Genomic DNA, 58,620 nt, shown 5'->3' on the forward strand with positions numbered 1-58,620 from the left:
ATACAAAAATGAAGGTGTTCTTACTTCAAGAGCTGCACACATTAATAGTGCTTGTGCTGGAGCCATGCAGGGACTACTTTGCTCTAGAATCTCCTGAGCAAACAAATCACTCCCAAAGGAGCCAGGGCCATGTCTATTTTTCTTTAGCGTGAGCTTGCAGAACCAAGTGTCCACACTGGCGGCAGCCAACTACATCTCTCGGAAGAAATACAGAGTTAGCTCCACAGTAAAGCATTAATGTCTACATATGCACCCCTATTAGGCCAGAGTAAACTGATTAACTCCATTATAGGATAGTACTGCCTGACACAAGTACCATCAAGCTGACTTATTTACTCCACTGCAATATACGTGTAGATGGCACCCAGGGCTGCTTGCACCATGAGGGTGCTACAGTGTGGGGACCAACTGCTGGCTAGCCCCACACTGTAGCAAGTCTCATACACCAGCCAGCCCCTCCAGAACATGTTGAGCCAAGGGAGGGGACCAGCTCTGGACTGGCAGGCTGACTCCTGGGCTCCTTGCCAGCAGGGACTGCACTGCCTTGGCTCAGTATGCTGTGGTCCCAAGTGCATGCATTGTTCCTGGGGGCAGCATTTATAAACTCCAGTGCAAATTTTGGAGTTTACTGCATCCTGTTAATATGACATATAATGCATCCACAGTCTGCATGCTTCTTCCTGTGCCAGGAAGGGAAGGGAGCTTCTGCTTTCTTTCATTTTCCCCGCACTGCTTTAGGTACTTCAGACATGCACTGGAAGGATGATTCCTGACCCAAAGACCTTACAAGCTTGTGCCTTTGAGGAGCAACCTCTACCTGAGCTCCCATCAGGTCCTTACTGAGGCCCACCCTAGGCAGCAGGAGACAATATTTGGGGGGGGTGGAGAAGCATGTGGCAGGGGTGTTGGATGCAATGCTACAGCAGTGGAGCTTCACAGAGATGAGCATGCATGAGGAGCTGGCCTGGCTGCATGCCAAGTAGCACTGGGTGCTACAGGATGGAGGCACCATGGTGGTGCTGCTGCTGTTGCTGGCCACCTCAAAATTAGTTTTGTGGGGGGCTAAGGCCTGTTAGCCTATGGGGCCACAGGCATTGCATGCACTCAGATTCCTGTGGGTTTATTTAAGCAGTGCTGACATATTGTCTAGGGGAAGCCGAGTCCTGTTCTCTTTGGCTGAAATGCCACTAATTTGGAAACTTTAAAATCATTCATAGAATGATTTTACTTTTATTCATGTTCTAGCCCATTCCTTTGTTTGTTAGGGGTATGATTTTCAAGGGACCCTGTACTGATCTAACCTTAGACTCCTAGAACCATAAGAAAAAAGGGCTAGAAAGGACCTCCAGGGGTCATCTAGTCCAGCTACCTGCTCAAGGCGGCATCACCCCTATCTACACAGTTTTATACAAGTGTATATTGAGCCTATTCCAAATAAACCTACACTAACAACCCTCTGGTCTAACTACCAAACCCAATGCCCAAAACATCAAAAACACCCTAACTAGCTACAGGTAATGCTCTTGTCCCCCAGCTTTTAAATTTCTTGCCACTCCAAGGACAGGGCATACCATAGGTTGTCAAAGCTAACTATGGGGTGAAATTCCTTTCTGATCCCAAATGTGGCAATCAGTCTGACCATGAGCAGAGGAACAAGTTCCCCTAGCTAGGAGCCTCAGGTTTTAGCCCCAGCAGGAGCACTGGCATACCAGTCATAATTCCCAGCCATGGCTAAAGACAACACCTAATGGTTCAGAAACAGAGTGGGGGGGTTGCCTTCCTCTCATCTTGTGTCCACTGAAATCAATACAGAGTTAAGGCAGTACTGAGAGCTTTGGAAAATCCCACCAAAACCAAAGCAAGGGCTCCTCTTAAATGTGTTCTGGTTCCCATGCTTTAAATGTCTGCAGAGGTAAAAGACAACAAATATGCTATCTGTGGCTATGCCAGCAATGCTGCTTCACGAGTCCTCGGAGACTTGTTGGAAAACTTGATTCAGCTCAGGCATGAAGTCAACAGGATGTGTAGTGCAAAGTCTGATCTGGGGACATCTGTGGAGCTAGGAATAGGGGTACAAATATTGAAAGAGAAAAGTGGGCAGTAGTCCTTGCAGGGACAGCACTCATTGCAGCCAGTGTGGAGGTCTGTAATACAGAGGTCCTCAAATGCCAAGTGAGGGATAAGAGGAAGAGAGCTTGGCTGCTTACCTGGACTAGACTTGGGTCAGGGTGCTAGCAAGACTCCACAGAGGAGTCGGCTCTGGGTTAGCAGTAAAACTGGTGGCATCAGATTTTGGGCCTCAGTCTGCCATAACTCTCAAGGGGAGAAGTACCTGTTAGGCACATGAGTCCCTGTAGTGGATTGAAAACCACTGCCATTTAGTTTTCCTAAAGAGCCACCATCCCTGGATCTGCTACTGGGCCACTATTGTCTGAAAGTGCTGGGATTGTGCCAAGCAACCTGAAGAGGAGCATTGAGAGGCAGCAGCCACCCCTTGGCAGCGAGGAGCAGCAATGGCAGCCCCTGGTAGTGGGGAGCCACAGTGCTGTGTGGGTCTGCAACAGGGCTGGCCACCACAGGGGGCCCCAGCACCCCTACTGACTGACCTACCTGCCATTCAACTGCCGAGGGCAACCTCCCCAGGCCGTACCTTAGGGAACACACCTGTAAATTCCATGCATTTTACCTTAGAAGCTGATTCCCCGGAGTCCCCACATGTGCCCATCAGATCCCCACTTGTCTCATCTTTGCCTACTTGGCCAGCCCCAGTCCTGCTCATGACAATGGACTCAAAACCTGCTACTGCTCTGTGCTGACCAGCAGGTGTCTCTCACTAACACATTGGGCCCTACTGTCCCTACCTGTGCCCTCAGGCAGTAATTCACCCTAAGACCGTTAAATCTAGCTTCTAGCCTCCCTCCAGTCATGCCTATGCCACTTGGGTCTGACAGTTCTTTTACCAGCCTGCCAGGCACCCTGGTCCTAGCAAGGCTTATTTATTTAGCTAGGACCCTGGCTCTGTCTTGGCCAGAGCCCTTCAGGCTTCAGCTCCTCTTGGCCCTAGCCCAGCTCACTCCACCTGCCCCTTTGCAGGTCTTGAAGCCCAGAGTGCCCCAGGCACCTTGCTGTGTGGCTTCCAAGCCTCCCCTGTAGCTACAGCCTGGTCCTCTGCTTAAACTGTAACAGAAACTGTAGTAACACACTTCAAATAAAACACTCAAAGCCCCTCTGGGTCATGATGCTGCTAAAGAAGCTTCTACCCTTCTTACTAGCTGTCTCTCAGCCCTCTTGGGTACCTGTCCAGGCCTGCAGCTTTTACTCCCTGACAACTTAGACTGGCAGGAGCTCCTCTCTCTGCAAAACTAGGGGTAACACCCACCTTCTGCCTCAGGGACCCAGGTTTATATTCCCTGAGCTCCTCCTCTTCCAATCAGGTGTTCCCCTGACCAGTACAGGTGTGTTCCCTAAGCAGTTGTTTTCTTCCTACCTACCTGGAACCCTGCCCTATTGCTCTGCAGCTAGCTCCCAAGTAGTTACTTGCAGTCTTTTAGCTAGCTCAGGGTCAGCTGTCTGCTCCTACCTGTGCACTTTATCTGTTATACTCTCCATTCTGAAGTAACAGAAGCCTCTGGCTACCTTGTTCAGGGCCTTCCTACCCAGCACCTGCCATCTGCACCTGCTGGCACAGCTATAAGATTCCCAAGTGAGCCTCCCTGCCCAGCATCTGTTAGGCAGCTGGGTTAGGGAGTAGCACTTCCCTGCAATATGCCCTGTGATGGAGTAAGTCCTCCTGATGTAAGGGGTTAGCAGTGATACCCCAAGAGAATATGGTAGTAAATTAACCCTGTGTGTAACTAAGAAAGCACTCTGATGGAATTAGCTGTTGTAAACTGAGTGTTTCTTCCCCTTTTTCCTCTGTAATTCACCCTGTTAATAACTATTGCTATCTAGTGGGGAGGTCTGTCTGCTTTGGAACACCCAGACAACATTTATTTTCTTGGGTTTCTGGGTGGGGGGGTTGAGCAAAAGTAGTAGAAGTGTGTGTAAAACCCCTACATTTAAATATGGGCATTGCTACTACCATCCAATGTCTTCTGCCACACAGATACTGTTAAGATGGTACAAAAAATATGGGTAGACCAGGCCTTTGTTAGAAAATCAAAAATATCCTGTGGTATCCCAGCTGCTAGTAATCTTTGCAAGCTAAGTTACAGCTAGCAAGCTCTAAAAAATGTTGATGCCTGCATAGCATTCTTTCCTGCCTTTCTCAAAGTCCTCTGGCATTTAGATGACTCAGCCCTTGCTATATGTGTGTATGTGAGAGTGTATGCATATACAGTTAGGTATATATACACCATGTTGGATTTAGATGTACTGGGAGTGCTTTGGGGATCTTCCAAAACCTATGAACTGGGACAATATACATGCCAGTATCAAAGACTATAGAGCATCAGTCAGGTTTACCACAGCACAAAGGAAGCCAAGACACTTGGCATTTTCAGTTGTTCTGTCTGAAAAAAAACACACCAATGTGCTATCATAAACTGACATTGGAAAAGTAACACAAGCAAGAAAAAAAATCACACTTTCTTGTTATGAATGTCTGACTGTAACTGGCAGATTCATTAAGTGATACACAGACCCAGTTCTGTTATGACAAAACCCTCTTTACCAGAAAGGCCATTGGGCTAACACATTGTGGGGAAGATTTTCAGTGGCACAAAAGGATAGTTTAGGGGCCCAGTTATCAATGTGGTTTGAAAAATCTCCTGCATATTTAGAGGTTTTCTAAAAAATATTAATCAATCTTGTTCAAAGCCCCATGACTTCAAAATAAAAACTGACATAATGTTTTTAATACACTGTGGACAAAAATTAAACGTTAACATAAATGTAAAATAGTATTGCAGTTAAAAATTGCAAATCATGTAAACAATTTTTCATAACTGGCTTACCCTGGACAAAGCAGCTAGCCCATAGTAGCTAACTAAAACTCTGGTATGACCACATGCTAGTTAAGATAAACAAACCAAGGATCATCATTTCCAGTGAGAAGGTGAGAGCACTGTCAAACCTGAAAAGCTTGAAGCATTGGATTTCCTGCAAACAGGAGGCAAATTCCTTGGCTTCAGTTAACACTGATTGCAGGGAATTTTATTTTTCCAATCATGTTTTTCTTCCTTTTTCTGTGGCAATAAATATAGTTGGTACCTGTGCCTGGTGAAATCCTTTCTAAGGACCAGATTCCAATGTTGTTACATTTACTGACATCACAGAAGGTAACCCTGGTTTAGACTGCTGTAACAGATCATTAGGTGCCTCAGTCCACTATGTTCAGTGCACATGAGGGGAGAAAAAGAGTAAAGAATGGAAGAATGATTAGGAAAATAAATGTCTGTCAATATGAAATTTCAGCAAAAAATGGAAACATTTTTTTAAACATTTGCATTTGCTTCTTATCACTCTTGTCCCCCTCAACAGAGGTTTTCCAACCACCTGAGGATAGGATCTATGATGAAGGACTTCGTGGTCATCTCGCTAGGAGATATGAGGTCATTACATTCCATTGACAAAGTATGACTAGAGACCGACCAAATTCACAGCAGAAGTGGAGTGCGCAAAAGCTCCTTTAATCTTTCACGTTCCTCCCAGGTGGACTAGGATTCCAATGCCCCGGGTGTTATCCAAAACAGAACAAAAGACAATCCCTGTTTCGAAGGCTTACCAGTTAGGGACATAACAGTGCATTTCTCCCACTGACCACAGACAGCAACTTATACAATAGTGTGGACGTGGAGTGCTGCTAGGGCCCCTGTCTGGGGGGCGCTGCCTGCCCAGGGCTTGTCTGAGGCCTCCACCCAGAGAGAGCCCATGGGGGGGCTGGCATCCACCTGCCCCCCGGGCCTGCGGGGGATGCCCAGCAGGGCTGGGGGGGGCAGGGAATGGGGGCCCCCACACCTGTCCTGCAGGCATCTGTCTTAGGGGCCCTGGAGGCACAGGTGAGGGAGCTCCAGGAGGAGGTTAGTAGGCTGAGGGGAATCAGGGAGGCAGGGGATGAAACTGATGGTTATTTCCTTTCCCTGCAGGACCATGCACACAATGAAGAAGCACCCCGGGAGGTGCCCTCCACTGCTGAGTGGCAAATGGTCACAACCAGAACCAGGGCTGCTCGCAGCAAAGCAGTACCAGTTCCTCCAGTCCGGCTGGATAACAGTTACGATGCCCTGGCAACAAGGAGAAGGAAGGAGAGGAGGAAACCTCCAGTGAGGAGGCAACTCCACTCTCTTCACTCTTCGAACAGGCCGAAGGAGCCAAGCAGACCCAGAGGAGGAAGCATCAAGTGATTGTCATAGGCGACTCCATCCTGAGACGTACGGAGGGCCCCATCTGTCACCAGGACCCCTCAACATGTGAGATGTACTGCCTCCCCGGAGCAAAGATTCGGGACGTGACAGGGATGATCCAGGCCGTGATCCAGCCCACTGATTACTACCCCATGGTCCTAATCCATGTGGGTACTAATGATGTGGCCAGGAGAAGCCCTGATCACTTGATGACGGACTACCATGCTCTGGGGGGTGTGCTGAGGGAGATAGGAGCACAGGTGATATTCTCCTCTGTCCTACCAGTGAGCGGACATGGAAGACGACATGAGACCTGCATCAGAGAGACCAACTGGTGACTTCGGGAATGGTGTCTCGAGGCAGGCTTCGGCTTCCTAAACAACGACCCACACATCATGACAAGAGACATGCTCGGGTGCGATGGGCTTCACCTTTCCCCCAAAGGTAAGCGTGTGTTCTCTTCTAGGTTGGCGGATCTCCTCCAGCGGGCTTTAAACTAGGCTCGTCAGGGGACGGGGAAGATGAGGGTGGAGGAAGCCTTGAACTAAAAAACCAAGAGACACCCACAAGAACAGCCCAGCCTGGACCAACGATGAGCAGAATGAATACCCAGGTAAGCAACTTGGGCCCAGGCAGTACTGAGATTAGGGGTCCAGTGCACACATCTTCAGGAGGCCTCAAATGCCTCTACACAAATGCTCATAGCATGGGGAACAAGCAGGAGGAACTTGCCCTCTGCTAGCTGATACCAAGCCAGACATAGTGGGGCTTACAGAAACATGGTGGGACCCAACGCACGATTGGGCAGTGGATATCAAGGGCTATAGGCTGTACAGGAGGGACAGGACGGGGAGGAAAGGTGGGGGAGTGGGGCTCTACATCAAGGAGGAATACACACCTGACCTTGTGCTACTAGATGAGGATGAGGGGCACACTGAAGTGCTCTGGGTTAGAATACAAGGGAGTCGAGGGGAAAGGGACTTAACGGTGGGGGTCTACTACAGGCCACCCAACCAAGAGGAAGAGCTAGACCGGGAATTCTTAAGTCAGCTCATGGAGGTAGTTAGGTCAAAAGATGTGGTCATCATGGGGGACCTGAACTTTCCAGACATCTGCTAGGAAGAGCAGTCAGCCAGGTCTGACCGTTCACGTAGGTTCCTAGCCAAGATACAGGACCTCCATCTAACTCAGAAGGTGCACAGCCCCACCAGGGGAGACGCCTTGTTGGATCTGGTGCTGGCCACAGGCGATGACCTCGTGAGGGGGCTGCGGGTGCTCAACCACCTGGGCGACAGCGATCATTGCCAGCTGGAATTCACCATCCAGCGCAAGGTGGCAAAAGCCTGCAGCAAGGCAGCAGCCCTGGACTTCAGGAGGGCAGATTTCAATGAGGTAAGAAGAATAGTTGGGGAAGTACTGAGGTCCCGGAGGGGAGGGGAGTCAGGTGTCCAAGAGGAATGGTCGTTTCTTAAGGAGACGATCCTCCATGCCCAAAGGGAGGTAATCCCAACAAGGATCAAAGGGGGCAAGAGGGTGCAAAAGCCGCCATGGCTCACCAAAAGCACACGGGAACGTCTCCTAGCTAAAAGGGAGGCATGTACCCAATGCAAGGGAGGGGCCACCACCAGGGAGGACTTATACCTCAGTTGCTCGGGGCTGCAGGGGGGCGGTCAGGAAGGCCAAGGTGGAGATGGAACTGGGACTAGCTACCCGGATCAAGGACAACAAGAAGTCCTTTTTTAAATGCATAGGGGGCAAAAAGAAGGTACCTGGTAACGTGGGGCCTCTGCAAGACATGCTAGGAAATCTGGTTGTCGCACCAGACGACAAGGCTAACCTATTTAATGATTTCTTTGCCTCCATTTTCCTCAACAGGGACCAGATCAGCCCATCCGCTGGGACCCCTCAGGCCACAGGGGAGGCGCACCCAGGCCTAGGGTCAATGAGGATCTAGTCGGGGAACTTCTGGAGGGGCTGGACATATTTAAATCAGCTGGTCCTGATGACCTCCACCCCAGAGTGCTGAGGGAATTAGCAGAGGTCATTGCAGGACCCCTGGCACGGCTTTACGAGCACTCATGGTGCTCTGGTGTGGTGCCAGAAGACTGGAAAAGGGCCAATGTGGTTCCCATTTTCAAAAAAGGGAGGAAGGAGGACCCAGGGAACTATAGGCCAGTTAGTCTTACCTCGATCCTGGGTAAGCTTTTTGAGCGAGTTATCCTGGTGCATGTCCACGAGGGGCCAGCAGGGGAGGTTATGCTTAGGGGCAACCAACACGAGTTCATTAGAGGCAGATCCTGTCAGACCAACCTGGTGGCCTTCTATGACCAGGTCACAAAAGCCTTAGACGCAGGGGTAGCAGTGGACATAGTCTTTCTGAACTTCAGGAAGGCCTTCGACACTGTCTCTCACCCCATTCTCATTAAAAAAACTAGGGGACTGTGGCGTCGACACCTACACAGTCAAATGGGTCACTAACTGGCTGGAGGGCTGTACCCAGAGAGTGGTGGTGGATGGGTCATTTTCGACCTGGAGGGATGTGGGCAGTGGGGTCCCCCAGGGCTTGGTCCTTGGACCCGTGCTGTTCAACATCTTCATCAGCGACTTGGACAAGGGGGTAAAAAGCACCCTATTCAAATTTGCTGATGACGCTAAGATGTGGGGGGATGTGGGCATGCTAGAAGGGAGGAATAGGCTGCAATTGGACCTAGACAGGTTACAGGGGTGGGCAGATGAGAACAGAATGGGTTTCAACACTGACAAGTGCAAGGTACTGCACCTGGGGAGGAAGAACCAGCAGCATACCTACAGGCTGGGAACTCCCTTCTTGTCAGTGCGGAGGCAGAAAAGGATCTTGGAGTCATTATTGATGCCAAAATGAACGTGGGCCGACAGTGTGGGGACACAGTCAGGAAGGCCAACCACACCTTGTCATGCATCCACAGATGCATCTCAAGCAGGTCCAAGGAGGTGATCCTCCCCCTCTATGCCGCACTGGTCAGGCCACAGTTGGAGTACTGTGTCCAGTTCTGGGCGCTGCACTTCAGGAGGAATGTGGACAGCATTGAGAGGGTCCAGAGGAGGGCCACTCACATGATCAGGGGGCAGTAGGGGACCTGAACCTGTTCAGCCTCCACAAGAGAAGGCTGAGGGGGGGATCTAGTGGCCTGTTACAAACTAGTCAAGGGGGACCAGCAGGCACTGGGGGAGTCCCTGTTCCCCTGAGCACTAGCAGGAGTGACTAGAAATAACGGTCACAAGCTGGCAGAGGGTGGATTTAGATTAGACATCAGGAGGCGCTACTTCACAGTCAGGGTGGCTAGGACCTGGAACCAACTTCCAAGAGAAGTGGTGCTGGCTCCTACCCTGGGGGTCTTTAAGAGGAGGCTGGATGAACACCTTGCTGAGGTTGTTTGACCCCAGTACTCTTTCCTGCCATGGCAGGGGGTCGGACTTGATGATCTGTCAAGGTCCCTTCTGACCCTACAAACTATAAAACTATGATGCTCCATAAGTTGCAAGTGTTTTATTGCCACTGTAGGATGTGCATGCACAAACATTAGTGGGTTTCAACTGTGCTGTTTAGTTAACTGAAATGGGGCAGGGATTACATCATCCCATATAGCTGGGGCATCCCGACAGCATTCTGTAAATTCTAGTACCTGGGCATAGTTTCTGGAGACATAGTGTGGCCATCTGAGGCTGGCCTTGTAAGCAAATGCATGGAACTGAGCTAAACTGTGCTGGTACAAACTTTCTGAACTTCAGTTTGGCTTAGCATCCCAGTGGACAGAGCCTTACTTCCTTAGGGATCTCACATGTCAGCTTTGTTCTAGAGGCCTAGATTTTTATACTATAATCTATCGTTCTGTGCTTTAGCTTTTCACTAAACAGTATGCTGTTTCCTAAATGTTCAATTTCTAACAATGTAAATAGGTTTCTTTGCAACTTGGGAGTCACAACTTTCCATACCACAGGCAAGGATTCAGAGAGTCCATGTAGCAGCCACCGGGTAGTTCAATATCTACTACTATCACCAAGCACCAATAGGTATTTTCAGCCTTTGCTTTTTTTTATTTTTTTTTAAAGCAAGCCAGACTTACAGTAAGCCAGCAGCCTACAGATACCTGATTTCATCGTAGGTCAAACTAATACTTACTCTGTGCAAGCAATTTTTATAACTTTTTTGGCAAATCAAGCAACAACTGGACATACGTTTTTGCATGTGGCCCTGTGTTTCAGGATTTCTGAGCATGCAGTACAATGAAAGCTGTCAAATACCCATTCCAGAACAGGATGGCTTTGGCCTGGAAAAAAAATGCTGCTGTTCTGTCAGTCAGGAAAACACGAAAGATGCAGTTGCCTTCTTTTCACAGAAAGAGTGAAAAGGCAAATTCAACCACAAACCCTTCCTGAGAAATGTAAAACAAAATGTGCCATTCAGAGGCAAATTTACATACCTACCTCAAGAGCCTATTATATGTTTGTAACCATTATAATTATCCTTCTTTGTGGTTGCATGAGATCCTGGAAAATGGATCCCTCCTGCATTTCATTTTCTTTTGCTGTCTACAAGCTGCTGAGTAACTAAATAGGTGACATTATTATAAGAGAAATTATATTATAAGAGACGATTGGTGTTTTGCCACTGACTGCAGTGGGGGAAACTTCAGGTTCTATGTCAGCATTACCAACACTTGTACAATGGTTTCTTGAAAGTGCTAACCTGCCTCTGGGAATAACTAAACAGATATTCCTGAAAAGGCATGATTGTCTCCTCCCTGCCTTCTTTGGAGCCCTAAACACATGGTCAGCATTATGTAAGCTAGTCCTGGTTAAATCCCAGTCAGAAGAGGCCATCACTACCTCACATTACATGGATCTTGATTTTTTTTTCCTGTCACTACTGTGTGGTCTTCCTTAATGTCACAGAGCCTGATCCCCAGGGGTGGCCATGATGCCCCTGGCAGCTCCGCAACTGTGCCAGCTCTGTCCCAAGGGTGTCCTTTTATCTCTCCAGCCATGTCTTGCTGGTAAAATACTAAGTCAGGAGGCTGCCCATGGACCTTCACGTGGACCTGATCTACTGACCCTCACCAGAACTCACTGGTCCTTAGGCCATTCACCCCCAGTACTGTGCCACACAGGCCCTTGTCCCTGCTGCACCCCTCTGGCACCAGGCTCTCCAGCCCTGTGTCTCACACCCTTTGTCCATTGTGGGCTTTTCTAACTGCTTGAGCCTGCACCTGATTCTGGCAGGGCTCAAAATGACTGTGTGCCCCCTCTGGGAACTAATGAGGCCTCTGTACCTCCCATTACAGCCTCATCTCAAACCTCTGGTACAAACAATAACACAAATGTAAGCCCCTGGGCTATAACATAGCACTAACAATAAAGGCAGCACTCTCCTTCAAGTGGGCAAACTTCCACCCCTAGGATAGGGCAATCAGGACTAGTAGTAGAGATGATATTTTTTATTAGCTCAACAAGATTTCTACCAAAAAAAAAAAGAATTTAGGATAGCATCCCCCCATGCCCTAGGGACCTTGTGAGCTCCTGGACTCTTACTGCACTCAGAGATAGCAACACAGGCAGCAAAATGTCATGGGTCAGCTCTCTTGTGCAGCTGCCAGAGAAAGCAAACCTTGCCAACCTCAGCCCTGAGTTTATATGCTCCCAGGTCAGCTGACTGCCTGCATTACCTCATTAGCCTGTTACTCAGGCAACCTGCAGCTGTAGAGCTCTGCCTTTGCTAGGCTGCTTCTGCCCTTAAAGGAGCAGGCATGCCTTAGTGCCCTGTGACACTTAACTCAACTCTTCATCTTTGTATTTTAACAAGACAGAACTTTTATGTAAAGAAAAGTACCTCTAGCTTAACAGTGCCACCTGCCATCATGCTGAGGCACTGGTTCAGAACTGACTCAGAGGGAAGAAAGTCACCTAATGAATCACTGGTGCCATTTCTTGCAATACCTTGCCATTTTTCAGAGGCCTCCCTTTTCAGTACTGACAAGGTTCAGGGTCCTTTTAAGCACAGAAGATCTAGTGGGATAACCATATTGGCTACAGCTGACGTAATGCTATATGGGACCCAGGGAAGCTGACAGCAAAGCAATTAGTTGAAGAATTTCATGATACTTTGAACCTAAAGGGAGAAAAGAAATATTTGCACTATACCCAAAGATATGTTCTCTGTAGCTGAAAGACAGCAAGTTCAGCGTGTTTAGATTAGATATGATTGATATTTATGCAGTCTGTTCTGGTTAGCTGCTCAGGGGCTTATGAACTGGTAATTACCCAATAAATCAGTTATTTTTAACATTTTTTTAGTTAAGATTCCTGCTCTGGGTAGGAGAAAAGAATGTGCACTGTGATTTGCCACTGCAAATTGTTAGATGCAGAGATAATACAGACTAACTTTAAAGAGAAACATAAACATATTTTAATAATAGGATCATGTTAGATATTTGAAACAAGAGATATTTTCTCCTTAAAATAAGGACAATTCTATATGCTTAGAACAGTCTTTGGGAAGATACTTGTTTAATGCAAATGGAAGTCCTAAACTTTTAGGCAATAGGCAGGCCTGCTTTCTGTGTTTATAGAGCAATTTCTGGGAATTCCATTTGTAAAACTGCTCAAACTCTCCCTCCTCATGTGGGAAGGAGTCTCTGTCTCCCCCAAAGTAGTCATAATATACAGCTTAATTTATCCTGTCTGTGGTAATCAGACAGATTTAGGAGCTTAGGCATTCACATGGTAGCAATTTTTAAAAAGTCTGATTTTTCCAGTTTGCTCGCACTGGTTTGTATCTGTAATCAGACCATATGTTGCTATGGACTTGCAGGGACACATTAGCATTGCATGAAAAGAAATAAACCCACTAACAGAGCAGGAATTGTTAGGAATGCAATCTCTGAAGCATACATATTTAGCTATTAGTCAACTTGTAATAATGGGCTTAGTTCTGTTCCTACTGAAGTGAATAAGGTCTTTGCTGTTCAGTTCACTGGGAGTTTTGTCACTGATGGGAGCATCAGAATCAAGCACTAAACGAAGAAGACAAGACAAACCAATTTTACCATTTTAGACTGCTTTATTAAATCTACAAAGAAAAGTAAAACCGAGCTTTCATTTTTATACTAAGGCCCCTTTGCACAGCTGTGGCAATTTAAAAAGGTTTTAGTGTAAAGGAAAGTGTCAGGCCCAAAGAATGGATAAATATTTATCAAAGGCAACCACAAAGAGCCCAATCTGCAGTTCTCATGCACTAATGGGAGCTGTAATGAAATTATATATGTGTGAGGATGGATTATCTAAGTGTGAGGCTCCTGGTTTTTGTGACAGTGGGAGAGCAAAGTACAATTTTGACAATAGCAAAACATGTTCCTTACAGCCAAGGAATCAGCTATCAAGCTACAATTTACAGAAAGAATCCAAAGAATTAACTGGAAGTTATTACTGTTTCTAGCACACACAGGCTGTTCACCATAAATCATTTTTTTGAAGGAAAAACCAGGTTTAAATCAAGCTGCAAAGCCCCATACAGCATTGGATTTACAGCAATCTAAAAGGGTTATAGGTTCCTTTCTTAAACGGCTGAATTATAGCTGCTTCTGGGCATTGATATATTAAGCACACTAACCTCTTAATGCTGCAAAGAAATTAAGGAATGAGCAGCAGTGGAGAGATGGTGTTGGTTATAGCTTTTATATGCATTTCAAAGTCACTTCCAAAAAATAGAACCAGGTAGTAATTGAGTATTCCAGCAACAGACATTAGGAACAGGAACAGTATGATGCGCTTTCCAAATAAGTAACCAGGAGTGCTGAGGAGAAAAAGAGAGATACATGATGTACTACAATAAATCACCTCATTTGAGAAGCGCTCACCCTCTAGGGGTACATGCAGACATTCCTGGGACCCGATCTAGAGTCATGCGGCTTGCTCTAAGCCATGTGATTGTAGATTGGGTCTTGCTTGTGCAGACATTCACTGGGGCTGGAAGCAGTGCCAGGAATGTGATCCAAGTAAGTTGATGTGAGGGAAGGGGCAGAAGGAATCTCTAGAGTTAGCAGGTGCATAGGCAGTTTGGTGGGTCTTGGGGGTTTGGCAATATCAGGAATCAGGAGCTGCCAGGTCCACTTGGGGGGCTTGTCTGTCTAGGGGTGGAGGGGTTGGAAAAAATAGCCTGGTTAGGGTGTGGGTATAGGAAAAGCCCTGGGGCTAGAGTGAGTGACTGGGCTTTCCTAGTCCTGGGGCTGTGCTCTGACTATACAGACATTCAGTAGATTGGGCTAACACATGTTCAGTCTAACTTAATGCACCTCCTTAGGTGAATTAAATTATATCAGCCTGGCCATTTTTTGCCTGATCTAACTTCTCCAAACATCTGTACAGTTAGGTTGATATAAGTGTAAGGACTGCATGTACCCTAGAACTGTCAGCCAGACCAACTAAAAGAGATCACAGGTATTTGGATTCATGGAGCCAAATTCTGCATTGACTTGCATCCCTACATCCTCACTATTTCACTGGAAATATACAGAAACAAATCAGTTCAGAATTTGACTCATAGTGCTACTGCTTGCTTGAGGGCTCCATTTAAGAGACACATTTTTCTTATCAGCCATCAAAGAGTATAATCACTGATGACAGTCCTGTATTTAAAGCCCAAATGGGACATGATAAACTACACAGGTCAATTTTATTTTACACATGCACAGCTCTCATTAACCTTAGGAAGAGGTTTACAGACACCAATGGGAAAAAAAATTCTTGACTGTGCAAATCAAAAGACATGTATATCTACATTTATATAGCTACTGTATTTGTATTCCTTTGAATATTTGTAAAATAAAATATTTATTATAAAAGTGAAGTGAAAAAAGTAAAAAAAGAATTGTTTATATGCTCTGCTGGGCTTGCATTGTTGTAAATGTGTCTTTAGTTAAGTTTTATCTTTTCTTAAATTGAAAGTCAAAACATTGGGCACAACTTAATATAAGAAGCCTTTTAATTTAATTTGAAGGAATGCAGTACACAGTGAGCCAGAGTCTTTCAAAATTTGCTCTATAAACACGGTTCACCAAGTCTACAAAATCCAAACTCCCCCCTTTCCCACAGTATAGTTTTATTAACAAAGACCAATATAGCAAGACAATATAAAAATCAGCTCCCTTCCTCTACTCTTACATCCAGCCATACTCAGACGCAGCATAATTCTCTTACTTGGGTGGGCAGTTGAACATCTACAGATCTATTATTCATTGTTTTTACTTTGATTATTCAAGATAATTCAAGGGAAAAGCACCTTCTTTCCTTAAAAATAAATAAATAAATAAAATGGGACCCAATCTCTGTCAAAGCAAGTATGGAGAATAAATGGGAGACGGATGGGAAAGTGGAACCTATACTTTATTTCTTCCCTTAGATATAAACTCCATGCCCTTAGACCCCTTGAATAAAAATAGAGCAATTGATCAAATCTTCAATAATCTACCCTGCCATTCTGGCTCCAGGATTGATGAGCATGACCTAAAGGTTGGCAGATCCAGGCTCTTTCACAAATTGGGAGGGAGGTGTTCCCTCATGAAAAATGTTCTCACTCAGCCTTTCAAATCAGGGCTGGGAGGTTGGGGTCTTTGGTGTCCCTGCCAAATGCAAGTGATGCATTACTATATGTGGATAATAGTGGTACCTCAGGCAGGTTCCAGGCCATTTGGGTTTTAAAGGAAAACAGCCTACCTCAGTCACAACCTCAGAGCCAAGAGACAGCCATGGCAAACCTTAGACCTCACAAGCACTCCCGATACGAAGCATGGCTTAAGAAGCAGAAAATAAATTCTGCTCTATTTCAAGTCTTTCAGCAGTCTTAGTCTTATTTGGTGGGGCCTCTATCCCACCAGATACTAGGTGAAATGTTCAAACCAGGTGGGCTTGCATGATGGGAAGGATTTATGCTCTCTGCAATATTAATTCCAGTTATAGCTTAAGCCAAGGCTGTCCAACTGGTGGCCCATGGGTTGCATGTAGCCCACGTGGGGTTAAGTTGCAACCCCCCCTAGGTTCCTACATATGAGGACTCCCAGGATTAGGGCAGTGCAGTGTGGGGACCAGAGAGTGAGTCTGGAGCCATGCACAGTGTAGCAGTAGGGAAGTCCATGTGGCATGTGGCCCCGAGGTCTGTGGCTTGCCATGGTGTGGCCTTCATTGATGCAGCCTATGGAATGTGCAGCCCCTGGCTACTTGGAAGCTGGACAGCCCTGGCTTACATGTTATTTCTAACTGCTTCCAACCATACACAAAAACCCGTAACTCAAGTGTGGTGGTGCTTTTAACAGGATGTAGCTGGTAGGGCTGTGCAAAGCTTCAGTCCCCAATTGGATTCAGTGGAGATTCAGCCCAATTCAGTGGCTGAATCTCTGAATTGGAATCTAATCAGAGGACCCTTTAATCTCCCCAAATCGAATTGAAACCCTCCAAATTGATTCAGAGAGATTCGGAAAGATTTGGCAACTCGGACACAGACACAGCTTTAAATGTTTTGGGTTTTTTACATACCTCTATGTAGCAGGGGGCTCATGAACGCTGCGATGCTGGGGCACATGGGGTGTCCCATAGGAGCGTGGGGGGCTCTCCAGCGCACTTGGCAGCAGACCTGGAAGTGGACTAGAAGCTCTTCCAGTCCACTTCCAAGTCTGCCGGGGAGCACGCTGGGGGCCACCCCCCCACAGTCCTGTGGGACACTCCATGTGCCCCATCGTCACAGCGTTCACAAGCCGTGCTGGTACCTCAAGGTATGTAGAAAAAATATTTAAAGCTGTGTCTGTGTCCAAATCGCTGATTCTCCAAATCAACATCGAATCTTCGATTCGGATTTGGCCAATCAAATCAGGAACAGTGATCCGAATCAAGGAATCGAATCACTGTCTCTGATTCAGGCTGAATCTGAATCCGAATTGAATAGATCCTGCTTCACACACCCTTAGTAGCTGGCCTACCAGGAGGTATAGACTTAAACTGCTGCTACAGTAACTAACTTATGAGCTGCTGGAGGCAGTGGAGATGTACTATTCTAGGAAAAAAAATATTACCATAATATTCTCAGAAAAAATTCAGAATGACTCAGCTTATGGCAGTACTAGAAATACTGGTGTGCACCCCCAGGAGTCTTAAACCATATACAAGTAAAAGTAGCACCAGTGTGGATCAGTAGCTTGACCATTCCTATTGAACCATGTCCATTCCCACTTGAACCATGCTAATGCGTGAGTTTGGAAGACAGGCTGGGACTTTGCCCTACCCAATATAAAGAGTTCCAGGAAATTCTTACCTCTGAGTCCTTTCTCCCAGATAGCCAACAAAATACTTTTGCCTCACAAACAAGTACATCAATCCAGCAAAGGCAGCAGGAGCTGAATAAAGCAAAAAAATACACATATTAGAGGTGGCTGCCCAAGCGTCCTGTGTAGACCTCACAGTACATAGAGTCCAGATTGGGGATACTGGGAAACTCTAATTTTGAAAAAAAAAGGATGAACTGTGGAACCAAAGAATCAAACTTGTAGAGAATTTACAACTTGGTTTCCTACCACCTTCACAGTGAACTCTGTGGGTTAAACTCTGCATCATGGTCCACTCAAGTGCATGCATTTACCCAGAGGGGAAACCAGCACTGGGATCACATGCAGGGCTGTATTCTGGTTTTAAATAAGCCAAATACTGCAGTGCACATGTCCAAAAGCAGCACCTGGCTTATGGTATGGTTTTACCAGAATCCCCAAGCAGGAAGCTCAGCAGGAGTAGAGCAGGGACCATTCTGAAAATGCAAAATTCAGCCCAGCTTAACATCTGAGTAAGTAAGGCCCCTGAGCATGTTCCTGACATTAAGCCTATGAAAATGCTGTCTGAATTCAGTGGAACTATTCTCCAGTGCTCAGCGAGGCATATAATTAAACACCTTGCTGAGCTGGGACAGGTCGAAAGAAGGCCAGTCTAGAAGACAGCAAGAGGTTTCCCTTCCAGCCCCTGCAGGCTAGCACCATTTCCCAACAGAAATATTAAGGGTCCCCAAAACAACTTCCTCCTAGTCCAACTTCACCAGTGGATGAGACGGACTGGCTACCCCACTAGCTCTCTTCCAAAGTAGAGGGCTTTCTTCCTCCAGCCGATTGACTTTGCTTTCCAATAAGCATGATTTTGGGGCTCCAGATTTTTCACCAATTCAGATCACCTTTAATTGTAACCCTGCCCATAATGTAACTCAGAAGAGGAATGAAGAGCATTAGTAACTGTCTGGAGTGTAGGGTAAGGGCAGGAGTACTGTTAAAAGAAAATATTCATCTGAACCTCAAACAGATACACACAGTTTAAAAAAAAAAAAAAAAAAAAGTGTATGTTACCTTGGCTACAAAGCAGCCCAGCGCACCACAGCACAGCAAGAAATGTAGGATATGCATGTTCACAGTTTTGGCTAGGAAGGAATTTAAAAGGGGGCAGATTAAAAGCATACTGAGAACTGGAACAAATATCTTTATTCCTCAAAAGCACAATAGAGCTGTAGTAGATTTATCTACCTATTACCTCTCTAAAATAATAGGTAGTATTGTTCTACCTCCTCAGAGAGAGTCAGCAATGCATAATGCACTCCCTCTACTATTGTGGTCCATCATGGCTTATACGATATAATTGATCCACTGTATTAACTTGGGCAGTACTTATGAACCTGGTCATATTAATCAAGCTGTTGACAGTGAAAACAGTATAATTCAAATAGAAAGATAAGAATCATAGCAAGGAGGAACCTCGCAAAATTCACATGCTGCTTTTTCAATAGCTTGGTAAAAGGAATTATTTACCACACTGTGTGCAAATGGAAACATTTCTGTAGAGAAAATATTTGGAGGCCCACAGAGGGCAGTATTTTTATTCATTGTAAACTGCAGAATACATTTCCAGTGCTTAAGAGTCATTATGTGACTTTTTCTTTCTTGGTAGGCAGGAAATTTTATCTTCTCCTTTCTCCTCAAGGATGTCCAAGACAAGAGCAAAGGGACATACTAGAGCAGCAGCATCACCAAGTGTCCTATTCAATTATCTGGAGATTCAGAAGACAATGGTTCTCAGATTAACTCGGCCATTACCCTTTTAGGCAGATCACTTCACATCTCTATAACCCTGCCTATTTAGATTCCAGTCTTTTCTTACTGTGTGTTTGTACAGTACCTATTACTTTAGGGTCCTGCTCCTGGCTGGAGCCTTTAGATACTGCTATAATTTCATTATCACCAACATCATCATCTTCATCAGTGGCTTGATCCAAAGTCCACTGTTAGATTTGTCTTGATATCAGTGAAGTTTGAATCAGGCCACAAGTGAAGGCAGACATTAAACTCAGCTGTGAGCTTCACTTTCCACCTTGCCACCTTGTATGGTCTTGGTCTGCATACTCACTTGGCAGTGAAAACTCGTTCAAAGGCTCCTGTCCGCTGGAGAGTCTTACCATTATAGCTCTTGCTTTCATGCTCCACTTTGCTAGCAAAAAAGGCTGTTAAGAGAGGCAAAAGTTCGTTTTGAGATTTAAGCTGGACACATGTCAAATTCATGATAATGGGCCAAATTCAACCCTTGTTGATGCCCACATACCCCACTCAGCACCAGAGGGGCATGTTGGTATAAGCAGCAGTAGAATGTGGGCTAGCAGGCTTCCTCATCAAAGTTTAAGGACCCATTTTAATTAAAAAATTTGCCCTGAAGTAGCTACTGAAAATGTTACACACTCTACGAAAGGAATCAGACTGGCCTCACTTGCTGAGCCCACTGCCCACAGAACAAAAGTATACTTTGCTGTTTTATCCCTACATCACATCACACAGAGCCAGGCCCATGTTGAGGAAATGCGTACCACAACTGACTCTGCATTTCTAGTGTGTGATCTTCACAATTTCCTAGTTGTAAAGCTACCTCACCCCACAGTAAAGTCAAGATCTGAGAGAATATAACCACTTCTCATGATCCCTGTAGAGATAAGGTAGCTGCCTTTTATCTCTGTGGTTTCAATATGGACTTTCCAGCCAAAACAGGCACAATATAATCCCTGTCCCCATTTCCAAGGCAAATTTAATACACGCTGAATTTTGACACAACAGTATACCTAGTGGTCCCCAGCACATAAAATGGTTGTGACTCATAGAGTAAAGCTTAGTAATATCACAGTGGTCAGTGTGGTGGAAACTAGGGGTGTGCGAAGTGGACCCTATCTAATTCGGTTTCGGCCTGAATCAGGGACAGTGATTTGATTTATTGATTCAGATCACTGTCCCCGATTCAATTCGGCTGAATCCGAATCTGAAGATTTGATGCTGATTTGGAGACTCAACAATTCAGCTGTAGACACAGCTTTAAATGTTTTTTCTACATACCTCGAGGTACCAGCATGGCTTGTGATCACTGCAATGCTGGGGCAGATGGAGACACTCTATCCACCCCAGCATCACAGCATTCACAAGCCACCTGGTACCTTGAGGTACGTAGAAAAAAAAACATTTAAAGCTGTATCTATGGCCAAATCTTTCCAAATCTCTCCAAATCAATTTGGAGGGTTCCGATTTGATTTGGAGAGATTAGAGGCTCCTCTGATTCAATTTGGATTCAGAGATTCAGCCACCAAATTGGGCCGAATCTCCATAGCATCAAATCAGGGACCAAAGCTTCTCACAGCCCTAGTGGAAGCACGTGTCTACTCATCTCAGTACTCAACTTTGACTCAGGGAAACTTCCAAGTAATCAGAAAAGAGTCCTCTGGGTAAAAGGTGATAAAGAACTGAGAAGGAACAGGAAGCTTGTGGTGCGAATTATTCATAATCTGTGTTGCAGATCTAAGACAATGAGATATCACAGACTTCTGGGAAGCCTTGTCTTCCACAGTCCATTCACAGAGGACAGTCTGAGAGGAGGGTTGTCTCAGGGGTCAGGACTTCAGGACTTTCAGGCTCCAAAGCTGAGGCAGCCCACTAGGAGGACTGTCTCTGAATTGGGGACTCAGTTCTGGTTCTGGGACAGCCACAATATAAACTGATGCTGAGTTAGGAATGTGAGGGCTTCTGAGGTCTGTGGCTCTGGGATCATCCATCTAGGAGAGAGCTCTGAAGGAATGAAAAGTTTGGGTTTTTCACTCAGGACTGGAAAAAAAGCAAACATCAAAATAATGAAATTCCCCTTTCTGTACCCTGCTTTTGCCATGTATATAAACAATTATAGAGAGAATCAACAGCAGTGGTAACCTACAACTAAAGTCCAACCACATCACATTAGCCAGCATCAAGGATGCCTCACAATCAGGCCTGAGCAAAGGCAGATGTATCAAAGTGACACGGACACAGGTAAGACGTCCATGGTCATACTGCTTGTCTTCTCTGCAGCCTTTGACACAATGGACTATTAGCATACCAATATGATGCAGAAACAGATGTCCCAACGCTTCAATTGCCCGTCACCAGCAGAACTCAAATAGTGGTAATAGGTAACTGGTCTTTCTCGAAAAGTCCTCATATATAGGTTCACATGCAGGGATCTGTATCATATCCCCTCTTCTATCGAAAATCTATATGAGATCACTAGTGGAGGTACGATAAGGTAGGTTTAGCATCCAATAGTATGCTGATAACAATCAACTATATACCTCAATCTCAAATTGAGGCAGCCACTGCCTCTTCTAAAATATCAGAGTCTATGGGAAATTAGCTTCTGGGTGAAGAACACACAGCTCCATCTGAACCCAGAGAAGTCCCTGGAAAGTCAAAATGCTTTGAAAAGCCAACAAAAAATGCCATCTCCACTTTCCATCCAGACATTAACACCCCCCAATCATCAAAATGGCTAAATTGGATGAGCAGATAGCATCTGTTTATAAAAATGCCATCTTTCAGCTCTAGCCTGCTGTGAATCTTCCTCCCACAAGGAGCCACCACAAGGCCCCATAATTTGCCTCTACACTCATCAAAAGGGACAAGATTATTTTCTAAAACAGCACCTGCTGCAGCAAAGCTTGTAAATGCACATTTGAGTTGCACTGGCTTCATGCGTTTAAAGATAACTTAAGCACTTGCTTAAAAGGGCTTGACTGAAAGATAGCCACAGCAAGGATTTGGGGCATGCATAATGCAGCTTCATCTCATTTCCTTGATATTCACTTTTACTGCACTTTTTATGAACCAGGGGGGACCAGCGGGGAATGGGAGAGACCCTGTTCCCCCGAGCACCTCCCGGTGTAATAAGAAATAATGGTCATAAGTTGTTTGAGAGTAGGTTCAAGCTGGACATTAGAAGGCACTACTTCAGTCAGGGTGGCTAGGATCTGGAACCAGCTTTCAAGGGAAGTGGTGCTGGTCCCACCTTGGGGGTCTTTAAGAGGAGGCTTGATAATTACCTAGCTGGGGTCATAGGAGCCCAGTATTCTCTCCTGCCCAGGGCAGGGGGTCAGACTTGATGATCTACTTAGGTCCCTTTTGATCCTACATCTATGAACACATTCCTTACACAGCTGGTAGTCCAAATGCAAGGAAGGAGCATTCTGGATTAAAGACTTTGCAAGCGGTTGTTAAATGGGACTAGTTTAGAATCATCATGTAGACCCATAGCTTGCTCTTGACTGAGGGTTACACATAAGGATCAAGGAGAGTTTAGCAGGTGCCAGGAATTGTCTGCTTTGAAAGTCTGAACACATGCCCAGGAATCCAATTTTCCTTTGGATGACCTTGTAGGTAAATATGGAGCAGCGCTGATTCCAGGTTTGAAATGCAAATTCCACTCACTTTGCCCCTTTAATGGCTATTAGCTGCACATTTATACACATATAAGCTTTGTCTTCACTGCAAAAATAAACGAGCTGTCATTTTGCTGTGAGGTATGCGACACAAAAGTCAGCCCCTGTTGAGGGCATAGTGCTGTGTTTGCCTTGTTATCCAACAGTAGAAACTACAGTGCCCTAAGCAACACGTCAGGTCAAAGGCATGACTTTGAATTTTGGTGGCTAGGGTGGTGCAAGGGAGGCTCTCACCTCCTCCCGCAGGCTATGGTGGCAGTGACACAGGCTGCTGCTGCCTCAGTGCAAGCTCCCCCAACATGACAAGTTTGATCACTCCCTCCCCCCTAAAAAAATTATGCTACTTGGTTAGTTATTCTGTGGTAAATGCACCCCTTCTGTGGCAGCAAGGACAAAATCCTGCCATGTGCCAGCTCTAAAACCCCAATACAAATTCTTTGTGCCACTCTGTTCAGCAAAGGGGAACCTCACCTGGCATAGAGCTCTCTCCCTACCAGTTCTTTTCATTGTAGGAGTTATATCCCCAAAGCACTTTGCACCCAGACGGCTCCAGTTGGAGTAAAATGGTAGAACAGAACAGAACAGAGTAGAATAGTCTTCAGGCGTTCAGGTATGCACCAAGAGCCAGACTAGATCCACTATCAGGGGAGAGAAAGGATGGCTTTAAATCACTTTTGCCCATCTTCTCAACTTGGATCCACTGCCATGCTCAGCTCTGCTAGCACTAAGGAGTTGGATCAATGAGCTTACATGCAGGGTTCAATACTATCTGGAGCATATATAAGGGTGGCACTGAACTGTATGAACTTCCTAGGTGGCCAAGTCAAGAATTGTATTAGGTCACCACAAACACCTCTGGGAAAATAACAGGAAACATATTTGGACATGTCTCAAATTGCACTGTACATGGTGATTGCAATGAGCCCAGTTCTGCTGTTGGACATGCCAAATGTAGTCTATCTACCTGATGGCAGAATTTGGTTGAATGATACCATAGACATATTCTGTTTGGTGCAAGAAGAACAGTCTGTAGGACTGCAAACACCTACAAAGCTCTACAGATTCTTCATTCTGAATACTGTGGTTCTTCTTATGCCTTACCCTCTCTCAAAGCCAGAACAGCTTGAGAATGACCTACTCCAGCACATGAATCTGCTTCCTTAGAATTGCACATGACACCAGCTACAAAAACCATTGAACTCAGTGGAGGTCTTCCTACTAACAGCCAAAGGTTTTTGTTCAGGCCCATATTGAGGCATTCACCTTACAGGTTCTTATCTCACCTCCAGATCCTCTTGAACTTGGGAGTGTGTCAATGCAAAAGATGAAAATTAAACACAACTTGCCCCCTGTTTGTATTCTGGGTAGAATCTTAGTTTAACTTAAAAGAAATCTTAAAGGAAACTGAATTGGAGATAAGAAAGAGAAACCATAAAATAGAAAACTCTTCTCATGAAGGAAGCTTACAACAGGAAATAGTTAAGAGTAGTAAAACTGAAGGGCTGAAGAATGAGTTTCTGAAACTTAGGAAAACTGGTTAACCCTAAATAAACCAGGCTAGAGTCTCTGCTAGTATGAATTCAGTGAAGCAACACTCACTGATCCAGCTGAAGATCTGATCTGTTGTTTCGTACCGGTCACTCAGCTCCCTAAACCTTTCCCTCTCGAACAAGAAACAGCAGCAGCTACTAATATTAGGAACACAGCCCTGTAAGATTGGAAAGGACCTAATGCAGTCAACCACATCAGAGAATCCCTTTCACAAACTGATGTGCAAGCCATACTCTTACTATTGTACCATAGATGTGCATCATATCACTGAAGAAAAGAACAATTTTCTTGCCATTTTCCAGTTGGTCTAATAAAAAGGTATCATTTTGGAACCAAGAGTTCTAGTTTTTTGTATGTCTTTTTGTCTCAGACCAACATGGCTACCAAGTACACTCCTGAAACATGGACAATGCCAAATTTTAGCCGATTTTGGATTTTCAACTTCATTGCAGAACAACAAGGAAGTTTTTTTTTTTCCCCTCCCTGCCTGCCATCTGACACCTCCAGGGAAGGAATTCTACCTAATCAACATATCAAAGAGCTACTCAACACAGCTCACAAATACACTCATGGACCCAGAGCAACAGACTTCCATCTTCAGTTCCCTCTGTGCAAAAATGAAGTTTATTTCCTACCTATGGGGACTTTTTACCATCTACACTTTTCCCAGAGCCTGACGAAGGGACTTTGATCCGGAAAGCTTGCAGAAAAGGACAATTTTCTTGCCATTTTCCAGTTGGTCTAATAAAAGGCATCAAATCACTGGTAATTTACTGAGCTATTAGTACAAAAATGGATATGCCAAAGAGAGAAGAGGCTCAGAAAGAAATTCTGAAACCAAACAAGTATATAAACCCCTCCACACATATCTATACATAAGCTGATATACAATAGGATAAAATGTTTTAAAATAAGATCAATTTATATTCATGTTCAATATATGATACTAACTAATAAGTCTCCCTTTTCTCCTCAGTTCCCTCTTATTCCTAAAAAAATACTTAATTTTTGCTTACCATTCTGGATAACACTTAGCAGAGTGACTATGGCCAGCAGGACAAAGCCTCCCACTATTTCATGATCCATTCTGGCAACAGGCTTGTCTAAATGGACTAGGAAGGCTCTTCAGCAGCTGAGCCCCACAAAGCACAAGAAGAGGAAGTTATGGTCTGCCTTATCTGGTATCATGAAACACTTCCGATGGTTTCACAGCTAGAATACATAGTATCTCTCATTTAGAGGTGTGTCAGTGCAGCATAACTGCAGTCCATATCTCACAAGCTCTTTGGTTGCTTTTCCATCATGTTGTCCAAGTCTAACTTAAAAATATATTTCCCAGAGTAATATGAGACAATCTGCTCATCAATCCATTAGGATAAATCCTAGAGACAGGCAGGTGTCCTGCTGAAGACCAAGGAGCAGCAAGGTAACCTCAATGCCTAAAATACACGTAGTGAGGAAATCCAGTAGAAAGGCTGGAAAAGGGTAGTTGCCATTTCACTCTGCAGGCATCCCAAAATAACAACAATCACAACTGTTCACTGAGCAGTTCTCTGCCATAATCCTTGCCCCATGCACCCTTGTATTCACCCCAAGAACTAGACCCTCCCTAATAACAAGTTCAGCAGTGGGGATGCCCATCTCTCTGCTGCAGATACCCTAACAGAGTAACACTGACCTCTGACTTGTACACAAGAGCAAATTGGATTTTCTCCATTGCACTGACATATCTGACAAGGAAATGTGTGTTTAATATAGATCTGAGAAGGGAACTAAAACATTTTCACAGAATGAAGCACATGCCCTTCTGAAAGGGTGGAACAAACAGTTTAATCAGTGAAAGCCTGGTAAGAAAAAGTGCCATATAGTCAGTGACTCTGCGTCACTGCAGAGGGTAACAAGTATATTTTGGTTTGTGGACACAGATAATGAGTGATTATTTAAAGAGCGGGTTAAATGCAGGAAGAGAAGATGTTGATTAGTGCAATGAACATCATGCATGTGCACAGAAACATGCAGGCTCTCAGCCCAGTCTTGCTTAGTTACTCACATAAATAATCCCACTTAGGGCAATGGCAGCTGTCAATACTCAGCACCTGACAAGATCAGACCCTTATTTGAATTTTTTATTAGCAGGAGCCCAGTTTGGCTGAAGATAATTGTTGCCAGCATATTTATTGCCTGGACATTTATTGTTGCTACTGAATTGTGATATCATATCCGTTAAAAAAATACCAGAAAAGTACAACCTGGGAAGCCTCTGAAAAACTTTTATAGGTTTCGTCAGATTGCTGTGAAGCCTTGCCCTAAAGTATCAGCCAAGAAAGACTGAAGGGAACATTACATGCTGACTGTAATGACTGATTGGTTTTACATAGCTGATGTAGATTCTCACAAGAAAAGATTAAAAATGTTCACCTTTGCAGGGGTGAAGGTTTAGTGCTGATACAGGCATGAATTTCAATGCACTTACTCCTGATTCTTAAAGGTCTTTCCCACCAGAGGACTGAGAGCACCTGAATGGTCCAGACTGCATTCTAATTGGCTACACCTTTCTGGTCAAGACAGGCTTGGGTAGCAATTCTGTGAAGTGGCACAGTTGGAATTACTTTACTGTTAAGTGAAGACAGAATTACTGAACCCATGGTGTAAGGATGAATGTTTATCAGAACTATTTAGTCAAATGAAGAGTATAATTCTATACTTCTATTACATGCTTGATGCAAAACACCACACCAGGCTGCAGAATGATTAGGTATGCAAAACCAGCAAATACACAGCCCTGCTGAGGTTCCTGCAGGCCAGGTCATAGAAGGCAGAGGTCTACAACAATACTAGCTCTAAGGTCAGTAGGGCACCTCTTGAAAGGATCTCTTCACACCTGGCAACAAGGAATGGCAAACAGCAGTGAGGACCGGGCAATCATACAGAGTGATCTGAACTGCTTGGTGACGAAGGTTGATTCAAACAAAATGCATTTTAATACAGGTGAATACGAAGTTATAGGCAGAATGCAGGCCAATCTGCAAAATAGGGCACTATATCCTGGGAAGTGATGTTTATGAAAACAACCTAGGCACTATTGTACATAAGCAACTTAATATGATACCCCTGTGTGATGCTGTGGCAAGAAGGGTGAACTGGATTGCTGGATGGACAGATGGGGGAATACAAAGGTGCTTTTACTTCTCTATACACTGTCACTAAGACCAATGCTAGAATTCTACATCCAATTTCAGTGTCTATACTTTCAAAAGGATGATAAAAAATGGAGAAGGTCCAGGAACAGAAATTATCTGAAGAAGGGAGAAAATGCCTTACAATGAATGACAAAGACAGAATCTCTTTATCTTATCAAAAAAAGACTGAAAGATGACTTGATTACAATTCCTAAGTTCCTTCATAAGGAAACATATGGGATACTAAAGAGCTCTTTAATTTAACAGAAAGAAGCAAGAACTGGTGGCTGAAAGCTAAAGGCAAACACATTTAAAATTAGAAATTGGACCCAAAATATTAACATTGAGGGTGATTAAGCATTGGAACAAAATACTAAGGGAAGCAGTGAATTGTCTATCTCTTAATATCTTCAGATCAAGACTGGATACCCTTCTGGAAGATCTGTTTCATGCAAACCGAAAGAATGGTGTCCTATGCAGGGGTAAACTGGGCAAAATGTAGTGCCCGAAATACACAGAATGTCAGACTAGATCAGTGGTTCTCAACCTTTTTAGCCTCGGGGCACCCCTCTAGCTTTCTGGAATTTAGTGGCACCCTTTATAAAGACTTCTTGTTTTCTTACAGTACTTACCTCCTCACACCCTGCAGCACCCTCACATAGTGGAAGAGTGGGCAGAGCACCTCTGAGAGCATGGCAGGGGCTGGTGCATGGTACTGGCAGGGGCTGCATGGCAGTACAGATTGGGAAGCTCAGGAGGGGTAGGCAGCTGTCTCAGCAGGAGGCGGAAGGGTGCTGGTGGCCAGGCAGAACCTGCCGTTCCCTGCTCTTTCCACTGTCTGCCCCCTCTCCCTGAGGGAGTAAGTGTAGCCCCTGCCACTGTGGCTGCTCCCCAAGGACTTGAATGCCAGTGCCTGAAGCCACCATTCTTTGTGGCACCTCCCACCAGCTCTGGGAACATGGGAAGAGCAGGGGGTGGCCCTGCAGCTTCCTGTGACAGACTGCACCACTCAGAACACAAGGACAGTAACTGTAAGGGTGCAGCTGTGCTTTTCAATGCAGCTCATTCCCCCACTCCTCCCATGATCCTGAAGCCAGTGGGAGGGACTTTGGGGAGTGCTGCTGGGATGCTGGGGCAGGCACAGGTGCCTAACATGTGGAAGAGCTAGGGCTAACCTTCTTTCACATGGGCTGAGCACTGCAGCACCCTTCTAAGGTGCTCAGAGCCACCCAGGGTGCCGTGGCACCCTGATTGAGAATCATGGGACTAGGGCTAGGGACAGACATTACACACAAACCAGTTTAAGTGATCAGAAACTGGCTTAAACTTGTAATAGAACAGATGATCCGTCCACATAAACCAGTGTGAGAATGGCTGAAACCAGTTTGAGATAAATCTGTTATTACATTCCAGCAGGTTTAACTGATTTGGCTCAAACTGGTTTATCCAATGTTTGTTCCAGACCCCTTTGCTGGTTTAAATTAAATCAGACTCCCCCAGCATCCCAGCATGCTCTCTGGGCTGGGTGGGGCTCTCTGCTTCACAAGAAGGCTGGCCCCTCCCCTCTGCTCACTGGCTGCAGCTTCAGCAGAGACTTGCAGGCACAGTAGTGTCTGCTCTCTGCTAAGCAGGCATTCCCCCATTCCTCACAGACACTTCTCAGCATTAGCTAGCAGACCACATGCTGGCTATTTCCAGCTGTGGCACATGGGACAAAGGCAGAATCAACAAATAGCTGGTAATGTGCCTCTGTTTTCTTAATTGGGTGATAAACACTGAGTTAGGGATGATAAACATCTCCTGCTGGGCTGTTCAGGGAGGGAGGGAGGGAACCCCTGCCTAATCAGTGTCCTGCCCAGGCCTGGCCATGCCCCCCTCAGCTCAGCAATATGGAAGGGAAGGGAGGGCTGCTCTAGCACCCCCTGGCTTCTAGCCTGGGCCACTGCAGGCATATGCCTGCATGTCTGGGATATCTGTCTGGTTCCAAAGCTGATTTAGCCTAGCCTAGCCCGGTTTGACTAACCTGCAGAGATTGAATCAATTCAGGCTCAGGCTTTTTGAATGTCTGTCCCTGGCCGAGATAATTTTCTGGATCTAAACTCTGTAGATCTATGAACCTCTTTACAGAGATTAAAATGGTTATTATCAATGCTCTACTTTCCAGTTGTCTACCATAACAGCTACCTTAACCAGCTCATACAGCAAAGCCCTCTGGATAATCCACTGGCCACCAACTTCCGTGGCTGCCTTTGTGGGAAGGCAATAAAGCCAGTGACATCTCTGGGGGTGAGGCAGTTCAGTCACACTCCCCTTCTGCCACTGCTACCACTGACCCCAGCTGATTTCAGTATAAGGGGGGCCCCAGAGTCACTCCTGCCTTGCTCCAACTGCTGGCTAAAGGGAACAGCTGTGTGGGGGTGCCAGACTCATTCAGGAACAGCAGCAGTAGCACACAGGTTCCTTTTTCTAGAGCTTGCTCCCAGACTGCAGTGGACACATTAGGTGGTGGGGAGGGTGTGGTCAGGGAACCTGCCCAAGAGGAATCTGTGCATCACTGCCACTGTCCCCTACTGAGCCTGGCTCCCTATGCAGCTGCTCCCCATAGCCCCCAGCTGGAGCAAGACTGGAGCAACTCTTGGGTTCCCCCAATGCCTAAGTCAGCTGGGACTGTGGCAGCAAGGAGGTCTCCCCACTTTGTGTGCCTGCTCCCTGCCCAGCTCTCTGATGTACCCTGCTGGCCTGGGGGCTCCAGCCATGCCTTGCCCCATATTCCCCTGTGGTGAGAGAGATGGTGTGCCTTACTCATCTCTAGGAAACCTTAGCTCTGTCCATGAGTAAAGCAGTGCTGTGCAGGAGTTGATTTTACAAATGGATACCTCCAAGTAGAATGGTAAGACAGTTTCCCTGCCTTCCAGTGAAAGCGTACAGCCCCAATTTGTCAAATTGGTACAAAGCCTTTGGGTTAAATTTAACATCTATGACAAGATATCTTTAGTGTCTATGTATTATTCCAACTCCAGCAGTCTATGAAACTGTCTCTTCCTTGGAAGGGGAGCAGGCTACAAGGATCTATACATTTATTACCTACAGGTTGACTTTTGTGGTGTTTTATGTAGTTGAATATGAAGAAAAGACAAAGGCCTCAGCTGGTACAGAATAAACCCCTGTGAATGTGAACATTTTTAGTCTAAGCTGTCACTGACTGCACTTGTGTCCAGGTCCTTCCATAATTTTATAGTTGGTAGGGTCGGAAGGGACCTGAGCAGATCATCAAGTCCAACCCCCTGCCATGGCAGGAAAGGATGCTGGGGTCAAATGACCCCGGCAAGGTGTCTATCTAGCCTCCTTTTGAAGACCCCCAGGGTAGGAGCGAGCACCACTTCCCTTGAAAATTGGTTCCAGATCCTAGCCGCCCCGACTGTGAAGTAGTGCCTTCTGATATCTAGCCTGAATCTACTAGCCTCCAGTGGGTTTCAGATGCCAGTTTGATGCCTTAGAGTTAGTTTTCAAAGCAATTACCATATTTACTTGAATAAAGACAACTTTAATATAAGATGACCCCACAGTCATTAGATCCTATATATGGAAAATGTATAAATTCGTTATAATTTTCCAGGTATAGAATCTAAGTATTGGAGAGTGGTCTTGAATTCCTCCCCCCCCCCCACACACACACACAATGCTAGAGCAGGGAAAGCAATGACTGGGGGAGGGAGAGTCAGGCAGCTCCCTTGCCCTCTGCCCCGCCCAATTCTTCCCCCTGCAGTCTTCCCCCCCCCCAGTTTCCAACAGCCTCTGCCCCTTCCCCAACCCCGTCCCTTTCCCCCTGCTCCCCAGTCTTTGCCTTTTACCCTAAACTCTTCCCGAGTCTCTGCCCCTTCTCCCCAAAATTACCCCCCATCTCTGCCCCTTTCTCCCCTGCTCCCTGCAGTTTCTGCCTCTTCCCCTTCCCCTCACCCTTTATTATCAGAGGCTGCTTGGGCTCCTTCAACCTGGGGCACAGTATGTAGTTTAGTGTTTTCCAAGCCATGCAGCAGTGTCCCCACTACTCTTTGACTAGGCAAGAGAAGGAGTATCCATGTGTTCCCTCCCTGGGAGAGACCCCATCCCCAGCCAGAATGGAGCTGACACTAAGGGGGAAGAGATGGAGAGGGGAAGCAAGAGGCTGCTGCAGATCTGATTCTGGCTCAGGACCAGAGTCAGAGCCACAATAGCTGCCTGCTCCCCCCTGCCACTTTGTATGCAGACATATGATATGGGGCTTTTTTCCCCTCCATGCTGATGGGGGAGGGAAACTTCATCTCCTCATCTTATATTCAGGTAAATACAGTAACAAAACAAGATGCAACTGCTTTATTTGCAAGATAGTTGTGCTCCTCTGGGACAACGCAGATCACAAATTCCAGGACAGACGAGCAAGAATCAGGGACTCAGCCACCATGTTTGAGGGAATCAAGTTTCCCTAGATGAATCAGAGATTTTAGAAAATGCTACAAAACCTCACTTGATAATAAAGCCCTTCCACAACACTGACACACTATCTTTCAACCCCACCCAAACCTGTAACAAACAAATCAGACCAACCAAGGGTATAAGACTTCTCACCCAAACCCTTTTTAATCCCTTTTCCTTGGAACTTTGTTTATTGTTCACAAAAGGTAAAAACTGCAACAAAATCAACTGAAAATTAGGCTAATTCTCAAACCCCAAGAGCCTTCTTTACAGCAACCAGTCAGGACATAGGAGAGCATACCTTTCTCCTGTGACTCCTTTTAGCCTAGCTTCCACTTCCATATGTAATCAACCCTTAGTAGCTATGCAATGGGCAAGGATCTATTAACTTTGTATGGGCTGCAGGACCTTACCTTCATATTCATAAGCTGGCTGAACACTAAAAACAAAGGATGAAACATTGATATTGAATTTATGGCTTGTTATAATTTATCTAACTCCCAAATTCTTGCTACACAGAAAGATGAGATTGAATCCCTCTTTTCCCACTGAGACCTGAGGAAGAATGTCTTACATTCAAAAGCTTGTCTAACTTTATCCCAACTACACAGTTGATCCAATACAAGATATCACTCTAAGAAATCCTTGCTATTCACATAATTTTGGGACCATCATAGTTACAACATCACTTTTACATGACTAGATCTTACCTTAGCATCTATGCCTGCTCCCTAGAAGGTAGCTCAGAGAAAATTCTTCAACCAGCAAGCTTCCTCTATTCTGAAAGCAAAAAGGTGCCATCCTATTGGCCGAGCTGGACCTCTGGAGGGGCACAGGTTTAAAGACCACAGATGATCTCCTTCATTGCTCTGAGCTACTTCTACTGCTCAGTACACATTGTGTTTCTCTCATGGCAGCAGGGCCACCTGAGGAGACTGGTGGTCCTTAATGTCTTTGGGTATTAGAGGTGGGCCTTTACACTCAAGCAGGTCCCCAGGTTCATCCCCACTGGCAGTAACTCATCCAGAGGCCTGGCATTAACAATAACTAGTCACCCATCTTCTTTCTCTAAAAATCAAATTCTGTTGAACTGTGACCCAGGACACTACCCGCTATCCAGATCCTGGGAAAGAATAGATGGCACTGCAAATTTACTATGGGAAGATTATATTTTGGGGTGGATTCCACTTCAGAAATAAACACATGGAACAGCAGGTTCACAACAGTAATTCCAATCCATTTTATCTTTTTTTTCCACAAAGTTTTATCTTCTTGGTAAATTTGAACTAAAAAAATCAGATGACATAACACAACAGCAATTTGAGAGCTTTGGAGGATTTGTTAAAGTGCTATTTTCTGTAGGAAATGTTTTTAGCTAGAAGGAACCTCAGAGATTATATTTTGTCATGTATAGTCTATGAGACAGCAGCTGGTATTTAGGGATGGAAAAAGGCTAAATTTCTATTAATCTTGGAGTGAACAGACAAGCCCATTACCTAAAAAGGGGCATGAAATTAAGCCCAAAGAATGCTTTTGTAATTGATATGTTGTCTAAGAGGAAGCCACTGCAATGAATACCAGATGATATACTTTAGTGCTGATAAATACCTGCAGCATTAGGGAACAGCTGCAGATCCTGAACAGGGAAATAGGCAAAGGAAGTTACAAAAATCAGTTCTTCATTAACCCCTTAGGGAATAATTTCCATTATACAGAGAGTATTCATTGCAGCACATTTAGCCATTTGGTTGGCAGTGTAGCATAGTGTAAAACTTGCCTGCATTTTCGACACACATGGCCTTTGTAAGGTCATAAGGATGCACCTGAAATGCAGAGCAGGGGAAACTCCAGAATGCAGAAAAGAGTTAATGTAGTTGCAGATGTGGGATCTGAGAAAGGGATTTAAGTGAGCCCTCTGGCTAACCTTCAGATTGGAAATGGGCATGATTAGAAAGGAATGCCTTGGTGACCCAGAAGTGTTTTCCCAGGAGGTTCCTCGTCCTACCAAGAAGATGTGAAAGTGAAAAGGCCAAGTTGCCCTTCCAGGAGAGGGGAAGCTGCTTGCTGTAAGACCTTTGGATTGTGGTAAATTCAGTGCTGAGAGTGGAAATGAGAGTCTTCTTTGATGCGTTTGGTGTGCCTATGCTCAGGCAGATTTTTAGTCCATCCTCTAATATCTGCAAAGAAAGATGTGAGTTTCTTTATGACTATTTTAAACAACTCTTCTACTCTACTTTATATTGGTAACCAAGGTGAACTATCAATCTTCCAGTGGGTACAATGGAACAAGGCAGTCTTTCTGTTTAGCATCCAGACCCGATTCTCCTCTCCCTCTTGCCCAACGTACCTCCGGTATCGGAGGAGTTTCTCTTGACTTGCACAAGGCTAAATGAAAGTAGCATAGAATTACTTTGGGACTGCAAACCTCAAGCATGCAATGGAAATACACATACCCTTGGGCTTTCAAAGAGCTACAAAGGGCTTAGCTCTTGGCAAAGCAATCCCATTTAAAGATAATGGAAATCATGCTAATAAGCTGTCAGTCTTCAGGGCTGCTCTAACTTCCAGCGGGAGATGTATGCCATGGCACCTGCATTTTTAGCCCAATGTGAAATCTAGACCAATACTTATTTCAGCAGAGCTCTTAAACTCTCAGTTAGATCAGGGCCTATGAATGCACATTTCTCGTCTCTTCTTGTGCTCTGTTTTCTCATTCCCCATCTCTCCTCTCTTTCCCCTTGCTTTCTTGTTACCACTTCCTTCTTGTTACTTTGCCTCCATTTTCTTACTTCTGCTCTTATTCCCTTGGTTCTGGCAAGGGCCTGATGTAGGTAGGTGTTCATCACCTCCTTCAAATAAATGAGTACCTGTAACTCTCCTAATAAAGTCAATGAGTAAAGAGATCCTGAAAGATTTGACCATCTTGCAGGACTGGACCTTTAGCAAAGAGCCACCTTGTGCTGTGGCCTGGCTTTTGCTGCCTCAGAAACCAGGCCACTCACTTCCTCTTATTGAGGTTTTTGTCCAAACTCATTAGTCACGTACACATAGAGGAAGTGGGGCTTTCTAAGCTGCCAGTTCAGCACTATGACAGGATGTAGGGCTTCATGCTTTTAGTGGATGCAGCTCCTTTTCAGAGAGGTACTGTGCTGTTAATACAATACGCAATTAGTAAGGAAACAAAGCCTTGCTAGATGCCATGAAAATACTGACTTTCCTACTAACAAACATGATTTTCCAGCTTTCCCCCACCACACCTTTAGGACCAGGCAACACAGTTACTTTCCTCTAATGAAAGAAAACAAAATGGTGGTCCACAGAGTCATGAAAGGGACCCAAATTTGCCAACACTTTCTAAGAGTATAATTCCCAATATTACTCTTAAACTATTCCAGCCAGCTCAGAAACACCACTGATAGACTCGAGAGAAATAAAAAAAGCACTTTCCAGAGGCAAAGCAGCATGCCAACACCTAGACTAGAGGCAGGGATGATAAAAGACCTTGTAACATCCATTCTAGACAGAAGACCTTGGACCCTGCTCCCCAAACATGCAAATTATGTTTCTTTTCCTTTGCCAACTACAGCATGGAGCAAAGAGAAAATATGAAAAATGAAGATATTCCAGCTTGACAAGGAAGATACCCAACATGGAGAAGATATAGCTTCATTTCAGAACCTCCTTGAATGGATTTCTGAATATATGGTGAGAAGACAGCTTTTTAGCTGAGAAACACTCTATTCTGGGAAGTGTCTGCACCAGAATTTTCCCCTCACTGCTGCAGTTTTGTTTTCAGATGAGTGTAACATTAAATTGATAATATCCAAAGAAATGGAAGAAAAAACAGAAATGCTGAAATGCAGCCCAGGATCCTGGGCTCACCCTCCCCTACCTACCAAGATGCTGAAGAGTGACAGGGCTCCTCATTCTCCATCCCAATATACCAATGGAGTTGCACCAATTTCATACTCTTGTAATGGAGTACAGGTGTTAAGTCAAGGATGTTACCTTCTTAACCTGTAGGTTATAATGGCTGGTAGAAAGCAGGATTGTTTTGATGTGTCTTTGCAGTTTGGGGATGAAAAAGTACTAGATTATAAAGTGTTAAATTAGAACCAAAATCTTCTCTGTCAATTGGTTCTTCTGCAGCTCCATGTAAAAATTGTTTTCTCTAATTCAGACCTCAGCACACCAGCTAAAAAATGCCTTCTGCGTCTGCTTCTTTTGGAAGGCTTTATACTGAAACATCCCTTTGAAAAGTTGTTAGATACCCGTTTCTCTCTCCCAGACAGCAGCTGTCTTATTGGATGTCTGCAAAACACCAGCATGATATTACTCTGGGGCTTTTAAATGACTGATTTGCTCAACTAGATAAAGAAAACCTTAGCAAGATATCTACATCCATGCCAATCTGCAGGCTTTACTTGTGCTGTTGCAGAATGAGGTAGTTCTGCACTTCATTAGTTACTATTAGGACCTGGCCCCTAGGGTTGCCTCATTCCTATTTCCTGTCTGAGGAAGATAAACTTGACAGGGCAAAATGTGAAGTGCATGGAAATGTGTAACGCTGGAAAGCTTTTCCAGTGTATTTGAAGCCTCTGTGCACGTTAATCTTCCTCTCTGGAAATCTTTAACAGCTATTCAAAATAATCCCTTAATGCAAATTCTTTCAAATCAAATAGCAAAAGTGTGTGGAAATGAATCCAAAAATATCCACTGGTAGTATTTAGTCCTTCTCTCCTCAAATGGCTGGTAGCTGCAAAGACTTAAATAGAAGGTTTGTGTATCATAGTAAATAATGCTCCCCTGAAATTATTATAAATTTCAGATACCACAACGGCAGCATGTTATGTCAAGAATGTAAAACAATGCAACCCCATTAGACTAATTAGCTAATGTTTGCGCATTGCTTTAAAGAACCAAGTATTATGTTAGCTATCATGAGTGAACTGGAATATGTAACATTTTCTTTTTAGCCCAGCCTGACATTGCCCAATCCTGCTACAATGCCACAGGTCTTTCCAGTGTATGGTGAATACTTACCATAAAGAACATGAGGATGGCTTCTGAGTATAATATGAAATACGTTTATGGGCAGATCTAGGATTTTTTAAATGTGGGAGCAGCAACTTGTGCTTCCAGCTCCCACCCCACCATTGGGGTGGGTAGATCATGCTTTGGGAGCAACAGTCAGGACTCCCTCCTCCCCCCACCCAGGCCCCGAATTAGGAAATCAGGTAAGAATCTTCCCCCTCTCACCTTTGCTCTCAGCATCCACTCCCTTCCCTTCAGTGCTCAGCAGCATATCCCCTCCACTTGCCTATCCTACATGCCTATCCTACATGCTGCTGCCACTGTCCCTGCCTGTCCTGTGGGGCAAAAGGAGTTTTAGCACCACTTCTGTCCTGCTCCAGTCAGGCTCGTGGGAGACCCAGGGTCATCCCAGAAGAGCAGCAACCACAGTAGTGGGTGGGTTCCCCCTCCACCAGCCTGTTTCCAGACTGCCAGGGAATACCCATCAATTGTTGTCGTTTTCAGCCAGGTAGAGAGCAACTGCTGCTGACCTCAGGTCCTTATACAGTCCAGTTGGAGTGGGCAGGACAGCTGGGGATAGGCAGTGGCAGGTGGAGGAGGGGAGGTGCTGCTGAGCATGGAGGGAAAGGGAGGGGAAGAATTTTTACCTGATTCAGGAGCTTTAAAAAGTCCCCCCCCCCCCCCCCCAACTGCTGCTCCCATGGCATGTTCTGAAAGGGTGACCATGTTCTGCACCACTCTAGATCTGCCCCTGAATATGCTGTATCTTCAGAAATAAAGTTTTTGTGACAACAATAACAAGACTCTGGATCCTTTACATTAATAAATTAAAGTAGCAAAAATCAGATCTGTGTGGCATGGCAGTGAGTTGGAGTCTAAAATGAGGGGTATCAGACATAAGAACATAAGAAGTGCTATTTACTGAGTCAGATCATGGGTCTATCTTCCCTTGTCTCATGTGTCATAGTGGCAGAGAGCTGATGCTGACACAGAGTGAACAAGATATGACCAGGTTTTTTCCCACACTGTTCCTCTCACTTGCAACCTCCAGCATTTAATGTCTAGGAAGTCTGGCCTTGCCTCTGCCCCTGCTGCTGTGGCAGTGAGTGGGGAGCACAGGCAGACCCCAGCTCAGGTCTGTGCCAGTGAGACAGGGAGGGAGGAATTAAACCCCTTCCCTGGACCGTTCATTCAGACTACTGCCAGGGCTGGCCATGCCCCCACTGCTGGAGCAGCAAGTGGAGAAATGCCTGGAAGGCCCATGATGGTGGGACAGGGGAAGGAGGAGGGGAATAAACCTCTTCCCTGTTCCCTTCCAGGGCCAGAGTCTGGCCAGGCCCCTGCCCCTGCCGCCACAGTGGAAAGGGGGGCAGAGCCCTGACATGGTTTCCTGGGGAGTGCGAGCCTCTTCCTGGCAGGGGGGGTGGGCTGCACTGCAGGTGGGGCCATAGGTGGGGTGGGGGGTCAGAGCTGCCATAGGCTGCACGGAGTGGCAAGTGGGGAGAGACTCTGATGGGAGCAGCATCCCCTGTCATGGAGCATGAGCCTCTTTCCAGTTGGGGGTCACACTGCAGGTGGGGGTGAGGCAGGTCAGGGCAGGGTGGGGAGAGCTGCCATGGACCGTGTGGGGTGAGTGGCAGTGGTGCTGGGGGGAGGCTTGGGGGGCTATAGCTAGCCCTCTAAGTCCTGGTGCTGCTGCTTATCCTGCACAGTCCATGGCAGCTCTCACCCCTACCTGCAGAACAACCCCCTGCTGGAAAGAGGCTTGTACTCCCCAGACACCATGAGAGGGGGTGCTGCCTCCATCAGGGTTGCTTCCCCCTTGCTGCTCCAGTGGCAGGGGTGGGGGCATGGCCAGAGGCCAGCTGACATGGTCCCCTTAAGCCCCAAGCAGGGAGGAGTTTATTTCCCCTTGCTTATCTTGCTGCTTGCCCCACACAGGGAGCAATTGGTGGTTGGGGCTAGCAGATCCCACTGCAGTCCCCCAGGGACAGAAGGGATAGAGGAAGAAATAAACCCCCTCCTTATCCCCTCTGCCTATGGGCCCATGCCAGCCGGCATCGGGCCACGCCCCTGCTGTTGCAGAAGTGAGGGGGGAGCAACAGGCAGACCGTGGTTTGGGTCTATGCTGGTGGGTCAGGGAGGAGGTAATTAAACCCCCTCCCTGGCCAGTTCACTCCAGGCTATTGCCTGAGCTGGCCACACCCCCACCAGCACAGCTTCCCTGCAGCTGAGGGCTGTGCTAGCACCCCCTGGCTTCTGGTCTTAGCTGCTGCAGGCATGTGCCTGCATTTCCAAACTTAACAGTGAATGTCTATTCACTTGCAAATTGGTTCAATCTATGCACATTAGACTAACTTGCAAAGATTGAATAAATTCAGGCTCCAGCTTTTTGAATGTCTGTCCCTAGCCCAGGAAGTCATCTAGTCCAAATATTTTCACTGAAGCTATGAGGAGACTATGAAAGAGATTCTGCAGTCTATTTCAGGGCTGCAAACATAAGACCAGCAGTTCAAATTCAGTCCACGGAACTGTTCTACCTGGTTGAGCTGCCCTATATCATCATCTAAGTTACTAATGAAAATAATTAATATATACCCGCCCAGAACTGACCTATTTGAAATTCCATTCCAGTTAGGCAACAAACTATCGATAAGTACTTTTTGAGAGTGGTGTTGGTTTTTTTTTAAAGCAGTCATGGTAATTTAAATCAAGACCATGTTTTTCTTGTTTGTTAATCAGATCATGTCGTCATTTGGCAATCCCACACAGTCAAGGGTGATCACTCCTCATAAAGGTAAAGTAAGTAAAGGATTGTAGTGAGTCTGTTTAGGGAGGGTCGAACCACGGATTTCTTAGTCTTGTCTCCTTTCCTTCTGTTTCTGTCAAAGATCATGTAGGCAAATGCCAAAAGCCACTAAGTTCAAGATATATCCCACTTGCTGCTTCCTTATTCCCTCTTACCCTGTCATAAAAGGATATTTGATTTTTTTTTTATTTTTTATTTTTTTTTGCTTTTTTGATAATGTTTTCTAAAATCTTTCCAGGAATTGAAGTTAGACTAACGGGTTTATTATTCATTGGATTTTCCTTTTTGCCTCTTGTAAACATTGGCACTACATTTGGCCTTTTCCATTCCTCTGAGGCTCTCCCCTGTCTTCCATGCGTTCTCAAAGATAATTACTAATGGTTCAGGGATTGCTTCAGCCACTGCCTCAAATACTCTGGGGTGAATTTCATCAGATCCTGCCAACTTCAATACACCTGACTTATCTAAATAATCTTTAACCTGTCCTTTTCCTGATTTGGACTGAGCTCTTATGCCCTTAACATTAATTTCACTAAGTATCTAATCACAAATTGCTTTGTTTTTCAAATACATTGAATACTCCAGCCTTCTCTGCATCATCTATTATTTGCTCTCCTTCCCTGTTAAGTAACGGCCTCTTTCTTTTTAATTTTTTTAATAGAATTTTGCTTGTTACCTCTTATCTGCTGTAAAATATTTCATGGGTCCCTGAGCTCCTATCAATTGTTGCACTTTTAACCCCCCTTTTTTTAAAGTGATTTTTCCTTCTTATGTTAAAATAAAAAACCCAGGCTCTACAGGAACAGCAAAGATGAAGAATAGAAACTAAAGTTTGAAGGGCTGAGTAAAATATGTAGGGATAGATTCATCCAGGGGATCCAGCAGCCAAAGGATAATTCTGGTAACAAGGCTTCTTCTGTACCTGGGAGATTCTGGACAGGGAGGGGCAGGTAGCCAAGATGCATATCGGCTCAGTGCCCTTTCTTAGCATGATTCCTAAGATTGCTAGAACACAGTTCAGGATGATATTGGTTCTGCCCAGGACTCTGTCGTCTTAAAAGCAGATGTCTTGATCTTTTTTAATCTACTGCTGTTACAGGTGACACCTAAGTGATTCCTGTGACTATTGGACACTAGAGAGATGCAATGTCTCTCTTTTTTGAAAGTTGTGACTGACCACACCTTGCTTATACCCAATTTCTTTGTTTCCCTGATAGGCTCTGCTTCAGGAAACAACTAGGTATGTGCATAGTAGTATCAAGAATGTAAACTCTTTATAGTTTTGGAATCAATTGAACAGCTACAGTGAGCAAGGTGTTTGCAAGATCAAGTTCTTCATTTCTCCTGTTGTTGGTGTGACTCACTACCTAGCAACAGGGGGAGAGGGGGAAAAAAGAAAAATTAAACATGAAAAATGTAGTTTAAAACCTCAACAACTGTCAGGGGAACTTATGGACAGCTCCCAAAACTGCTTTGATTTAAATGAACTAGATTTCAAGTTGATTGTGTTCCTTTTTATTCCATAAAAGAAATCATCTTTATTTCTAAGAAGCAGATTGTTCACAGAAGGTTTCCTTTACCCAATTAGCGGGAAAAAACATTCAGACGATTTAGAAAGACAAATGGGAAACGATTTTAAGGAGTTTTTCTTCTTTCAACTGTCATATTCTTTCCCTTCTTTTTGTATAGTATTTTACATCAGCAGAGAAGAGAGAGTGGAGGAAGGGAAAGGAGGGGAATCACAGCCTGCTCTCCCCTGTAGAAAGACCTGCAACTTCTGCAGGTGGATCTATGGGTCAAGGATTGGACTTTTAAGTCACCTCAAGACCCATTAATGTGCAGTGGTAGAGATCATCCTCAAATCAAGGGATTGCTACTGATGCTGCCACCATCGGGGTGTTCACGGTCTGTGGACTCGGACATAAATTTCAGACTGCATACTCCATTCAGTTCATACCATATCTCCTACAGTGCTAATGGTAGATTTCCACAGAAATTAGATGGGAATGTAACCATCATATTGTAGCTTCACTCATATTTGTTGTTGTTTACACAGGTCCTTATAGTCAGAGACAGGTTCTCTCAATGTGAAAACATGATCACATTCAGTCTCCATTACTTCTCTTCTATTTTCCTTCCTTCCCCATCTTCCTTTCTTTATTTTCTCCCCCGCCCACTTTCCTATTTTTCTGAGTCTCCCGTGTTCCTTCTTGGGTTTTGCTTTGTTTTGTTTTGGGGTGGTTTTTTTGCCTGCATCAAATCCCAGTGCATATTCCAGGTCCTGAAGTAATCAGCAAAGCTAATAGGAATGATGACATAGAAGCACCATCAGTCTCTTTAGAATTGCTGTTCCACTGAGATTAAGAGGGACAGGGGAGTTCACTCCTTTGTGCCACTCCTCCAGGCTGGCTGCAGATTCTGGACATGTTTGTAGGATTTGCTCTGCAGTCATGAGGGGGCTAGAATTTTTTTTAATGGAAAGCTTAGATTCTGCACAAACTGAAAAAATCATCCAGACAACCCAAGAGCACCCTGTACTCCATATTGGTTATTTATGATATAGTGATCCAAATATTTCCATGTTAGTTCCTGTTGTTACTTTAAATGCATTATTTGAGAAAAAGACTTCTAGGACAATGCAATCATATGTGATGCTAAGCTGTGATATACTGAATATTGCCTCCTTATTACTAACACTTACTTGTTAGAGACATATTTCTAAAGATTGCTGTGTCAGAATCTGAGGCTAGGTACAGAGGTTCAAAAAGCTTGAGGTGGATTTGCATTAACTTTTGCAGCTTTTTTTAAGTGCCCTAGATTAGTCCATGAGTGTACCCTTAGGGGCAGGGGGGCACTGAGGTGGCCTGCACTGGCCAAGGCCTGCAGGCTGGGAGTGCTCACTGCAAGCTACTGAGGATTCCAGGCTTAGCCAAGCAGCTGGCCATGCCTGATTGGCCAGTGCAGCCCCAGCCCCTGCCTCCCTTGCCAGCTGTCGGCTGTCAGAGGGAGGGAGGGAGGGAGGGAGGGAGGGAGGGAGCCCCCTGCCATACAGGCCCTCCCAGCTATGCTGGTTCCAGTCTGGGAGTGCCATTTCCCCACACCCTGCCCTTGGTTCCCAGCACAGCAGACAGGTACCCAGCTCTGAGCCATGGCAGCTGTCAACAACATCTGGCAGGGGGAGAGTGGAGGACAAAGCACCCCGCTGTGCAGGCCTGGACCCAAACCAGCACACTGGATGGGGGAGCAGGGGGGAGGGAAGGGAGGTCATGTAGAAGGGAGCTCTGCCCCCCCCGCTCCATCCAATTTCCCTGACAACCATGTAGCTCTGAGCCGCAGTTCCTGGCAGTGGCTGTCCATCAAGCTGGGAACCAGGGGTGGGGGAAAAAATCAGAGCCCCCTGCCATACAGCAACCCTCCCCCCCGCCCCAGCTTCCTGGCTTGGGTCAGGGGTCCTGGGCCAGGTCCACACAGTGGAGGGTTTCATTCGCCCCCCCACCCCAGTTCCCAGCCCAGTGAACAGCCACAGACAGGAACCGTGGCTCAGAGCCAGGCTGTCTGCTGCACTGGGAACTAGTTGCAGGGAGGAGGAGAACAGAGCCCCCTGCTGTGCACACCTGTCCTAGCACCCCCCTATAACCCGCTCCCCACTGCCACCCCCGCAGCTGCTCAGACAAGGGACAGAGTCTTTTCTGGCTTCTGTCTGTGACAGCCTAGCCCAGCTGGCCTGGCACTTACCCGGAGCAGATACACACCATCAAAGCTAGCACACTGTCCTGGGAAGGGTGCCCGGTGGGATGCTGGAAGACAGCAAATGAAGGTGATTTGCTATGAGATCTGGGACAGAAGTTCAATACGCTCAGTGCCATAGCAATGAAATTTGGCGCCTGGGGCAAAGCCCACAGAGACAGCCCGCACATGCCCTGCACACAAATCTGGGGGGCACATGCCCCCCCTGCCACATGCTTGCCCGAGAGTGCACGCAGTGGTGAGAGTTGCCCTTCCCCTGTCCCCGTGCCCTCCAAATGAGCCACTCACACCTCCATCCTGTGCCCTGCCCCAGTTGGGCAGCACCTGCTGGTGCCCCTTTGCTTTGGTGCCCAGGGCAGTCACCCAGCTTGCTCCCCTGCCCATCCCCCTCTTGCTATGGTTCTGGGTAGGCTGCTCTAACCTAAACCAATTAAATCTAATGCTACATCCAGCCAGATCTATCTTACATCGGGGTCTGCTTTTAAATCAGTCTTGAACTTCTGTTTTGGTACAGGTTTAGTCCCGTTTCCAATCACTTATATACAGGTTGTGTGCAATGTCTCTACCTAGCCTAATGCCTACTGCCCTTTCTCTATTCTTCTGAGTACTAATTGACTAATCTTTCATATGGAAACACATGCAGCTCATTATGTTTTGGGCCATGTACTTTTTCAAGTACCTACATTTTTAAATTTTCCAAACAGTTAAACTATGCACTGATAAACTATGCACTCACTATTTTGCAAGCAGAGTTGCTGTAATGCTGGGTACCTGAGATCTAAGATCCCAGACAAGGACATTCATTATTTCTTCTTTTTTATGCAGTCACACAAAAGGGGCAAGACCTTTGTCCTGTCTTAAAAATCATGGATCAGATCTTTTTCAGAAACTAGGGATGATCTGAATCAAAGTGTATAGGCACAATACATGTATGTAAGTCCTACCAAAATCTTTGATTGTTGTGCTTGCAGATTGAGGGCGCATACTCAACAAGAAGACTGGAAACACAGAATTAAAGCTAGAAGGTACCATAGGAGATTGTCAAGTCTAGCCCTCTGCTCAAAGCAGGATCATCCCTGTCTAAAGCATTCCAGATAAATGTTTGTCTTACCTGGACTTATAAACTTCCAATGACAGGGATTTCACAGCTATTCCTAGTAATCTGTTTCGATGCTGAGCACCATTCTTCCTTATATTGAACCTAAACCTTCCTTGTTGCAATTTAAGCCTATTATTACTTGTCCTGCCTCACTGGACAGAGTACATTTTATTGGTCTCTTTTATAAGCAATTTTCTTTGTATTTGAACACCACCCCCTCTGTCAGTCTTCCTCATATGTCATGTTTCCTCCACCTTTAATCTTCTCTGTTGCTCCCTTCTGGACTTCTCTTCAAGACTCCAGTATGTCTTGAAGTGCAGTGCAGTGCTAAAGCCTCACCAGCGTTTCCTAGAATGGAAGAATCACTTCCTATGACTTGCATAAAATGCTCCTGCTGTTATATTTCAGTATGCATTAGCTTTTTTTGAAACAATAATACTTTGACTTATATTCAGCTTATGGTCCATTATAGCCCCCTGATAATATTTTGCCTTATGTGGCCTAACCAGTTCTTCCTCATTTTGTATTTAAGTGTTTGATTGTTCCTTCCCAAGTATAGAATTTTGCACTTGTCCTCACTGAACTTCTGATTTTTCCAAATTACCATCATTTTGAACCCTAATCCTGCCCTCTAAAGTGTCTGCTACTTCTTCTAATGTGGGGTCATCTTAAAATTTGTTAAAGATGTGCTTGCTTCTGTCTTCCCAGTCATTACTGAAAATATTGAACAGTACCAGACCTTAAAGAGACCTTTAGTGAAGCCTTGCTGCCTTCCCCCAGTTTGACATCAAGCCATTTGACCATGATTATCCAAATTTCTTTTACTTATGAGAATAATATACAAGAAAGTCTCTAAAGCCTTGATAAAGTTGAGATCTATAACATCCAGTGTTCTCCTCTGCCCTATCCACCAAGTCTTTCATCTTGCACTGCTCTTTCCAAATTATTAAGTCTGACATTTTATTATAGAAGGAAATCAGTTTGAATATGCACAGGTTGCTCTTAATAAATCCACGTTGGCTGTAAGGTATCATCTTGTTATCCCTTAGGTGCCTATAAATAGATTATTTGATTATATGCACCTGTATTTTGTCAGGTTTCAAAATTAACTGATCCACCTATAATTCCACAGGTTCTCCCTTTTCCCTTTTATAAAGAGAGACATTATATTTGGCCTTTTCTAGTCTTCTGGGACCTCACCCAAGCTCTTTGAGTTCTAAAATATAATAGCCAACAGCTTTGTAATTACCTCAGCTGATAAAGATGAATCTTATCTGGAACTGCTGATTTGAAAACATCTAACTTAAGTAATCTCTAAAGTGTTCTTCCTTCTCTAGGTTGATTTTAAACCCTGCCATCTGTGCTGCTAACTGTGCTTATCATCTGATAGCTGGCCTTTTTTTGCGAAGCCAGAAGCTAAAATGGCATGAAACACCTCAGTCTTTTCCAAATTATCTATTATTAGCTTCCCTGCTCTATTCAGTAACAAGCCTACACTTACCTAGGTCTTCCTTTTACTTCTATCTTATATATAGACTGCTTTTTCTTTTCTTTATGTAGGGACCTACTGAATTCGTGATTTCGTGATTTTTGCAGAAACTGTGAATTCAGTCGGTCCCTGCAAAAAAGTGTGAGGACTGTGAAAAGGCATGGAACTGGCAGCAAGTAGGGGGTAGGGGCAGGGAAAGAGAACTGCAAAAACAGAAAATGGCACAAAACCCTGGTGTCCTGAAGCACAGGGGCGGGGAGATTTTTGCAGCAGGGTGCAGCAGCCTCCCTCACATCTGATTGGCTGAGGGGCTCCAGAAGTCCTGTCCCTTCCTGGAGATTGGCAGGTGGCCATCTGTCAATCTCTGGGGAGAGATGAGACTTTTGGGGCCCCTTGACCAATCAGAGACACTGGGGAGTGGCACCACACTGTTGAGAAAGTGCACATGGTGTTGCACTCAAACCACAAAATCAGTTAGCAGCTGCCCTGAATTCAGTAGGTCCCTACTTTTATGTCCCTGACTAACCGTATTCCAATGCACGTGTTGGCCTTTCCAATTTTGTCCTTATATGCTTGTACTCTTTCTTATTAATATTGCCAATTTTTCACATTTGTAAGATTCAACTAATTTTAGAACTCAACAACTTGAAAACATTTGGGAGTTTCAAGTAATTGAGTAACTAATTTTCAGCCAATCCAATCTCTTTCTCTGCTTCCTAGCTTTCCTTTGCATTGGGATAGCATGTTCTTTCATCTTTAATATTGCCCTTTATGGAGCAACTAGTTCTCCTGGACTCCCTTTTCCCTTAGACTTGCCTCCCATAGGATCTGGCCTACCACTCCTCTGAGATTGTTAGTCTGCTTTTCTGAAGTCTAGTAGTTTTATTCTGTTGTTTTCCTTCCTTCCTCCTCTTAAAATCATGAACTCTATTACTTCAAGATTACTGTCATCCATGTTGTTTTACACTTCCAAATGTCATCCAATTCCTCCCTGTTTATAAGTAGCACATTGAGAAAAGCTTCCCCTCTATTTAAGTTGCTCTACCATCTTTGTCCCCAGCTGGTTATAATAGTGGTAGACTCTGTCTCTGCACTGCTGTATCACCCTCTCAGCAGATATTATGCTAAAAAAAGTCCCCCATAAGCACAAGGTCCTGGGTGCTTTCAGGTGAGTAAGTCAGGGTGCCTGGCCTTCCTGTGCAGTGCATTGGGGAAGTGTATCACCCAAGAAGCACAATCTGAAACACATGCATGTACAGCACAGAGCCTAGAACTAGCCAAGAGAAGGGCTAAGCACTTACCTCTCTCCAGAAGTGAAATACTTGGGTCAGGACCACAGACAGACTCCATCCATTTGCAATGCAGAGCCCAGAGCACTCTCCTTTTGAGGAACTGAGCAAGGCTCACAGTTTTCTTTTAAATTTGCCTCTTGAGACAGCAGTGGCAGTGCACAATACCTGTGTGCTTAATGACCAGAGCACTCATCCGGGAAGCGGGAGATTCAGGTTAAATTACTTCCTTGAAGGGTTTGAAGTTACATTTGCTGTCTCAAAGAGTCCTGATTACTCAGTTGAGATTTCCTTCCCTGCTCCTGCTGAGGCTGGGCTACTATGTAACAAAGAGGGGGAAAAAAGGTCTGTCACAGATGATATGATGGAGGAAGCAAGACAGCTAGAGCTATCCCACAAAAGAGAGGTCCCAGGGGTGGATTGTACCAACGGCCAAAATTTCAGCTTGTGTTTTACCCTGATTAGAACGTTATAATCAGAGCACAGAGTGCTCTGAATTCTCATGGTTACAAGCACACATTTTTTCCCCCAGCAAGTCTCCCTTACCATTTGTCTAGTATTTAAGGTTTTTCACATTGAACCTCTGTAGTCATAAGCCTTGATTTATGCTTATAATTCCCATAACTCATATGTGGCTGCTGTCAGTTCCCTCTCTTCTTATTTACCACATTCAGGTGACATATGGCTTACATACTTTACAACGTACAGTGCTGGGCACACACTTTCGAGCATGTGGCTCTAAGGGGATATGTATATACAGGGGCAGATCCAGTGGGTTGCACTCGTACCCTCCTTTGATTCCTGTTTCACTCAAGGTTTAAAACCAACTGCCTGGCAGTGGCAGCAGCATGTCTCGTCAGGCAGTACTGAGGGAGTCAACTGACTTCATGGCAGATCCATAATCCCTTCTAAACTCTTCAATCTATAAGAGTTAGCAACCCTCTCTTCTTTCTAATGGGCTTGATGTTCCCCCAATGAACCAGTGACCCATTTGCTCTGCCCTCCCATAGCTGCTCCTGGTAATGAAGCTCCTATTTTACAGCCCTGAAGCTTGTTTTGAACTCATTCCCAGGACCTTCTATTCGGTTTTGCTTCCATCTCAAACTGACTAATACAGCCCCAGGCCCCTCGCATAGTAGTTAAGCCTCTAGTTTATTTTTACCTGGAGAAAGAGCGGTGTTGCTGTACATGCAATGGCACCTCACCACCTGCACCCAGTGCTTTTCAAAATGCCAGCTCCTCCCACACTTGTTTTTGCCTTGATGTTACACTGAGCCCCCCTAGTGCTAGCCCCCCAGCATAGCACTCAAGGGTCTCCTGCCTCTTTCACGGGAGAAAAGTGGCTGTCGCAGGTGTGCTGAGCTGCCACACCATCTGCACCCTCTATCCCAAAATCCTAGGCGCACCCACGGAAGGTCTCTGCATTGTCGGCTGCAGGGGAGGGCTTGATCCCTCCTGTTGGTCCCAGCCCCCAGGGGCTGTTTTACATTCACGGGTCCTTGAATGAGATGCAGAAAACAAGCCCTGCAGGCAGGGATCCCAATGCACTCACTGCCCTCTAGGCTGCACCTCATGCTTCCTCCTTCTGGCAAGAGCCCAGCGCGGGGCATCCCCCTGCTCCTCTGCGCCCTCTTGCAAGGGACTTCCTGGGATCCGGCGGCTCCCGCTGCCTTGATGCCCGGGGCGGGGAGCATACTGCTCCGGCTGCCCCGCCTCCACCGCCTGAGTAGGGCGGGGGCGCCCGGCTGCGCAGCCGCGTCTCTGTGGCGCAATCGGTTAGCGCGTTCGGCTGTTAACCGAAAGGTTGGTGGTTCGAGCCCACCCAGGGACGACTGCAGTTTTGCTTTCCTGCCTGCCTTCTCTGCCGCGGGGCCTTTTTCCCCCGCGCTTTTATAAAGGCGATGCTGTGCGCTGTGCAGTGCAGCTCCTGGCGGGTGCTCTGAGCCCGGTGGGGTGCGCGGCCCCTTTAAGCCCTGTGCAGAAGGGCGGGAGGAAATGAGCTGTGCCTCACGCACCAAGTAACCAATCAGCCTGGGAGATGCAGACATCAGCGCTGACGGAGAAGTAAAGACTCGCTGGTTTCCGTAGTGTAGTGGTTATCACGTTCGCCTAACACGCGAAAGGTCCCCGGTTCGAAACCGGGCGGAAACACGCCACGCAGTTCTTTTCCGTGTGGCTCCCTTTTGGGCATGCGGCGAGGAGGAGGGAGCGTGCAGCTGCCTGCGGTGGCTTCTCTGTCCTTTCGCTCCGTCTGCGTGTCTTTCAGGGCGGAGACGCGCACAGCCTGACGCCAAGACGCTGCCCCACAGCCGGGTGCCCAAGCACTGCTGCCGTCGCGCACCCCCGTGCGCCACAGTGAAATCCTTCATGTGCAAGGTCCCGTGAGCCCGCACCCGGAGGCAGTTCAGTGCTGACCCTTCAGCAAGGTGGAGCCTCGATGCAGGCTATAATAACCTGACAGGGCTGTAACTAGGTTGCTTGGTTTCCATAAGGACAGATGACCTTCTCCATGTATGACCTCAGGTAAGAAGACACAGCTGAGGAAAAGCTCCCGCCCGCGCGGGATCTTTTCAGAGAAGCCTCCTGAGCTTTGGGCCCTTCTCAACCACGAGACTAAGCTCTATCAGCCCAACCCCAGGCCATGAAGGTGCCCCCCCCCCCCCCGCAAAACAAAAACAAACAAACAAAAAACTTGAGAGAAAGACCCTGGAGCACTTCCCGTACCTTCTGGCTACCTCTCTCAAAGAGTTAACACTGTTGAGGAGATCCAGTGCACAAGCACCTCTTTTGGGAAATTGCTTCAGCATGGCTTTACAATTTCCAGAAAAACACCACAATACCAAAATCCAGGTCTACAATGCAGTCATCATCCTCACTCTCCTCCACAATGTGAAAATGGGTTACCTATCATCATCATCATCATCCTCATCATTATCACAAAAACCTGGAGAGGTACCATTAAAGATGCCTCCAGAAAATCCTCCACATCAAATGGAAAGATCGCTACACAAACACCAGCATCCTTGCGGAAAACAATGTTACCAGCATTGAGTCAGTGATCCCCAAGCACAACCTTCACCGGACTGGACATTGTGTGCAGATGTCTGACTCTTGACTCCCAAAACAAGCTCCACTCCAAGTTTAGTAATGGCCTGAGATCTTGCAGTGGCCGGAGGAAATGCTATTGGAACACACTGAAGACATGAGGGATTGCCAATGATCACAACTGTTCCTTATAATTTTTACATGTCTTTTTATATGTTTGAGACTGAAAGAGCAGAGCACATGCTTTCAAAACCACAAGAAGCTACAGTCTGTGTCCGGGATTTTTTTTCCACGATTCTCTAGAGTTAGTCCATTAGACCAGTGGTGCTCAACCTCCAGCCCATAAGCCAAGTCCAGCCCCCTGAGGCCAAGCCATCTGGTGCAAGCCCAGCCACCAAACCTGTAGACCAATGGGAAGTCTTGACATGGCATCATGTGCTGGGTCAGTCCACAACTTGATCTGTTGTGTGACGCCAGATTGGCATACTGGATGGCACCTGGATCTGGCTTGGTGCCACTCATCCAGCCTTCAGATCTGCAAGGCTGAGCACTACTATATAACAAAATGGGCTAGAAATTTCAACTGTAATAAGCACGGATCCTGGTTTACTCTGATAAAAAAAAATCCCCAATTTTCGGATTACAAATAGTAACCCAAAATCTACATTTTTCTGTCATTAGACATATATCTGAATGCCACTATATATACACACATATATATATAGTAGCATTTCATTTTAATCGCGGCAAAATGTGGGTTTTGGGTTACTTTTTGTAATCCGAAAATTAGGGATTTTTTTTTTATCAGAAAAAATCAGGATCTCTGGTAATGAGGGAGCCTGATGTACAGGGTAATATGTGTCATAGATACATTATGAAAGTAGATACTGTCATGACCCAAAGGTCTGATTTTTTTTGTGTGTACTTCGGCACTCGAATTATCCCTGTGGGTTTACAGCTTCATTGCACGGAGGAGTTCTGCTGCGCAGAGAACCCGCGTGCAAGGGAGTGTTCCCGCCACTTTGCAGCTATCTTTGCAGGGTGCATTTCCCTTTGCAACACAGAAATGCACGGTGCAAAGATTTCCCGCTCGTCGTATGCAAATTTGTGCCCCGCAATTGGCTAGTGCTAAATTATTCACACGTGGTGGCTAGCGATTGGCCTGCTAGCCATATAAGAGGCTTGAGCAGTTTCCGCCCAAGCCAAAGAGGACTCCGCATCCATCTCGTGGGGACTCTGGGTGTGTGCGGCAGGGTAATAGAAACCCTGTGTGTCGCTCAGAGGAGTTTGGCGGCCTGATCCACCGCCCACCTCTTCCCGTCTTCGAACGGAGCCTACTATAAGACGTAACAACGAGTTTAATGCGCGCTTGTCCTGGACATCTGGAGTTCTGTCTGTGTGGAGCCTAGCAAACTCCACGTGATTATTCGTGTTCTGTCTGCGTGGAGCCTTGCAACCTCCACGTGTGTTCGTGTTTTCTGTTGTAACCGCAACTCAAGCAAGTTCTCAGCCTACACCACGACCATCTCGGTGTAAGTAAATAATCTTAAAATCAACCGTTACATGTCTGTGCCTAATTCTAGCTCGGCGACCTCCCTCTCTGACCCGGCCTGCCTGGGCTGCTGGCCACAGCCCGCGTGCAGAGCAATGAAAAGGGCCCGGGGTCTGACCTGGCCCACACAGATACTTGTATTTTTTTTTATTTGCCTTGTTCCCTGGTGGTCTAAGCTCAAATCTTAGCTCTTATCTAGGAAGATAATCTTCAGAAGTAGAAATGAGCATGAACTGAAGTGGTGATAATCTGAGCTACCTGGCAGTTTGGACAAAAGCCAAGTTTAACTCCAGTTTGGAGTTAAAATCTACACAATTGACAACAATGGCCTTTGACTCTGAAGGCTAATGATGACACTTTCACTGTCACCATAGACTCTTGCAGTACTGATTCTCTTAACAGATATTCACCTGATTAACCCAAGCACTGTGTGGTGTAGCAGTTGATACTGAATTTGGGAACAAAGAGAAAGGTAATTGCTGTTAAGACTGATGATGATGGGAAACCAAGAATTAAAAACTCTGGCCCCAAATTTGGTCTATAGTCAGAAGAGGCATCCTATACCAAGAACTCCAGTTGCTTACATGATACCAGAACCACACCTTTCATTCACTCTATCTGCTCCTTCTCAACCAAGTATCACAAGTATCCAACTGTCCCCCCAGAAGCTTCCCAACAAATATAATTTAACATGGAAATCACACAGAAGGGGAAATTACTGTGCTGAACTGTAAAGGTGCAGTTAGGGAGAGTTAATATATATAGAATTACTAACCCAAATATTGAGAGCATAATGCTCCCAATTGCATAATTACCAGCTTTTCTAACAAAATCTCTACAATCCTGTGCTTTACCAAAGTACTACCAGGGCTTGCCATTGGCTAGTACATATATGTACTTTGGCTCCTGTCATGGAAACACACACAGCATACTTTTGGGTTAGGTCAGCAGAAGCTTTTATTCAAATGAAACTACAGCTGTAGGGGGGACTCCAAAGTGACATGGATCTCCCAAGCACTTGGAAGGGGTTTCCCCCCCAAGAGCAAAATCAGGAGGCTTGTATACTTTTTAACAGTCACTTACAACTCACGTGATCATATAGTGGAGTTTGCTAGAAAAAGCAGCTACAAACACTAGCTCATTACTGCTTGGCTGTTATCAGGATGGGAATTATGGGGGAGACAAGGTTAGTTCACAAAGCAAGAAATAACACCCCTTCTTGCACCTGGAAATCAGTTGTACATACTTTTTTTCTGCTATCTTCAAGGCCGCGGTGAGCGAAGCAGTTGCAGAGGAGTTACAAAGAACAAACACTTTCCCTTATCTGTTCTACTATACAGAGCCAGCAATTCCCCACAAAGCAGTTATGTCATCTTATAACTTGTATGATCAAAGTTTAAGGCATTTATTTTTTTTCTGATTCCACACTCCTTCCCCCATTCTTCTTAGACATTAAGTTGGAAATGGATACTCGTCTCTTTGAAAACCCCACTATGGCAAGGACAAGCAACTTTTCAAGCAGCAGGCTACAACAGCCTGGTTCTAGTCTTGTGTGAGTTGGATGGCTTTGACAGTGTCAACAGAGAAGGTGATTTTTTCTGCACCTGTGCTGGGACCAGACAGGTACACCAACATCCCCAGCACTTTTTCCAGCCCTCCGCTCCTTGGCTGGAGCATAAGCACAGTTGAAAGGTGTGTTTGCACTGTGGCTGTGTCTCCCCTGTCCCTTCCCCAGCTGCAGTATCTGGCATCACACTGCATTTAGTTAATTTTTTATGAAAGAACACAGATGCCTCCTTCAGTAACCTTAGAATCTTATTGATCATATCTTCTCTTTCCTTTTCTGTGTGTTGACTTTTATCTCTAAACTTGGATTGCAACTTCTTGCAATGAGGAAACCCATTCTTAAAACACCTTGTATGCTTATGGAGCTGTATTGGTAACTCCCTGAGCTTTTTGGGGCACAAGCAACTGCCTATGGAAGCAAGAATTAAGATACTTATCCAGCAAAACAAAGACTGATAGAGGATACAAATTCTTTCTTTCAAGGGATGAGTGAGATTAACTAGGTGGGAGAAGAGCTATTAAACTAATAAAACAATGCTGGCACTGGCAAAGAACACATGGGTATAAGATCCAGCCATGCATAAACTGAGGCTGGAAAATCAGGTTTCTAGCCACTAACTCAGTGAGGCTCTAAAAGAGCCTTCCCTTTTTTTCTTTCCAACCCAAATACTCCCAAGTAGCTTTAAAACGGAACCTAATTAGTTTATAAAAGAGATTACATGTGGTTGCTTGTGACTGCAGGAACTGGATTTCATGATCTAGAAGGTCCCTCCTAGTCTGTGTCACCTGTGAAAGCTTATGTCTCTCTAAACTCATTAGTCCCCAAGGTGCTACCCTGCCATGCCTTTTGCCCAAATGTTGGGGTTTGGGTAATATCAGAATTGGAGCACAGTCCCTTCACAAATGCACAAAACCTGGTGTTTTTTAAATGTACATTAATTCTTACATAGAAAAGACAACTATTCTTTTTAAAAATAGTTGATCTACACCTAATTTGTTTTGTGGATGTGGAAAAGTATCTTGTCACAGGGCTCCCTACTGTAGGAAACAAGGATTCTTTGTTTCCTGTAAAAGTAACAGGAAAAGAAAGGAGTGTAATGACTACTGGACTCAAAGGTGTTTTGTAGGGGGTACTGGTTCTTTCCTCCCTGCAATCTTAGTTCTGTTTTCACCGGTTTGGGGAGAATCTTGTTGGGATGAAATGCTCACACTAATCAGAAATCCGATTTATTAGGTCAATCTGACCATTCCTGATAGTCCAAGGATTATTCTCTGAAATCACTGATCAGTGTACTAAGCAGTTTAGGTTGAAGAGTCCAGGAACTTACACTTTATCCTAATATTTAGTTTCATATTTCTAACTTAATTTTCTCTATTATTTTCACTTGAATAGTAGCCTAACTGTTGGCAGGAGGTGTGCCAACCTGGGCACCAGTCCCAGGCAGCAACATCAGGAGGGGAGCAAAGAAAGAGCAATCCAATACTTCTGATCCAGCTGCCACCAGCATCTTGGCTGCAGCAGTACCCTTTTGTACCACTATAAAGGGCAGAGGTGGTCAATTATTTGGGCTGAAGGGCCACTTAAGGCACAGACAGAAGTGACAATTTTCACCTGATCTGGCCGTAGAAAGCAGTTTATAGCTGTGACCAGACAAGTGCACAGCTGCAGACAGGTTCAAAAATGGCTGATCAGGTGAAAATCTGACCCCTCATTGCATGAGGTATCAGATGAAGATGTATCAAAACGTAGCATCTTCTGTAACTTAGGTCTGCCAAGCTCCCAGCCTGTCAGCTTTGAGAACTGGAGGGAGGAAAGGGAGCAGAGGGAGTTCAGTCTGGGGGGTTTCAGCGCTCCCGCGAGGTGGGGGAGCTCCAATTCACCCACCCCACCCCTCACCACTGGCTGGGGAGCCCCATGAATGAACTCCCTATGCTGCCTTTCCCCCCACCCATTCTGAAAACCACAAGCACTAGCAGAGGATACCGGCCCTTGCTATGGGAACCTGGCTGCAGACTCCCAGCCCGCAGCTAGAACCAACAGTGAACTTCTGTTTGGTCTGGGGCAGGGGCAGGCAATTATTTCAGCTGGAGGGCCACTTACCGAGAGCCACATGGCTGGAGAGCAAGCTGTTGAGGGCCACATGGGTAGCCCCACCCCCTGGTCGCCATCTTGGGACCAGAGGCCCTGCCCCTAACCTCGGACCTTTGCCGCCAGAAGTCCCTGCCCTTGTCCCTGGAAGTACTCCTTTTGGCAGGGGGTTTACCAAATTATATTCTAAAAATCAAACATCGCCTACAACATTAATTAATTTGATTTCAAAAAATATTTTTGTCCTGATTTACTTGTGTTTGGGTAGTGCACATAGAGATGATTGTAGAATAGCTTAAAATGAAGTCTTATTCTTGTATATTGTGGGGGGAGTGAGGAGTATGGGTGGGTGGGTTTAGGTTTGTGGGGGGCTGTGGATATGTGGGGATGTGTGTAGGTGGGGTGTGGGGGAAGTTAGATGGGTATGGGGGTTGTGGGTGTATATGCAGTTTTGGGGGTGTAGGGGTGTGTATGTGGGGTGGTGGAGCATGTGGGGAGGTGTGGATATGTGAAGTGTGGGTGGCTATGGGGCTATGTGGTTTGTGGGGGGCTATGAGCATGGCTGGGGTGGGCTGTGGCATGTGTGGAGGGGGAGGGTGTCTGGGGTGAAGGGGTGTGCATGGGGGGTGCGGGTGCACACAGCCCCTGCCATCAGCGGCAGCACCAGGCTGAGAAGCCTCAGGGTGCTCAGGGCCAGTGGCAGGTGGAACCCCTACCAGTGCTCCTGCTTCCCCTGGCCCTGGGGCACCAACACAGGCCCCATGCTGCTGCCTGCCTGGTTTTGGCCACTTCTCACCTCCCACCCCCACCACCCTTCTCCTGCTGCTTCCCTACCTTCCTGTTCGCCACCATCACTTTCCCACCCCAACTACCCCACTGGGTGCTCCTTGCACCATGTGATCCCCAGCAGCAAGGCTGGGTCCACAGAATGTAGCAGGAGCTGGCCTGGCCTGGCTGCCACCACACTGAGCCAGCCAGAAATTGCAGGGGTTGGGGCAGCAGCAGGTGGCAAAACAGGGAAATGGTGGTTGCAGCAGTGGCAGATGGAGAGGGTGAATGGCAGTGGACGGGAGCTCAGTTGGACATGGTCACAGGTCCCGTGCTAGTACCCCAGGGCCAGGGCCGGCAGGGGCCCAATTGCCCCTTTCCCTGCTGGCACAGCCCAGCCCAGCTTCAGAGCCCCTGCCAGCCAATGCCCTGCACTCCTGCTGCCCCACAGTGGGCCCCTGGGGAACTGGCGCAGGCCTTGTGCTTCAGCTTGCTGCCACTTGCCCCTGCCTGCAGCCACTGCAACTACCATTTCCCTACCTTCCCACCTGCCACTGCCGCTTTTCCCCACCACCCTCACCAGCTGCTCCTGCATCACCAGATTGCAGGATGCAGCAGAAGCTGGCCCGGCCCCAGGACTGGGGCCGATGGCTGTTGATCCTCTCCTCTTCCTCCCTGTCTTAGCTGACTTGCATGAGGGCAGGAAGCAGCCCCAGGATTGCCAGGCCAAAAGCCTCTGCCAGGCAGATACTTCTGCAGTTGAGGACTGAGGGTGGGGCAGGACAGCAGGGCTGGGCCAGGCAGACCTTGCTGCTGCTGAGGCTGGGGCTTGCCACCAGCTTTCCCCGGGCCCTGCTGCCGCTGGCACATTGTCATCTTTGACAGGCACCCAGGGGCAGATAATTATTTTTTTTAGGGGCTCTGTGGGCTGGACAGACCACCCTGGTGAGCTGAATCTGACCTATTGGCCACATTCGCCTGTCTGGGGTAACAGTGGAACTCGTTTTCCATGAAGTGGAAAACGTTCCGAGTTACAGCTGGGAGCTTTGCTTGTCTGCAGGGAGTTTTGGTGAGCTGTTGTAGGCAGGGTCAGCACTCCTGCACTCCTGCCCCCCACACCTCACCAAAACTCCCTAAACGGCACTGCCCCAGGGCCCAGCTCCATGCTGTCACCACCTCTCCATGGAAACTGGCCCAGGACTCCCACAGGAACAGCATGCTTGGATGGGTGGATGGAATGGGGCTGTCAGTGGGCAGGGAGTTGCATTTGGGGGCAGGAAGGGTAGGCAGGGGTCATGACAGCACAAGGCTGGAGCCCAGGGCAGAGTCATGATCCACTCCTGGTACACCTCTGGGCACAGCACCATCACCATCGCAGGGATGTGTGGATAGCAGATCATGGCTCTGGCCGAGGTCTAGGCCCTGTGCTGTTACCGCCCCATTATCCTGGACATGACTCCACCTGCCTGCCCAAGTCCCAGATGTTGCTCCCCACCCACCCACAGCCCCATCTTATCTGCCTGCCAAGCATGTACTGCCTATTTGGGTCCCAGCCTGTCTCCACAGAAATCCTGCCCAGTCCAGTGCCCCCGGTGGTGGGTGCAGGGTTGGCAGGCCAGGTCTGACAGTGGCAGAGATACTAGTGGCAGCAGACTGCAGGAGCCATTGCTTCTAGGGCTCCAGGAAGTGGAGTTCAGCCACCACACTGCTCCGTGCACCTGGGGAGAGCAGGACTGGCTACGTGTGCCACAGCCTAGGCTTGCTGCCTGTGCCTGGACCAGG

The 58,620-nt window shown here is 46.1% G+C and overlaps 1 protein-coding gene and 2 non-coding genes across 6 annotated transcripts; 2 read left to right on the forward strand and 1 right to left on the reverse strand.

Annotated features, from left to right (window-relative positions):
- Positions 1–13,420: 13,420 nt before the first annotated feature.
- On the reverse strand, positions 13,421–49,346 carry ALOX5AP (arachidonate 5-lipoxygenase activating protein). Of its 4 annotated transcripts, none has more exons than XM_059719266.1 (7): positions 48,981–49,346; positions 47,831–48,134; positions 43,947–43,991; positions 19,800–19,893; positions 18,749–18,819; positions 17,680–17,761; positions 13,421–14,172 (listed from the first exon to the last, which is right to left on the reverse strand). In XM_059719266.1, exons 2-7 carry the CDS (start codon positions 47,877–47,879, stop codon positions 14,010–14,012), a joined length of 504 nt encoding a protein of 167 aa, XP_059575249.1. In that variant the 5' UTR covers positions 47,880–48,134; positions 48,981–49,346; the 3' UTR covers positions 13,421–14,009. The 4 variants fall into 4 exon arrangements, with proteins under 4 accessions (XP_059575249.1, XP_059575182.1, XP_019353847.1 ...); XM_059719199.1 differs by having other exon boundaries at positions 47,831–48,137; XM_019498302.2 differs by lacking the exon at positions 43,947–43,991 and having other exon boundaries at positions 47,831–48,137; positions 48,981–49,345.
- A 229-nt stretch (positions 49,347–49,575) lies between these two features.
- TRNAN-GUU (transfer RNA asparagine (anticodon GUU)) lies at positions 49,576–49,649 on the forward strand. Its single transcript has one exon. It is a non-coding gene; the product is annotated as a tRNA-Asn (tRNA).
- Positions 49,650–49,896: 247 nt separating this feature from the next.
- On the forward strand, positions 49,897–49,969 carry TRNAV-AAC (transfer RNA valine (anticodon AAC)). The gene has a single exon. It is a non-coding gene; the product is annotated as a tRNA-Val (tRNA).
- The last annotated feature ends 8,651 nt before the right edge of the window (positions 49,970–58,620 follow it).

Source organism: Alligator mississippiensis, chromosome 1 (genome assembly GCF_030867095.1).
Source record: "Alligator mississippiensis isolate rAllMis1 chromosome 1, rAllMis1, whole genome shotgun sequence".
Lineage (NCBI taxonomy): Eukaryota > Metazoa > Chordata > Crocodylia > Alligatoridae > Alligator > Alligator mississippiensis.

Coding starts and splice junctions, on each gene's coding strand:
- ALOX5AP (XM_059719266.1), bottom strand. CDS start 47,879: ATGGAGTCTGTCTGTGGTCCTGACCCAAGTATTTCACTTCTGGAGAGA. Junction 43,992..47,830: donor TATTTCACTTCTGGAGAGAG/GTAAGTGCTTAG, acceptor GCTGTCTTCCAG/CATCCCACCGGGCACCCTTC. Junction 18,820..19,799: donor GAACGAGTTTTCACTGCCAA/GTGAGTATGCAG, acceptor ATTCCTTCCTAG/CCAAAACTGTGAACATGCAT.